The sequence below is a fragment of the Polypterus senegalus genome, chromosome 18 (genome assembly GCF_016835505.1).
Source record: "Polypterus senegalus isolate Bchr_013 chromosome 18, ASM1683550v1, whole genome shotgun sequence".
Lineage (NCBI taxonomy): Eukaryota > Metazoa > Chordata > Cladistia > Polypteriformes > Polypteridae > Polypterus > Polypterus senegalus.
This window is the reverse complement of record NC_053171.1, coordinates 58,204,360-58,276,448: the sequence shown is the minus strand read 5'-3', so window position 1 is coordinate 58,276,448 and position 72,089 is coordinate 58,204,360. Positions and strand designations below refer to the sequence as shown.

The following is a 72,089-nucleotide window of genomic DNA, read 5'->3' as shown; positions in this document are numbered from 1 at the left end:
ATCTGAAAACAGATCCAGTGTTCTGGCACTACTGTCTTCTTCTGATAGAGAAGCTTGGCCATGATTTCATCACATCAAATAGACTCAGATACTTCTTGTTCTGTTCAGTCTTCAAAGATTCTTTTTGTCTCATAGGACTGAACACCAAGTTTTAAATGGCATTGCTGTAGACTGCATAAATAACCTCCTGGAGTGCCAGAGTCCTTTTTGTCCAATCGGGTCCATTGTTGCTAATCTTGCCATGCCCCAAATGAAAGTGTGTTCTATGAATGAAAGACATTTAATTTCTATTGCACCCAGACTTTGGAATGGCTTTTATAAAACATGTAGATGTGTTTATTCAGCTTTTAATTTAAAAATCAACTTAAAACTCATCTGTTCTGAATTCCGTATTTTCACTGACATTATTACTTCTCCTCTCAGTTCTCCTGTCCAAGCACTTTAGATGGTATGCAGTATCAAAAACTGTGTTATTTGTTTATTGTCTTCTGCCATTTTGTACATCATTTCAACTTATCCTTTCCAGTTCTGTTGCATTTATGCACTTATTTGTTATATGGTGCTGTCATGTATGTGTTCTTCAGAGACAGCTTATGGGCTCTGGTGATGGTAGTTACCCACCGAACCAAGGATTCGCACTGTGTGCTAATGTCTTCTCTCTTCCTTCTTCTTTAGAACAGAATATTGACAGCAGTTCCAACTCTGACGACACTTTTGTTTTCTGGCCCCACCACTTCCTACCTGGAACTCATATGACCAGCAGTTCAGCCACCTTTGAATCAATTCTACATCAGATTCCCATTTGAAAAGATGTCAATATTTTCTATGTAAAAATGTTGATCTTTTTTGTTGCATTTTCATTATACAGGGTCACAGATGTGCCAGAAACCTTTTTGCTTGTTTGCTTCTTCTCTTACAGTGTTGTTGTCAGCAAGATTGCTGATCTATCATGACAGAATAGCAGGACATCACATCAGTAATAGTGACCATGGTGTGTGAACTGCAGTCCTTGATGGTACAGCTAGGAAAAAAGTGAACTCAGCTTGCAAAGGCAGAGATGTGGAACCAAGCACATGTTGCAAACTCTATCCCAGGTATTATTACCATTTCAAATGAATGCTGACATTGAGCTATATTTCCTTATTTTTGAGAGAACAGCGGTCTATCATCACTTAGAGCATACAGAGCGGGCACACATACTGACACTGATCCTGATGAAAGAGGTGCGGCAGGCTTATTATGACCTCAATGAACAGGCTACTTTGGATTATGATAGCCAGAAAACCAAGGTTTGCTGCTGAGGTATGGCATATCTCTGGACCAGCTAGTGAGGCTCTTTAGGAAGTGGAAATTCAGCCCAGAGCGGCTGGTGCACTCCCAAACCTTCGATATCTAGGGAAAAGTAAGGAGCTGACTGAGACCTGATGTCAATGACTCCAAAAAGATTGTGGTATAGGTTGCTTGTGATATCCTTGTCATAATCCTCCATGATTATTAGAAGCAGACAATGGCCGACAGTGAGATGAATCGCATCGCCGTTGTCATAGAAGACCTCCAGGCTCTAGACAACCAACTCCAGAAACTCCTGTCCAGACAGAGGTACCTAAGGGATTTGAAGGCTCGGCTGCTGGAAAAATCATCCCCACCATCTAAAATCAACGTAACACTCTGGATTTCAGTAACATCGACTCCACATTGTGCCACTCACCTCCAAGGCCAAGTGAGCTTCACCTCTGTGCCTCATCATCGGAGCGATGACACCACCAATGAAGACCTCGGCGTGTTTCACCTATGCAGACTAGAACACCTCCATTGGCACAGGCGAGCATCTCGACCCAGAACCGGTTCAACCTTTTCCGCGCCCCCAGTTTGCCTTTAACCCCGGGTGATGTAATTGTGATGGCTAATTCAATTGTAAGAAATCTCAACATCGCATGCCCTAATCAGAAATCTTTTGTTTCTTGTTTTCCCGGTGCTCGTGTCCGAGATGTTATGAGACATGCACCGACAGTCTACGAGAAGCACAAGAACAGGGCAGTGGGATTTACTATATTACACGCAGGAGTAAACGACGTGAGGCACCGATAGTCAGAGATTCGAGGCTGACTTCGCAGCACTAATCAAAGCCATGAAGGAGAGGACCCCGTCGGCAAGGATCTTCATCTCAGGTCCACTACCTCTCGTTAGAAGATCAAATGAATACTACAGTCGTCTGCTGGGATTAAACAACTGGCTGAAAGGCTTCTGCGAGAATGAAAACATTGTTTTCATTGACAACTGGGACCTCTTCTGGGAGATGAAGCAGTTTCTTCAAAGCAGGATGGTCCTCTCTGAAAACATTGCTAAGGTAATTTGTCTCTCTTGACTGTCTATTTCTACTCCTAACCCCTTCCATAATGCTAATGCTTTGCTAGGAGATGATAATTCTTTAACAAAGTCTTCCGCAAAAGTGCACTACATTACTACTCTAATAACTAATCTCAATGCATGTAAAAAATCTAGGCAGTGCGGCATAAACACTAATAATTCAATTACACCTTTAGATGAACAATGTATTAAATCTATAAAAACAGATTACAGATTAAATTAAAAATACGCACAGAGCGGCACTAATAAAAATAACTGAATTTCTATTCCAAATACCATAACGCACATAGAATTCAGCTCTTCTCCTCCGAAACATTAAATATGGCACTATTAAATATTAGAGCATTAACCAACAAGACATTCTTCATCAACGATCTTATTAGTGATAGAAAAATTGATTTTGTTGCTCTAAGTGAAACGTGGCTTAGCTCAGATGGTGGGGCTGTTTTAATCGAATCTGCGCCTCCGAATTAGTTTTACTCGTGCGCATCGCCAGGGAAAGAAGGGTGGCGGTTTAGCAAACATTTACTAGAGCCGGTTAAAGTGTAAAGATATCAGTTTTGGTAAATTCAAGTCATTTGACTATCTTGCCGTTGTTATTCATGGAGATTCTCACTTTCTAGTATTGTATAAACCTCCTAATTTTAATGCGTCTTTCTTTGAGGAATTCTCACACTTGGTGTCAATTTTAATTACGAACTATGACACACTCCTAATAGTCGGCAGTAGTAGTAAAGGTGCATCACTATTATACTTCATAAATTTTGACAGGTGTATGTCCCGCCCCCCTGGCATTTCCGGTACCCACCATATGCCACCTGGTTAATGGGCATTTCCCCCCGCGCTCTGATCTCTGCCTGTTGTCTGCCTGTAAGGTGTCAAAAGGTAAGTCATCAATGCGGTGGAGCAGACATTCTGCTCCTATGTGCATACAGAGCCATTGTGCGTACAGAGAGTGTGAGTGACAGACCCCGGCGAGAGGATGTACAAGAAAACTTTAGAGAGAATCTATTACACACCCAAGGAACCTGGCAGTACAGCCCAAAACAACCCTTGGGCATCCCGTTACCTTGCCCACCTTGTAAAACCATGCCCTTTATAAAGAAAATCATAAAGTAGAAGATAACAAGGTGTCTTAAACACAATAACTTTATTGATGCTATGTCTATATGCAATAATTGGTTTAGTGAACCAAATATTACAAAATGTGTCCATCTGGTATGTATTTTTTCTCTTGACATTCCGTACATTTTTCCCCTCAATGTTGAACAGAGCTAAACACATAAGCCCAGATGACTGAGCGAACAATTATGGTCATTATGAATCTTTTTTTATTAGATACAATATAACGAGAAAACCTTCTATAGGTTGTATTACGTGTCACACTGGGCAGGGACCTGGTTTCCCTTGTTCTAGCTGCCGAGTCTTGGTTCCTCTGACAACAGAAACAAAACAAACAGTTAGCCGACAGAAAATATAACGCAAACAGATCTTGTTTAGCATGGATAATGCAATTTGCTTAGATTTCTGTAAATTAATGTTGGTTTTTAAAAAAAATAACAGTAATGGTGATTACAGACAAGTTCAAAAGCTGCTGTCCGAATCTTGGACTTTGTTGCATGGTCTTTTGTATAAGGCGAAAGTGTTTACTTCAGCAACAAACTGCTTCAGACAGTTAAGAGTATGAATTTAACTCTGTTTCACAATTCTTAATCCACACAAGGGTTTAACCATATAAAACACCATGTGTATTAATCTTTAAATACTGATCTGTTGACAGATGCTGGAAACACAAGTGTGCATTTCCTCAGGATTAAATTCTAGTAAAAGACAAGTGTGCCCACCCTGAGATTCGGAACCCAAACGGTATGCTAAACAAGACCCAGTTAATACATCTCTTACACAGGTGCAGACCACGTAAGCTATAACAGACTTTACATAATGCTTCATTAAAATCATTCCGGCTCTGTGACTGCGATGGCTGATAAGTGTTTGAGAAAATACACAGGTCTTGAGACTTCAGCCTTAAAGTTGAACAATCTTTCACACTGTGCTTAAATACGTCACCGGCCATCTTAGAGTCACTCTATGGGAAAAAAAGAAAAGAAATGTCAAGCAAAAACGTGTTGGAATGGATGAGTGAACAATACACTTACAGTATGCACAAACAAGCACAGCTGAGGTTCAAGAGAAACAGAACAATTGTTTCAATGATCAATTACCAGTGGCAAGTAGATTTAGCAGAGATGCCTTATTACTCAAAATCCAATGATGGATATAAATTTATCCTCACGTGCTCTCAAAATATGCTTGGGCTGTGTAAGTAAAAGGCCAAGACATGAAAAGAAGTTTCTCTGGGGTTTTAGTTTGATCTTTAGACAGGGTCAAGTTCCTAAAAAGCTACACACAGACCAAGGCAAAGAATTTTATAACACATTGGTACAAAAACTTCTAAGACAGAACAATATTGTACATTTTGTCACGAACAGCGACGTAAAGGCCAGCATAGTAAAACGATTCAATAGCACCCTAAAATCAAAATGTGGAAATATTTTACATATGCCAATGCTTTGGTATATAGATGTCCTGTCAGACTTTCTGCAGAGTTATAACCACAGTTTTCACACCACGATTAAAACAAGACCTGTAGATGTGACTCCTGAAAATGATCTGAGTGTTTGAAAAACAGTCTATGGTAGGGCCGGGCAAAGAAAATCTACTCCGTGCACTTTGAAAATAGGTGATCATGTCCGAGTTTCCAAATTAAAAGTGTATTCGAAAAGGCTATGAGCAGTCGTTTACAGATGAGATATTTATCATCGTGGACTGTTTTAAAACGGATCAAACCTGTATATAAACTAAAAGATTACGCAGGTGATGAAATTCAAGGGACATTTTATGCAGAAGAGTTACAAAAAATAAACCCCGATGCTAACCAGAAAATTATAACCACTCACGGGCATGGTAGAAACAAGCATGTGTTGGTAAAATGGCTTGGTTGGGACAAGAAATTTAACAGTTGGGTCTAGGCTTCAGAAGTGAAAGACAAGGAGTTGAGAAACCAAGAAAAAAATGTCTAAAGTCATAAATGGATTTTATATAACACTGCTGAGTAATTCATCGGCCAGAACTTTTCCCAACAACACAACAGCATCATTAACCATTCAGGTAGCCAAGACAATAGAACTGCCCAGAGACTGGGAAGTGGCACTGGTGGAACTGACGTTCCCAAAAATGTTCAATTCCATCACCCAGGAAGCACAATTTAGATAGATAGATAGATAGATAGATAGATAGATAGATAGATAGATAGATAGATAGATAGATAGATAGATAGATAGCAATTAACACATAGTCTTTGCTTTCAGAGTTACACACTGTGTGCACTATACATTATATTTTTTTAAATGTATGAATAAAGCAGGAGAAACAGCAGGAAAATATTCACTGATACATACAGTATATGATGTGGGCATCATAAATGTTTATGTTGGTGTAATGCACTCACAGACAATAATGTTTTGTACTGTATGTTGCAAAATTAATTGAAAAGATTTGAGCATTCTGTTAATAAATTTGTCAAAAGAGACTTTGGGTAAATTACAGTATGAAACTGTTCAGGAAAATATTCACACAAGCTTGTTTGTATAGAGATCAGTAACCCATTTGAAAAGAAACAAAAACACAAGAATTGTATACAAGTATGAGAACACAATCGAATTGCAAACCAGGTCCAAACCCATCAGTGAACCAGTAATTCCCCTAAATAAGTGTTTAAGTCAGCACATGTTTTATATATTTGTGTTTCACTAAATTATGCAAGCCTATTTTCTCTGTTTGGAGCAGAGCAGACCACTAAAAGCTGGTCCTCACAGGCTGAATCAGTTGTGCATAAGCATCAACGGGTATCTCTCCCTGCTCAAACACCGACATAACATCATCCTGCACCTTTCTCTTGACAGATTTAGGAAAACGGGAGATATATTTTTAGCATGGCACACACACACAGGACACAAGTCTAGCCTTTCTAGCCCTTTGGAGCATAAATAAGCTAGGTCTATAAGCCCAAGAACGTTTTTAGACAGGCATAGATCCAAATTACCTGTTTAGATTTCTCTGGTTAATGTTCTACTGACTGGTTATCTTCTAGAATGATGACACCGGTCTCTGCTTAGCGGTATGTTACGTTGTTGCAGAATCCATGTTTTGCTTCTTTCTAGTAAAAGAAAACAGATAATGGTGTGTCTCCGCGATGGACTAGCAAGCTCCAATACCACGAGGGACCAGCGAGAACGCTCGACTGGCCAAGCGACACAGGGACTATGGTTAGCGTAGCCAGTTAAAACCTTGCAAAAGTGGTGGACTCAGCTAACCAACTTCAGCTTGGTCAAAAGAGATGTTAGCTGTAAAACAAGCGTTGGTGTCTCCTTTCTGACTTGGACAGCGGAGGACTCAGCCGACCTGCTAGGTCTCTGTCCTAAGGAGATGGCTACCGGTGCTTGGTTTTACCCAAAGGAGAGACAGAAAATAAAAGGAGAGAAAAAAAGAAAGAAAAAAAAACAGCACAACTTACCCAATTCTTGATATTGAGGAGCCCAGACCTTTGGGTCCAAATATCTGTACTTAAATATGCTTTAGGGCGAGGCTTTTACAACGCTGGGGCCAATCAAAGCGCTTTAAGAAAAGATTTTTAAGATAACCGCCAACATATATTTTAACCAATCAACAAACACATGCCTGCATGTTAAGTTAGCCAATGGAATTACACCATGCTGGTTCGCGAAGTGCTGAGTGCACCCAGCGCTTCCCAAATTCAGAACCGCCAATCAGGATACACACCAGGCGGCTGGGATGTGAAGAGTCTCTGGCTAAAAGGCAAAATGGCACGACTGAAAAAAATGTGTGAACTGGTCTGTCAATGAAAACGGTGTTAGCATATGAATTTAAAATCTTTATAATTCTGTACATGCAATGGTGGCGCACTCATTGGGCAGCCGCTTTCTAAGCCAGGAGATTCGGTTTTGCGATTGGGGATGAGAGCAAAAACAAGACAGGTCTTTTTAAGTGTGTATGATAAGTATCTATCTATCTATCTATCTATCTATCTATCTATCTATCTATCTATCTATCTATATCTATCTATCTATCATATCATGATTAAAATATTAATGTGTGTTATTCTATATAGCCCCATAAACAACTGGTAAAAAATGGAATGCTCTTCTTGTCATTCTTAATAAAGACAATTTAATTAATGATACGCCTAAAAGTTGGTAAAACACGCTAGGGCTAAAGGTTTTGTAAATAAATAAAAATCCGGTAACGCGTTAATATTTATATATAAGTCATGAATGTGTGTACACGTTTAATTAGTCTTTTTATTCCTGGCATGATTAACTTGTGCCTTTAAAAAGAAGAAAAAGCATTATTTTGGTGCACAGCAAGCACCCATTTATTAAGTAACTAGGATATGTTACAGGAAAGAAGCAGCGTGCTACTCTGTGTATTGGCCCGTGGCGCATGCATAGAGTTGTCGCTCTAAATCAGCAGATCGAGGTTCGCACCCGGACAGAAAAATATGACATTGACTCTTAAAATGTGTATGTTATTATGACCTTGCATTACGGTGTGTCATTCTTTTATAGACCTATAAATGAAAAGGTAAAATGGAATTTTCTTGTTATTCTTAATACGCGCAATTTAATTTATGATAGGCCTAGAAGTTGGTAAGTCACGCTGGGGCAGACGGTCTGGTAAATAAATAAATAAACCCGGTAACGCGTTAATATTTATGTATATATAGGTGATGTGTGCATTTGACTTTTATCCCTGGCATGATTAACTTGTGCCTTAAAATAAGAATAAGAAGAAAAATGAACCAGAGCCGCGTATTGTTGGTGGCGCACCCGTAGGGCTGTCACTTTCTTAAGCTAGGGGATCTGGGTTCGCGTCCGGGCAGACAACAAAAGTAAAACATTGACTTTTCAAATGTGTATATGATTATGCATTACTGTATGTTATTCTATCATAGCCAAGTAAACTAAGTGGTCAAATGGAATTCTAGCAGGAGTTTGAAATGATAATAGATTTTACTTAAGGCAGATAGGAAGAGTACAAATTTTAGGGGCCATCACACTGAAAGTTCTGCCACCCATAGTTACTAACCTGTATTTAGCTACGGTGAGTAAATTATACGATGATCTTATAAATCCTCACCCAGGGTAATCCAAACACGCTTCTAACGGTTCAAAATCCTTATAAATATTTTTTCTTTACAAAAAGTAACACTCGTCAGGGAGACACTGGAATCTATTGCTGCTCTTTGAGATGAGTGTAGAGGGCCTTGTTGGAACATTCTAGATGTACCCTATTACATAAAATGAAATGATAAAATTCATTGAATATACGCTTCATCGCCTGTCTATAAGTGATAACGGTGGAACATTCCAGAGGTATTACATAAAATAAATGATGCAATTTAATTGTAGCATCTGTTTTACATGTTTCACCATGTGTCCATAAACGATAACAGCTGATTACGTCATGTTAGGTGGTTATCGGTCTATTATATATAACATGGACGGAGTGTTACTTTTTGTAAAGAAAAATTATTTACAAGGATTTTGAACCGTTAGAAACGTGTTTCGGATAACCCTGGGTGAGGATTTAAGATCATCGTGACGCTAATTTACTCACCGTAGCTAAATACAGGTTAGTAACTATGGGTGGCAGAACTTTCAGTGTTATGGCCCCTAAAATTTGGAATGCTCTTCTTATCTGCCTTCGCGAGTAAAAATCTATTATTCATTTCAAACTCCTGCTAGAATTCCATTTTACCACTTAGTTTACTTGACTATAATAGAATAACATACAGTAATGCATAATCATAATAATATACACATTTGAAAAGTCAATGCTTCATTGTTGCTGTCTGCCCGGACGCGAACCCAGATCTCCCAGCTTAAGAAGGTGACAACCCTACGGGTGCGCCACCGGCCAAAACACGCATGCGCGGCTCTTGTTCTTTTTTTTTCTTATTCTTATTTTAAGGCACAAGTTAATCATGGCAAGGATAAAATGTCAAATTACACGTGCACACCATCATGATCTATATATACATAAATATTAACGCGTTACCTGGTTTTTATTTATTTATTTATTTATTTACCAGACCGTCTGCCCCAGCGTGACTTACCACCTTCTAGGCCTATCATAAATTAAATTGCGTGTATTAAGAATAACAACAAGAGAATTCCATTTTACTTTTTTATTTATGGGTCTATAAAAGAATGACACACCGTAATGCAAGGTCATAATATCATACACATTTTAAGAGTCAATGTCATATTTTTCTGTCCGGGTGCGAACCCCGATCTGCTGATTTAAAAAGCAACAGCTCTATGCGTGCGCCATGGACCAACACACAGAGCAGCAACGCTGCTTCTTTTTCATTAACATATCCTAGTTACTTAATAAATGCTTGCTATGTACCAAAATAATGCTTTTTCTTATTTTTAAAGGCACAACTTAATCATGCCAGGAATAAAAAGACTAATTAAACGTGTACACACATTCATGACTTATATATAAATATTAACGCGGCTATGGATTTTTATTTATTTACAAAACCGTTAGTTCTAGCGTGTCTTACCAACTTCTAGGCGTATCATACATTAAATTGTCTTTATTAATAATGACAAGAAGAGCATTCCATTTTTTTACCATTAGTTTATGGGGCTATGATAGAATAACACACATTAATATTTTAATCATGATAATATAGATAGATAGATAGATAGATAGATAGATAGATAGATAGATAGATAGATAGATAGATAGATAGATAGATAGATAGATACTTATATACACACTTAAAAAGACCTGTCTTGTTTTTGCTCTCGTCCCCAATCGCAAAACCAGATCTCCTGGCTTAGAAAGCGGCTGCCCTATGAGTGCGCCACCATTGCATGTACAGAATTATAAAGATTTTGTCAACAACAACAACAACAACAACATTTATTTATATAGCACATTTTCATACAAACAGTAGCTCAAAGTGCTTTACATATTAAAGAATAGAAAAATGAAAGACATAATTATAAAAAAATAAATCAACATTAACATCGAATAAGAGTAAGGTTCAATGGCCAGGGGACAGAAAAACAAAAACTCCAGACGGCTGGAGAAAAAATAAAATCTGTAGGGATTCCAGACCATGATACCGCCCAGTCCCCTCTGGGCATTCTACCTAACATAAATGAAACAGTCCTCTTTGGATTTAGGGTTCTCACGGAAGGGCTTGATGATGATGATGGTCACGTAGACTTCTGCCTTTTAATCCATCCATCATTGTTGGAGCATCATGAAGCTTTGAGTAGGTGGAGGTGGCGCAGGCCACCACCACAAAGAAACCGGAAAAAGAAACAGAAAAGAGAGTAGGGGTCAGTACCGATTTTAGAGCCACCATGAATAGTTGTTATGATGAATTGAACATACAGAGTATCAGGATTAAGTTAAATTACGATTAAAATGAAGTTATAAAAGGCCATGTTAAAGTAATGTGTTTTCAGCAGTGTTTTAAAGTGCTCTACTGTATCAGCCTGGCGAATTCCTATTGGCAGGCTATTCCAGATTTTAGGTGCATAACAGCAGAAGGCCGCCTCACCACTTCTTTTAAGTTTTGTTCTTGGAATTCTAAGGAGACACTCATTTGAGGATCTGAGGTTACGATTTGGAATATAAGGTGTCAGACATTCCGATATATAAGATGGGGCGAGATTATTTAAGGCTTTATAAACCATAAGCAGAATTTTAAAGTCAATTCTGAATGACACAGGTAACCAGTGTAGTGACATCAAAACTGGAGTAATGTGTTCTGATTTTCTTTTCCTAGTTAGGATTCTAGCAGCTGCATTCTGCACTAGTTGCAAACGATTTATATCTTTTTGGGTAGTCCTGAGAGGAGTGCGTTACAGTAATCTAGTCGACTGAAAACAAACGCGTGAACTAATTTCTCAGCATCTTTCAGTGATAAAAGAGGTCTAACTTTACTTATGTTTCTTAAGTGAAAAAATGCTGTCCTAATGATCTGATTAATATGTGATTTAAAATTCAGATTACAGTCAACAATCACCCCTAAGCTTTTTACCTCCGTCTTGACTTTTAATCCTAATGTATCCAGTTTATTTCTAATAGCCTCATTGTATCCATTATTGCTGATCACTAAAATTTCAGTTTTCTCTTTATTTAACTTGAGAAAATTACTATTCATCCATTCTGAGATACTAGTCAGACATTGTGTTAGTGAATCAATAGAATCGGGGTCATCAGGTGCTATTGATAAGTACAGCTGTGTGTCATCAGCATAGCTGTGGTAGCTCACGTTGTGCCCTGAGATAATCTGACCTAACGGAAGCATGTAGATTGAGAATAACAGCGGACCCAGGATAGAGCCTTGTGGAACACCATATTGGATATCATGTGTCTTCGAGTTGTAATTCCCACAACTAACAAAATATTTTCTCCCTGTCAGGTAGGATTCAAACCAATTTAAGACACTGCCAGAGAGGCCCACCCATTGACTAAGGCGATTTCTAAGAATGTTGTGATCAATGGTGTCAAATGCAGCACTCAGATCTAAGAGGATGAGAACAGATAAATGGCCTCTGTCTGCATTTACCCGCAAGTCTGTTACTGTTAAATTCATATGCTAACACCGTTTTCATTGACAGACCAGTTTACACATTTTTTCAGTCGCGCCATTTTGCCTTTTAGCCAGAGACTCTTCACATCCCAGCCGCCTGGTGTGTATCCTGATTGGCGGTTCTGAATTTGGGAAGCGCTGGATGCACTCAGCACACGCCCGAACAAGCATGGTGTAATTCCATTGGGTAACTTAACATGAGGTATGTGTTTGTTGATTGGTTAAAAATATGTTGGCGGGTTATCTTAAAAAATCTTTTCTTAAAACGTTTTGATTGGCCCCAGCGTTGTAAAAGCCTCGCCCTAAAGCATATTTAAGTACAGATATTTGGACTCAATGGTCCGGGCTCCTCAATAACAAGTATTGGGTAAGTTGTGCTGTTTTTTTTTTTTTTTTTTTTTCCTCTTCTTTTATTTTCTGTCTCTCCTTTGGGTAAAACCAAGCACCGGTAGCCATCTCCTTAGTCCAAGTCAGAAAGGAGACACCAACGCTTGTTTTAAAGCTAACATTTCTTTTGACCGAGCTGAAGTTGGTTGGCTGAGTCCACCACTTTTGCAAGGTTTTAACTGGCTACGCTAACCATAGTCCCTGTATCTCTTGGACAGTCGAGTGTCCTCGCTGGTCCGTCGCGGCATCGGAGCTTGCTGACCTCAGCTTACCCGTGTCCTTTGGCCAGTCTAGCGTTCTCGCTGGTCCGTTGCGGCATTGGAGCTTGCTGACCCCAGCCTACCCGTCTCCCTTTGTCGCTTGGCCAGTCGGGCGTTCTCGCTGGTCCCTCGTGGTATTGGAGCTTGCTGGTCCATCGCGGAGACACACCATTATCTGTTTTCTTTTACTAGAAAGAAGCAAAACATGGATTCTGCAACAACAAAACATACCGCTAAGCAGAGACCGGTGTCATCATTCTAGAAGATAACCAGTCAGTAGAACATTAACCAGAGAAATCTAAACAGGTAATTTGGATCTATGCCTGTCTAAAAACGTTCTTGGGCTTATAGACCTAGCTTATTTATGCTCCAAAGGGCTAGAAAGGCTAGACTTGTGTCCTGTGTGTGTGTGCCATGCTAAAAATGTATAATCTCCCGTTTTCCTAAATCTGTCAAGAGAAAGGTGCAGGATGATGTTATGTCGGTGTTTGAGCAGGGAGAGATACCCGTTGATGCTTATGCACAACTGATTCAGCCTGTGAGGACCAGCTTTTAGTGGTCTGCTCTGTTCCAAACAGAGAAAATAGGCTTGCATAATTTAGTGAAACACAAATATATAAAACATGTGCTGACTTAAACACTTATTTAGGGGAATTACTGGTTCACTGATGGGTTTGGACCTGGTTTGCAATTCGATTGTGTTCTCATACTTGTATACAATTCTTGTGTTTTTGTTTCTTTTCAAATGGGTTACTGATCTCTATACAAACAAGCTTGTGTGAATATTTTCCTGAACAGTTTCATACTGTAATTTACCCAAAGTCTCTTTTGACAAATTTATTAACAGAATGCTCAAATCTTTTCAATTAATTTTGCAACATACAGTACAAAACATTATTGTCTGTGAGTGCATTACACCAACATAAACATTTACGATGCCCACATCATATACTGTATGTATCAGTGAATATTTTCCTGCTGTTTCTCCTGCTTTATTCATACATTTAAAAAAATATAATGTATAGTGCACACAGTGTGTAACTCTGAAAGCAAAGACTATGTGTTAATTGCTATCTTTGGAATTTTGCTTCAATAAACTTGTTGTTTTAAGGCACCTTGATATCTTTTTTTTTCTCTCCCTTTATGTATCATGTTATAACAGATGGGTTAGGTAAGATCATGAGGTAAAGGATGCAAACTGTGTGTGTCCTTCAATCATTAAATAAAGTTATTGTTTTTAAGACACCTTGGTGTTTACTTTATGATTTGCTTTATAAAGGGTATGGTTTGGAAGGTGGTTGAGGTAATGGGATGCCCATGGTGTGTTTGGGCTGCACTGCCAGTTTCCTTGGGTGTGTAATAGATTCTCTCTCTAAAACCTTCTTGTACATCCTGTCTCTGGGTCTGTCACTTTATGCTCTCTTGTTTCCTCATTCATTAGTGTAAATTTCCCCTTGGGATTAATAAAGTATCTATCTATCTATCTATCTATCTATCTATCTATCTATCTATCTATCTATCTATCTATCTATCTATCTATCTATCTATCTATCTATCTATCTATCTAAATTGTGCTTCCTGGGTGATGGAATTGAACATTTTTGGGAAAGTCAGTTCCACCAGTGCCACTTCCCAGTCTCTGGGCAGTTCTATTGTCTTGGCTACCTGAATGGTTAATGATGCTGTTGTGTTGTTGGGAAATGTTCTGGCCGATGAATTACTCAGCAGTGTTATATAAAATCCATTTATGACTTTAGACATTTTTTTCTTGGTTTCTCAACTCCTTGTCTTTCACTTCTGAAGCCTTGACCCAACTGTTAAATTTCTTGTCCCAACCAAGCCATTTTACCAACACATGCTTGTTTCTACCATGCCCGTGAGTGGTTATAATTTTCTGGTTAGCATCGGGGTTTATTTTTTGTAACTCTTCTGCATAAAATGTCCCTTTGAATTTCATCACCTGCGTAATCTTTTAGTTTATATACAGGTTTGATCCGTTTTAAAACAGTCCACGATGATAAATATCTCATCTGTAAACGACTGCTCATAGCCTTTTCGAATACACTTTTTAATTTGGAAACTCGGACATGATCACCTATTTTCAAAGTGCACGGAGTAGATTTCCTTTGCCCGGCCCTACCATAGACTGTTTTTCAAACACTCAGAGCATTTTCAGGAGTCACATCTACAGGTCTTGTTTTAATCGTGGTGTGAAAACTGTGGTTATAACTCTGCAGAAAGTCTGACAGGACATCTATATACCAAAGTATTGGCATATGTAAAATATTTCCACATTTTGGATTTTAGGGTGCTATTGAATCGTTTTACTTTGCTGGCCTTTATGTCGCTGTTCGTGACAAAATGTACAATATTGTTCTGTCTTAGAAGTTTTTGTACCAATGTGTTATAAAATTCTTTGCCTTGGTCTGTGTGTAGCTTTTTAGGAACTTGACCCTGTCTAAAGATCAAACTAAACCCCAGAGAAACTTCTTTTCATGTCTTGGCCTTTTACTTACACAGCCCAAGCATATTTTGAGAGCACACGTGAGGATAAATTTATATCCATCATTGGATTTTGAGTAATAAGGCATCTCTGCTAAATCTACTTGCCACTGGTAATTGATCATTGAAACAATTGTTCTGTTTCTCTTGAACCTCAGCTGTGCTTGTTTGTGCATACTGTAAGTGTATTGTTCACTCATCCATTCCAACACGTTTCTTCGCTTGACATTTCTTTTCTTTTTTTCCCATAGAGTGACTCTAAGATGGCCGGTGACGTATTTAAGCACAGTGTGAAAGATTGTTCAACTTCAAGGCTGAAGTCTCAAGACCTGTGTATTTTCTCAAACACTTATCAGCCATCGCAGTCACAGAGCCGGAGTGATTTTAATGAAGCATTATGTAAAGTCTGTTGTAGCTTACGTGGTCTGCACCTGTGTAAGAGATGTATTAACTGGGTCTTGTTTAACATGCCGTTTGGGTTCCGAATCTCAGGGTGGGCACACTTGTCTTTTACTAGAATTTAATCCTGAGGAAATGCACACTTGTGTTGTCAGCATCTGTCAACAGATCAGTATTTAAAGATTAATACACATGGTGTTTTATATGGTTAAACCCTTGTGTGGATTAAGAATTGTGAAACGGAGTAAAATTCATACTCTTAACTGTCTGAAGCAGTTTGTTGCTGAAGTAAACACTTTCGCTTATACAAAAGACCATGCAACAAAGTCCAAGATTCGGACAGCAGCTTTTGAACTTGTCTGTAATCACCATTACTGTTATTGTTTTTAAAAACCAACATTAATTTACAGAAACCTAAGCAAATTGCATTATCCATGCTAAACAAGATCTGTTTGCGTTATATTTTCTGTCGGCTGTTTGTTTTGTTTCTGTTGTCAGAGGACACCAAGTCGGCAGCTGGAAACCACATACATACAACCTATAGAAGGTTTTCTCGTTATATTGTATCTAATAAAAAAAGATTCATAATGACCATAATTGTTCGCTCAGTCATCTGGGCTTATGTGTTTAGCTCTGTTCAACATTGAGGGGAAAAATGTACGGAATGTCAAGAGAAAAAATACATACCAGATGGACACATTTTGTAATATTTGGTTCACTAAACCAATTATTGCATATAGACATAGCATCAATAAAGTTATTGTTTTTAAGACACCTTGTTATCTTCTACTTTATGATTTGCTTTATAAAGGGCATGGTTTTACAAGGTGGGCAAGGTAACGGGATGCCCAAGGGGTGTTTTGGGCTGTACTGCTAAGTTTTCTTGTACATCCTCTCGCCGGGGTCTGTCACTCACTCTCTGTACGCACAACGGCTCTGTATGCACATAGGAGCAGGATGTCTGCTCCACCCCATTGATGACTTACCTTTTGACACCTTACAGGGTCCCAAAGGTCCGTCTCGGATCACAAAGATGATCAGCCCCAGTTTTAGCATCAAGGATAAGATCGGCCGACCATTTTCCTTACGCACGACTGACAAAAGGTCCGATGCCGGTCAAACAGTGCACCCGACAACAGGCAGAGATCAGAGCGCGGGGGGAAATGCCCATTAACCAGGTGGCATTTGGTGGGTACCGGAAATGCCAGGGGGGCGGGACATACACCTGTCAAAATTTATGATGTATAATAGCATATGCACCTTTACTACTGTCGGCAACTTTATATATTGATATATCAGTATGACCAGAAAGTAAACAAATTCATGAACCTTCTGTACTCTTTTGAATATGAGACAGCTCATTAATCAGCATACACATAAAGCAGGTCATACGTTAGACTTAGTAATTACCAAAGGACTAAAAGTTGATGTAAAGTAGATAATTAATATTGGTCTATCAGACCATTTTCTTTTACTATTTAATATTGAAATATTGATAGAAAACATTAATGAGAATCATATTGTTAAAAAACACTTCTTTGCTTCATCAGCAGCTTTAAAGTTTACAAACATTCTAAGCAATCAGTCCGTTTATAGTGCTAACTACACTAAGCGAGGATAATATAAATAGTAAGGTGGAAAAATTTAATACTAAGTTGAGAGCTGCTGTTGACATATTTGCACCTGAAAAGACAGTTAAAAAATCTCCTAGCATTGTTATACCATGGAAGACCCAAAGAGTGTCTTATTTAAAGAGAACATGCCGTAGAGCTGAGCGTAAATGGAGAAAAACTAAACTAACTATCCACTATGAGATATTGAAGGTTAAAATAACAGAATACAATAACACATTCCATCTCGAGGTGCGCTGCTATTTCTCTAAGATCATAAATAACAATGCTAGTAACCCCAGAGTCTTATTCTCTACGATTGATCATCTGCTAAACCCAGGTAACTCAAAGGAATGCCTCCAAAATACTTACAGTGAAACTTGTGAGGCTATTGCTGTATTTTTCAATCAAAACATTAATGATATTAGAAATAATAAAGTATATCTCCCCAACACTGTGGATCCTCCGAAGCCCCTTACCTGATTTACATAAAATAATTTCTCAGCTGAGACCCTCCACCTGCGTCCTTGACCCAATAAGTTGACCCAACAAGTTTTTTCAAAGAAGTATCAGGTGTGCTAAATGATAGTATTCTTGACATAGTAAACTTGTCATTAGATTCGGGGGTCTTCCCAGACTGTCTTAAGACTGCTGTAGTAAAACCCCTACTCAAGAAAAATAATCTTGACCCCTCTGCTTTTGAAAATTTTAGACCCATTTCTAACCTGCCTTTCTTAAGTAAAATTCTAGAGAAGGCAGTCATTATGCAGCTAAATGACCATCTCAATAAACATGCTATTCTTGATAAGTTTCAGTCGGGTTTTAGAACAAATCACAGTACAGAAACTGCACTCGTTAAAGTAGTAAATGACTTGCGGGTAAATGCAGACAGAGGTCATTTATCTGTTCACATCCTCTTAGATTTGAGTGCCGCATTTGACACCATTGATCACAATATTCTTAGAAATTGCCTTAGTCAATGGGTGGGCTTCTCTGGCAGTGTCTTAAATTGGTTTGAATCCTACCTGGCAGGTAGAAAATTCTTTGTTAGTTGTGGTAATTACAACTCATGGGTCTGCTGCTGTTTTCGATCTACATGCTTCCAATAGGTCAGATTATCTCGGGGCATAATGTGAGTTACCACAGCTATGCTGATGACACACAGCTGTATTTATCAATTGCACCTGATGACCCCGAATCTGTTGTTTCACTAACACAATGTCTTACTTGTGTTTCTAAATGGATGAATAGTAATTTTCTCAAGCTAAATAAAGAGAAAACAGACATTTTAGTAATTGGCAATAATGGATATAATGAGGTTATTAAAAATAAACTTGATGCATTAGGCTTAAAAGTCAAGACGAAGTTAAAGAATTTTGGGGTAACTGTTGACTGTAACCAGAATTTTAAATTGCATATTAATCAGATCACTAGGACAGCATTTTTTCACTTAGGAAACATAGCAAAAGTTAGACCTCTTATATCATTGAAAGATGCTGAGAAATTAGTTCACGCTTTTGTTTTTAGTCGACTAGATTACTGTAACACACTCCTCTCAGGACTACTCAAAAAAGACATAAATTGTTTGCAACTAGTACAGAATGCAGCTGCTAGAATCCTAACTAGGAAAAGAAAATCCGAGCACATTTTTCCAGTTTTGATGTCACTACACTGATTACCTGTGTCATTCAGAATTGACTTGAAAATACGCTTATGGTTTACAAAGCCTTAAATAACCTCGCTCCGTTTTATATACCAGAATGTCTGACACTTTATATTCCAGATCTTAACCTTAGATCCTCAAATGAGTATATGCTTAGAATTCCAAGAGCTAAACTTAAAAGAAGTGATGAGGTAGCCTTCTGCTGTTATGCACCTAAAATCTGGTATAGCCTGCCAATAGGAATTCACCAGGCTAATACAGTGGAGCACTTTAAAAAACTGCTAAAAACTCATTACTTCAACATGGCCTTCTCATAACTTCATTTTAGTTTAATCCCGATGCTCTGTATATTCAATTAATTATCATAACTATTCATGGTGGCTCTAAAATCCGTACTAACCCCTACTGTCTCTTATGTTTCTTTTCCCGGTTTTCTGTGATGGCGACCTGTGCCACCACCACCTAATCAAAGCACCAAGTTGTTCCTACATTGATTGATTAAAAGCCAGAAGTCTACATGACCATCAACATCAAGTCCTTCCATGAGAACCCTAAATACAAAGAGGACTGATCATTTATGTGAGGTAGAATGCCCAGAGGGGGCTGGGCGGTCTCATGGCCTGGAACCCCTGTAGATTTTATTTTTTCTCTCTCTTTTTTTTGTTTTTTCTGTCCTCCCTGGCCATCAGACCTTACTCTTATTCTGTGTTAATTAGTGTTGTCTTATTTTAATTCTTACTTTGGTTTTTTTCTCTTTTTTTCATCATGTAAAGCACTTTGAGCTACATTATTTGTATGAAAATGTGCTATATAAATAAATATTGTTGTTGTTGATTTCTTGGCCAAGCTGGTCCAGAGGCAAGAATACACAAACTTGAAAGCCATGATTGTAACCCTTGAACGGCACCAGACAACCTCACAAACCAAGCGCTCGGGACAGTCTGCTCTCCAACTTTCTCTTGAATGTTGCTGGACAGGCAGAGGATGTCTGGCTGTACAATTTTGGTTTTAACAACTGATAGCCTGCCATTGTTAATGGAAGTTGTAGCCTACTAACATAGACCATAACAACTAGATCCAGCTTCCAGCTGAGCTCTGACATATCCACATGCAAGACCTTTGAAGTGGGACTGTTTTAAAACTCTCGACATCACACAACAAGATGACAAGACAGATTTAAAGATTCAGAAAACCCAAGAATGTAGTAGTTGGATGGGAGATACTACAGGTGCTTTTTAGTGACAAACAATTTGATTTCAACCTTGTGCTTATTTCTGTTCTCATCGAACAAGAGCTAAGTATTAACTAAACCATACAAGAACAGTGCCAGACGTCTCAAAATTATTCTAAAGGCTTTGTAACAGAAATGTGTTAATTTCTATGAATTTTTAAAATGCATATTACATTACAGTCTTACAATTTTCAGCCACTCACAGCGCTCTTATTCAATGAGTTTCTATAACAAATACAGTTTTATACACAGGTACATAAACACCCTGTCAGCAGGCCACCTAAACAATTTGAATGCAATGTCCATTTCCTGCATATGAAAAAGGAAGGAAGTAAAGAAAGCAGTAAAAAGAACGATAACGATTAACAAAAAAAAAAAGACATTTCATGAAAAATAAATAAAATATACTTAAAACAAACCAATTCATTAACACATAATCTACAATAAAAAGTAAAACTTAAACCAGAGCTAGAGTCCAATGAAAAATAAGAAAGCCACACCCGCCAAACCACATATATCTGTTTCCGACAGATAAGGCAGAGCACATTTCCCAAAATGCAGCGTTTAAAACGTTTTAGAGCAACGGTGGCATTCCTCATTATTTGTGGTAAGTTTGAAATAATTTTCTGTAACTAATAAAACAGAGGATGCAGAGAGGTATTTACTCATAGAATATCAGTCATTTTTACAATGTGAAAACACTTAGAGGGCAGAGTACTTTTTAAAACTGTTGTATTATATTTATAAAGTTTTGGCTTTCTTGTGGTTAAAAAATATTTTTAATAAGTACTAGTTTACTAGTTTTGCTAGGTCTCTAATCATAATGTTATTAACACATAAACATTTCATCATTATAATTATATGCTTAAAATACTGTATAACAAAATAAGTACAAATGTTCTAAAGGCTTAAAATACTCGTGTATTTCTATTAGTGTGACTAAAGCATAAAGGGAAACTGTAGCTGCTAGCATTGCTTCTTTTGCCAGGTCTTTGTTTAAACAGCACAGATAAAATATATTGAAGTAATTCAAAAGAAACAACATTCATATTCTAGCAGTTAATATCTGTGGGCTAAAACCCTCCCAACTGAGATTATTTGTGTAGGATTATTATATGTAAGAATGATGTAAACAATTAAACAAATGTAATCATTTTGTAATGTAATGTAGTTGTAAATAAACATTTATACAGGTTTATTACAAACATCTTGTCTTAAAAGACTGTTTTAAACTATAGTAGAACAAGTTAAAAACCATAGGACATTCAGAAAATGTCAAGAGTTATTTTAGTATGTGTAAGGAGAACTGAAAATGAGAACATTTGTCACAATGTGCTGCTGTCATGTTTCTTGCCTTATGGCCAGTGCTGCTGGAGAGATGTTTTCATCTCCTTGAGCACTAATAGCCTAATTCAGATGCATTGATGGCAAAGATGGGGCAAGTGGCTTAGCTTTTCATATAGTAAAAAGGATAGATATCACTTGCTATATTAAATTGCAAAATCTGTGCCTTAAGAAATATACACATGTCCTCTGTCCTTTAGCCATATAGCTGCAGCAGTTTAGGGTAAAGATGCCATTAGTGGTATGGTAATTGCTGGTAACACAGTCATCTAGGGCAGGAAAAGTCAATTTGCTTTCATGTGTAACCTAACTGTGATCTAAGTTGAAAAAAAAATGTTCATCACTCATTTAATGTACCAGTTTTTTTTTGTAAAATGTCAGACCCCTTTACACAATAAGCACATTTCCTGTTTTTCTTTCACACATCCTCCTAATTTGACATTAGAACATTAGAACACTCTAGACGAGAACAGGCCATTCAGCCCAACAAAGCTCTCCAGTCCTATCCACTTATTTCTTCCAAGAAAACATCAAGTCAAGTTTTCAAAGTCCCTAATGTCTTACTGTCTACCACACTACTTGGTAGCTTATTTCAAGTGTCTATCGTTCTTTGTGTAAAGAAAAACATCCTAATGTTTGTGCAAAATTTACCCTTAACAAATTTCCAACTGTGTCCCCGTGTTCTTGATGAACTCATTTTAAAATAACAGTCTCGATCCACTGTACTAATTCCCTTCATAATTTTAAACACTTCAGTCATGTCACCTCTTGATCCTTTTTTGCTTAAACTGTATAGGCTCAGCTCTTTTAATCTTTTTTCATAATTTAACACCTGTAACCTTGGAATCAGCCTAGTTGCTCTTCTGGAAACCTTTTCTAGTGCTGCTATGTCCTTTTTGTAGCCTGGAGACCAAAACTGCACACAGTACTCAAGATGAGGCCTCACCAGTGCATTATAAAGGTTGAGCAGAACCTCCTTGGACTTGTACTATATATCCAAACATTCTGTTAGCCTACTTAATGGCTTCTGAACACTGTCGGGAAGTTGATAGCTTAGAGTCCACTATGGCTGCTAAATCCTTCTCATAAGGTGTACTCTTGATTTTCCGATCGCCCATTGTGTATTCAAACCTAACATTTTTACTTCCTATTTGTAATACTTTACATTTACTGACATTAAATTTCAACTGCTACAAATCTGCCCAATTCTGTATGCTATCCAATTCCTTCTGTAATGATATAATGGATTCCAAATTATCTGCTAATCCACCTATCTTGGTATCTTCTGCAAACTTATGCAGCTTGTTACTTATATTCCTATCTAAATCATTTAGATATATTAAAAAAAGCAGCGGCCCTAGCACTGACCCCTGTGGAACACTATTCTTAACATTGGCCAGTTCTGATGAGGTTCCTTGCACCATCACCCTGAACTCCCACTTCTTTTAATTTGATGCCCAACCTCTCATGTGGCACCTTATTGAATGCTTTCTGAAAGTCCAGATAAATAATATCATATGCTCCACTTTGATCGTATCCTTTTGTTGCCTCCTCTTAGAATTCCAGCATGTTAGTAAAACATGACCTCCCTCTTCTGAACCCATGCTGACTGTTCAGAATAACTCCTATCCTTGCCATGAGTTGCTCAATCTTATCCTTAATGATTCCATCCATTAATTTTTCTGTGATGCATGTAAAGCTTACTGGCCTATAGTTGCTTGGATCTGCCCTGTCACCCTTTTTATATAATGGGATGATATTTGCCATTTTCCAGTCCTTCAGAATCTCTCCAGTGTGCAGTGACTTCCTAAAAATATGTGTCAAGGGTTTATATATGTACTCACTAGCCTCCTTAATAACACAAGCATAAATATTATCTGGTCTTGGTGATTTGTTTGATTCCATCTTATTTAATCTGAGCAGAACTCCTCCCTCTACAATTTCCAAATCCCTCAGTACCTCCTTAGTAGTCGCGTTTACCTCTGGGAGTTTGTCCACTTGCTCACTTGTAAACACCTCAGATACACTCTCAATGGGATTTTTATTTACATAAAATATATTCATGATGAATAATATAGAAGTATAAAAATATAATAAAGAAAAGTTAATGTTTTAGACCTATTTGAGATGTTATTTTTCATTGTATCTGAGATTTCCACATATCTTTGTGTGGGTGATGCTATAACATGTTGGAATTAATTGATCATTGTTGCATACAGGCCAAACACACAGAGGCTTGGTAAGCATGAGGTTATTAAAAGAACAGGCAAGTAAACAACAGTTATCTTCTGTGTCATAGAGAGCTAGGAAAAACCACATGGTGTGAAAAAAGTTTACTAATGACTAATCCCGCACAAGACTACTGAATTGCTGCATGCTGCGATCTTAGTAAAAATGACTATACAGTTGCACTGATGACTGAATGAAAATGAAACTAAATGCACATAATTATGCATTGTGGTTAGAAATTACTTCTGGGGACATTCTGCAGATAACTTGTGACTAAGTGTATGATAGAGGGGCATACATTTACGAGACAATGGGACTTCTTCAGGAAGAGATGGGGCCACTCCTGACATGTGAACAGAAGGGTTTGAGAAGGTGTATTAGTAGGTTAGTTATGGATTGCTTAAAGTAGGAGATAGGGGAGAGGGGGTTGAGAACAGGTCAGGTTTAGTACTTCACATAAAGGGACAGGTAGTGGCATAAATACAACTACTGTATACAAGAGAACTGGCAAAATAAAGAGAACAGTTACAAAAATATGACAAAAAGCCCCCTCAGAAGAAGGATAACCGTAAAAATTCAAAGACAAAGAAAAAAACAAAGAATCTTTAAAAATGAAGGATTTATTAGAAAGAATAGGAAAAAACAAGCAAAATGATCAAATCAATCAACATTTATTTATATAGCACATATTCATGCAAAAAAATGTAGCTCAAAGTGCTTTACAAAATGAATAGAGAAATAGAAGACACAATAAAAGATAAACATAAGTCAACATTAATTAACATAGAATAAGAGTAAGGTCTGATGGCCAGGGTGGACAGAAAAACAAAAAAAAACTCCAAAGGCTGGAGAAAAAAATAAAATCTGTAGGGGTTCCAGACCAAGAGACCGCCCAGTCCCCTCTGGGCAATCTACCTAACATAAGTCAAACAGTCCTCTTTGTATTTAGGGTTTTCATGGAAGGACCTGATGATGATGGTCACGTAGACTTCTGGCTTTCAGTCCATCAATGTTGGTGCATCATGATGCTTTGAGTAGGTGGTGGTGGCGCAGGCCACCACCACAAAGAAACCGGAAAAACAAAGAGAAGAGAGAGTAGGGGTCAGTATGGATTTTGGAGCCACTGTGAATAGTTATTATGAAGAATTGAACATACAGAGTATCAGTATTAAGTTAAAGTGAAGTTATAAAAGGCCATGTTAAAGTAATGTGTTTTCAGCAGTGTTTTAAAGTGCTCTACTGTATTTGCCTGGCGAATTCCTATTGGCAGGCTATTCCAGATTTTGGGTGCATAACAGCAGAAGGCCGCCTCACCACTTCTTTTAAGTTTAGCTTTTGGAATTATAAGGAGACACTCATTTGAAGATCTAAGGTTACGATTTGGAATATAACGCGTCAGGCATTCCGATATATAAGATGGAGCGAGATTATTTAAGGCTTTATAAACCATAAGCAGTATTTTAAAGTCAATCCTGAATGACACAGGCAACCAGTGTAGTGACATCAAAACTGGAGAAATGTGTTGGATTTTCTTTTCCCAGTTAGGATTCTAGCAGCTGCATTCTGCACTCGTTGCAAATGATTTATGTCTTTTTGGGTAGTCCTGAGAGGAGTGCGTTACAGTAATCTAGTCTACTGAAAACAAAAGCGTGAATTAATTTCTCAGCATCTTTCAATGATATAAGAGGTCTAACTTTAGCTATGTTTCTTAAGTGAAGAAATGCTGCCCTAGTCGTCTGATGAATATGCGATTTAAAATTCAGATTACAGTCAACGGTTACCCCTAAATTTTTTACTTCCGTCTTAACTTTTAATCCTAGTGCATCAAGTTTATTTCTGATAACCTCACTGAATCCATTATTGCCAATTACTAAAATTTCAGTTTTCTCTTTATTTAGTTTGAGAAAATTACTATTCATCCATTCAGAAATACCAGTAAGACATTGTGTTAGTGTATCGAAAGAGTCGGAGTCATCAGGTGCTATTGATAAGTACAGCTGTGTGTCATCAGCATAGCTGTGGTAGCTCACGTTGTGCCCTGAGATAATCTGACCTAACGGAAGCATATAGATTGAGAAAAGCAGCGGACCCAGGATAGAGCCTTGTGGAACACCATATCGGATATCATGTGTCTTTGAGATTTGATTACCACAACTCACAAAGAATTTTCTCCTGCCAGGTAGGATTCAAACCAATTTAAGACACTGCCAGAGAGGCCCACCCATTGACTAAGGCGATTTCTAAGAATATTATGATCAATGGTGTCAAATGCAGCACTCAGATCTAAGAGGATGAGAACAGATAAATGGCCTCTGTCTGCATTTACCCGCAAGTCATTTACTACTTTAACAAGTGCAGTTTCTGTACTGTGATTTGTTCTGAAGCCTGACTGAAATGTATCAAGAATAGCATGTTTATTTAGGTGGTCATTTAACTGCATAATGACTGCCTTCTCTAGAATTTTACTTAAGAAGGGCAGGTTAGAAATGGGTCTAAAATTTTCAAAGGCAGAGGGGTCAAGATTATTTTTCTTGAGCAGGGGTTTAACTACAGCAGTCTTAAGACAGTCTGGAAAGACCCCGTATCTAATGACGAATTAACTATGTCCAGAATATTGTCAATTAGCACGCCTGATATTTCTTTGAAAAACCTGGTTGGTATTGGATCAAGGACGCAGGTGGAGGGTTTCAGTTGAGAGATTATACTATGTAATTCAGGTAAATCTATCCTGGTGAAAGCATTTAATTTGTTTATAACGGAGTACCAGGGCTTTGGAGGTTCTGCAGTGTTGGGGAGATATACTATGTTATCTCTAATATCATCAAAAGGGCAAAATAAGCAACAAGGAATTGCCTGAAGGTACTCTTAAGCAAACATGTCTAAATCCATAATCCAGAAGACACAATCTGGGAAAGAATTAAAATAAATCAAGAAAAACAGAAAATCCAACAAATATAACAAATACAACAATACTCAAAAAATTCTTACACGGTTCTCCTGATGTTACTCAGCTTTCCAATGCATTACAAAGCTTAAGCATAACCTCCTTTGATGTTTACTCCACATATCGTGATATATAACCTAGTATTCTGTTGTTGTAATGATAGTGTTGAGTCCACTATGTCTCCTAAATCCCTTCCATAAGGTGAACTTTCTATTTTCTGACCTTCCATTATGTTTTCAAATGTAACATTTTCCTTACTACGTGTAATGCTTTGAATTTACTTAAATTTCTTCTGCCACAAATCTGCCAAAGCCTGTATGCTCTCCAAGTCCCACTGTGATGATTCACCTGAATCGAGATTATCTGCAAATCCACCTAGCGTGGTATTATCTGCAAACTTAACTAGCATGTTATTTAAATTCCTTTCCTAATCATTTATGTATACAGACCCCTGTGGAGTACCACTCTTAGCCAATTATAGATAAGGTTCCTTGCAACATCACCCTCTGCTTCCTGTGTCTGAGACAATTCGGCACCCATCTACACACCACACCCTGAACTCCCACTTCTTTTAGTTTGATGCCCAACCTGTCATGTGGCACCATATCAAATGCTTTCTGAAAGTCAAGATAAATAATGTCATATACTTCACTTTGAATGATCCTTTTGAGGAAAAATGCCTGTTCTTGTCATGTGCGATCTACCCTTCTCAGTCTGTCAGTGGAGCAGGACAGTGACTAAAAATATAAAGTCTGTCACTGAAGCTACTACACCTCTGCCTGGAGATGACACTGTTCAGTGGATGCAGTGGATTCTTTATGATTGACAGGAATTTGCTTAATGCCCGACACGCTGAAAAACACCGCTCTGCCACAGATGTTAAACTGTCCAACTTTAATCCTACAATAGAGCCTTGCCTTCTTAACCAGGCGTGAGGCGTCTTTCATCTTTATGCTGCCACCCCAGCACACCACTTTATTCCTAGAGCTATAAGCATTTTAAATTCTGTTACATTTAGGGATTCTGCTAAATATTAAATTCTGTATCATTGTTTTGTGTACTGTTGAAAGCAATTATTCTTCTTTGTACTAATCTTGAGTGAGTGTTTATTCAGTATCATCAGGTGTTTATCTATTGCATCTCTGTAACAATGTCTTCTGTTTTTCTACTTTCCTGCTGAAAACAAATTTCCATCTTGGAGAGTAAAGTCTACCTTGACAATAACTTTGGTGATTTCTTAGGTTTCAGCCAATTTAATCTAAACAGTCTTTCTACATTTTCCAAATCACTCAGTACCTCCTTGATATTTTCTGTTACCACTGGGAGATTATCCACTTCCTCACATGTGAAAACTTTGGAAAAATGCAAGTTTAGAACATCTGCGATTTCACTGTCTGTATTTTAATTCCCCTTTACTATTCCTTATACACTTCATCTCCTTCTTGACTGTTCTTTTACCACTAAAATATTGAACCTTGTTGGGTCGTCTCCCTACGTATCTGCTCTGTTACTGTCTAACTGCCTTTTAGCTTCCCCAGTATCCTTCTAAATTGTTGCCTTCATGCTGTCATACACCCTATGATTCATATTAGAGTTATTAATCCTATGCAATTTATACAGTTGTTTATTTGTAGCTTTTTTTTCAACTCCTTATTAACTCACTGTGTTTTATTCAAAATTTCCTACTTATTCCAGATTTTGGGAATGTACCTGTCCTACATTATATATAAACATTTGTAAATCTGTCTGCCTCCACACTTAAAACCTTATCCTAGTCCACCTCCCTAGACCTTGCCACATCTGTTCTAAATTTAATAGTTTTTATCTTTGCATTTGAGCTCTTCCAAAACACATCATCTATATCATGTTATGATCACTTCACTCTAGCAGCTGAATTTCTTCTACAACATTAATTCTGTCCTGATTATTACAAAATGTAGACAGGCTAATCATCCATCCCCAACCCCATTTATATTGGTGCTTTAACATACTGTGTTAAAAAACAGTCAATGACTACGACTAAAAATTTTTGCTGTTGTACTCTACTATTTGCACAGTTAGCTCAGTTAATGTTGTGGTAGTTTAAGCCCTCCATGACTAATATATCCATCTGCAAACTTGCCTTTTTAATATTACTAAAAATATGCACATTAAAATAACTGTGTGCATTGAAAGGTCTAGAGCACACTCCTAAAATAAAGATTCTTTCCTGAGCTTTTCCAGACAAATCTGGGTGTCCTCACTAAGATGTTGTTCATCATCCAACTGAAGGAGAGATGCATTCAAATTATGGTTGAAATAAATGGCAACCCCTCCTTTTTTTCTGTTCTGTTTATCCATCCAAAATGTGTATCCCTCTATATTATACTCCTTGCCATCTTTTCTATTTAGCCAGGTCTCTATTATTGCTATGATATCCTAATTATATTCAACTATATACAACTCAAACTTCCTTGTTTTATTTGTGATACTTTTAGAATTAAGGAAAGCGAATGTGTTACTCATGTTACTTTTGCACTTAAACTTTAGGTTGAAATAGAAAATTCACTGAACTGGGGATGTTACATTAACCAATACTTTAGTATCAAATGATGCCAGAATTCAGAAAACGTACCAGTACATTTTTTTTTACAGTATCAGTAGTATCAATTGAAAGTGTGAGGGCACAATGATACTTTAGAAAAACATTGGGATAAACTATAGACAAAAGTGGAGATGATACAGCTAGAAGCTCTCATTTTCTGCAAATAAAATGAAGCAATACTTACAAAATAGAATTGCACATTAGTTAATACTGCTGGGTCATAGCTCCAGTGTTCTTTCACTTCTAACCCCATCACCACATGTGTAAAGCATACTTGTATTGCCCAATTTTTCACTCTCATATCAAAAATGTACTTGTTAGGTCCACTTATAAATTTAAGGCATTCCACATAGAGTTGATATCTGCCAGCCCCCTTTATCTTTGTAATTAAAAAAGACCCACAAAATGAGTGTAGAAAAACACTAGAATAACTTAGTAAATCCTCATGATGGTATAGACATTGCCTTCCAACATCAATATAACTACTGACCAATAAAGTATTATTAACATGTATTTTTATTATTACTATTATTATTATTATTATTATTATTATTATTATTATTAAATACACAGTTATCCTTTTTTTCACTATAACAGCTTTTGTTTTCTATACCACATGCTGAGTACAGTATCTGGAAATTTTTTCTCACTGTAAAACCCATTCCATTCAATGGCCTATGCTAGTGTACTTTTCTAAACACTCATACTGCTGTCAGTGTCTACACACTGAGCCATCCCCTACTAGTCTTGTACCATTGTTTGTTTTGTTACAATGCACTTTTGTAGTGGTTGGATTTACCATTATATATCTAAGTAATTTTGAAAAAAAAATTTCTTAACGGGGGAAAAAAATGAAAGCAAATGAAAAGCAAGTGCATTTTTTCTTTCTTTTTTAACCCAGAACTTTTGCTGTGGGACGAGCCCACCATGCTTGTCAGTCTGTAAAGCAAGCCTTTGCTCCACATTAGTGCAGTCAAGACCCAGTTTCTTACTTGGATCCAGAATATAGACAAGTGTATAGAAACATTCTCATGAAATGTTTCTTATTTAGATAATTGACTTGTTTTATATCATGGTGAAATCATGAGCTGATGATGATATAAATTTTTAAGAAATTTTGGGGAAATTGGTTAGGGGTTTCTGATTGGCTGGAAATGCATTATTATTTTTCTCTATTCAAAATATTGGTGAATAGTTTTTTCTCACCAAATTTTTAATTTTGCAATCCATTTTCAGGAGAAGATCAGATTCCTATAACGAGTGATGACTGTATTTAGTCAATGCCTTTGCCCAAGGTAACACACAAGCACTAACAGACTTCTGTACAGCCTAACAGCTCAGGGTCCTCATAATTCATCCCCAGTAGCCCTGGAATCAGCCTAGTTGCTCTTCACTGGAATTTTTCCACCACTGCTAAGTCCTTATAGCCTGGAAACAAAAACTGCACAGAGTACTCCAGATGAGGCTCCATCAGTGCATTATAAAGCTTCAGCATAACCTCCTTGAACATGTACTCCACGCATAACCTAATATTCTGTTAACCTTCTTAATGGCTTCAGAGCACCGATTGGAAGTTGTTAGCGTCGATTCCACTGTGACTCCTAAATCCTTTTCATAAGGCGTACTTTTGATTTTCAGACCTTTTTGCGTATTCAGACCTAACATTTTTACTTCCTACGTGTAATACTTTACATTTACTGACATTAAATTTCATGTTAAAATAGTGATAAGTTCTTCTGCAATTGCCAGTGACAGAATTATGCATTCTAGTTCTAGTGAGAGTGAACCAAAAAGGGTGAAGATTTTGCATAAATGATCAACTTGGCACCGGTACTGAATGTGGTGTAACAAGAGCTTTGGGAAACTTTGAAAGCTTCCATTCACTGATCTCCAGGCAGCAAGGGAGATTTTAGAAAAAACAGGTGATCCCTTACAGAATTTCAGTTTATAAATAAGTGAAGGCATATTAGTTGTGTTTTATAATGGGAAAGGCTTTTGGGACACCTTGTTTTACATTACACCTCTGTTGCCACTCCAGTTTCTCTACTCATACACTTACAAACCTATTGGGATATAGGCTGTGGGAAGCATCCCAGACACAGACAGGCGGACACCGATGTTTCACCAACCAACACACGTTTATTCATTTTCAATACAATGAAACAGCACACACCCCAGTGTCACAGCACCAATCACCCCAAAGTCCTGGCTTCTCCAAATGCCACTCTCTCTCTTCTGACCGCCTCCAATTCTGTACTCTGAGCTCCGTCCACTTCCACTCGACTCCAGCCATCGAATGGAGGGAGGCGCCCCTTTTATAATCACCCGGACATGCTCCAAGTGCCTTCCAATGAATCACTCCGGGTCTCCCTGGTCTTCTTCCCCCCAGCACTTCTGGGTTTGGCAGAAGTGCTGATGGCCAGGGCTCCACAGGTATCAGGGCGCCCCCTGGCGAAGACCACTGGCCCCTGTAGGATTGAGCTTCTAAGCTCTGTTCCCATGGTCCCTAAAGCCACCAGGGCGGTCACCCCCTCGAGGTGTAAGCCCTCCTCCGGTCCTTCTGGGCATCCTGGATGGGTACCACCCCCAGCCGCTTGCCACAAAGCATATATGGTTCACACTAGCTTCTGGCTTTGCCAAGAAATGACTGTCACTGTTGCTTATTTTTTACACCATGATTGACCTTGCTGAGAAAAGGATTCATTTTCCCAACTCCCTGGAGAAAACAATTGAACAAAACATATAAACAGGAAAGCACAGTTAATAAGTTTTAATCAGTTTTAAACAAAAGCAAATAGAATGTGACTTTCAAAACCATACAACCTGATTGAAAAAGAAGTGTAGTTTCAGGCAGTGCATAAATATCTTGACCTTGGTATAGCTTAGCAGAAAGTCTCAAAAGCAGTAGCAAACAGCCAGACAAGTGGAAGGATCTGTTAACCTTTGGCTTGTTAAAACTTAAAAGGCAGATGAAAAATCTTCATAAAATAAAAAAAGATTTATTTTATGTAAAAATGCTCCACAGCACAAAAGATCTGAAGAGCATAAAAAGTACAAAAGGAGTTGCTTTTCAAGAAAATCGTCAGTTTTGTGACAAACATGTCCATATACACAAATACAAGAGAGGTTAAAAAACAGAACAAGAGGTAAAAATATCCAATAAATCTACAAATCACAATAATAATAGTAATCACAATAAAAAATCATAAGAACTCACCAGCGCTACTGCATACTACTGCATATGTACCTTTATAGGGCTGAGGGCAGTACCTTGACAGTGATGGGAAGGTAGCCTGGCCTTTTAACATACACAAAAAAATTTAAAAAATGAACAGATAAGACATATAATAATAATAATAATAATAATAATAATAATAATAATAATAATTATAATAATAATAATAAAATGTAGTTACAATTTATATTCTCTGGTCAGTTCTCTGTGTGCTCAAAATGTGTTCTCTCTTTTTTTGTATGCTCTCAATGTACACTCTATCTGGTCTTGCTTTCTTAGTGCTGATGAGGTCAGCATGTGGTTTACTCTCTTCCTAGTCAGTTCATCATATGACTTTATAAATCTTACTTTTTTAGTGTTCCTGTCCCTCTCCCTGTCATTTGTCTGGGTACATACATTTAAGACATGTGTCTCATTCCCCAAGCTTCCTTTCTGGAAGTGGGGAGTGGTTGCTTATTCTTCTTAAACCTGTACTCGTCTCTGATATTTTCAGCTCTGATGTCAAAAATAGAGTATTTAAGTAGTAGCTTAATGTCACCTATAAATTACATCAGAAACAACAGCTTCATATTCAGCCAGAGTGTGTGTAAAAGTGAACGACTCTTGTGCAATCACTTACAAGCAGATTGCCTGCAAATCCCTCACCCACCACAACTTGCAAAAGCAGCACTTAACAGAATTTCCTAAAACTCAGTGATTTAAGGACCTTATAACATCACAAAACACAGCTGTTCCTATCAGTGAAACTTGCCTTTCTAAAAACTCTGAACTTGCAATGCTTCTTTTATGTTCTTACTGGTGGCAAAAGTTTTGTTCTATTTAACATTCAATTCAAACTCAACATCTAAAACAGACAAAATGAGACAAATGAGTGTTTCATTATTGCATCTGCTGGAAGATTTAAAGTGTTATACCAGTATTAATGCAAATGAGCAAGAGCATGAGTTAAAAAAGGGGGTTTCACAAAAATTGTGATAAGACCACTCAGCCTATGAAGTTCATTCATCCTATTCAAATAAATTATCTAAAATAACATCAAGTTAACATTTGAAGGTCCATAAAGTCCTGCTGTACATCAGACTACTTGGTAATTAATTCCATGTGTCTATTGTTCTTTACAAATTTGCAAAAACTTTGTAAAATATGTGCAAAGTCTGCCCTAAACAAGTTAACAACCATGTTCCTGTTTTCTACTTGCACATTTGTTTTAAAGAAACAACTGAGATCTACAGTCTTCTTCTTCTCTTCTTTCGGCTGCTCCTATTAGGGGTTGCAACAGCAGATCATCTTATTCCTTATCTTTCTGTCCTCTGCATCTTGCTCTGTCACACCCATCACCTGCATGTCCTCTCTCACCACATCCATAAACCTTCTCTTAGGCCTTTCTGTTTTCCTCTTCCCTGGCAGCTCTATCTATACTAATAAAAGGCAAAGCCCTCACTGACTCACTCACTCACTGAGTCATCACTAATTCTAAAACTTCTAAAACTTCTAAATTGTGCGATCACATTCGAAAAAATATATCTTTTCAAGTTCTATTTAGTCCATATGTGTCAAACTCAAGGCCCGGGGGCCACATCCGGACCGCGTGTAATTATATCCGGCCTGCGAGATCATTTTATATACTGTATTATTGTTATTAATGGCCCGGGGATATGAAGCGCTGGTAACACAATAAACTACAGATCCCATAATGCAGCGCTTCAGCTGCCATGCCGAACACTTACCGCGTTAATCAAGTCTAGCTTATGAAGCTGCAAGTTATTGCGAAGCTAGCCCACACGATGCCGAAGAGAAAAGTTGATTCTGAAAATAGAGCCTTTAAAAACCGATGGGAGGCTGAATATATGGTTACTGACATTGCCGGTAAACCCGTGTGTCTCATTTGTGGAGCTAATGTGGCTGTAATTACAGAATTTAATCTAAGATGGCACTATGAGGCAAAACATCAGGATAACCTGAAAGACCTGAATGCAATGCAGAAAATACAGAAAGCAGAAGAGTTAAAGAAGAATCTGACACTTCAGCAGTGATTTCAAGTGAAGCTGCTTTTATGGGAGACACAAATGCACCAGTGCAACTTGCCCCACTTTCCCTGTTACCAAGTAATGTTGAACCAAGCCGGCACAACGGTGTTCCCAAATACGCACTTTGCTGATAAACTGAGTTTGCATTTGGTTGGAATGTAAGGTGAATTTACTCTTTACATTTGTATGGTGAAGAAAAATTTATGCAATGATGCCTACATTTAACTTACATTCCTACCAAAGATATTTCTGTCGACTAAATAAAAATTCCTTCTATTTAAAATTTAAATAGAACTTGAACAGATACGATAGTTCATAATATCCATGCAGACTTGCACGTAAGAGCGGGAGTCATACGTTTTAACAAACAGCGTATTGCACTGATACAAAATAGGCTGCCCATTTAATTATTTAGGAATGGATAAATAAAGATTTTGTACAAATAATGTTTTTCATTTTTCTTCCTTGATGCATTCTGCAACCCCCAGCAACAGTTGCTCGCACCCCAAAGAGTGTATGTATGTGTATATATATGTATATATACTGCTCAAAAGAATTAAAGGAACTCTTTTTAATCAGAGTATAGCATAAAGTCAATGAAACTTATGGGATATTAATCTGGTCAGTTAAGTAGCAGAGGGGGTTGTTAATCAGTTTCAGCTGCTGTGGTGTTAATGAAATTAACAACAGATGCACTAGAGGGGCAACAATGAGATGACCCCCAAAACAGGAATGGTTTAACAGGTGGAGGCCACTGACATTTTTCCCTCCTCATCTTTTCTGACTGTTTCTTCACTAGTTTTGCATTTGGCTACAGTCAGTGTCACTACTGGTAGCACGAGGTGATACCTGGACCCTACAGAGGTTGCACAGGTAGTCCAACTTCTCCAGGATGGCACATCAATACATGTCATTGCCAGAAGGTTTGCTGTCTCCCTGCACAGTCTCAAGGGCATGGAGGAGATTCTAGGAGACAAGCAGTTACTCTAGGAGAGCTGGAGAGGGCCATAGAAGGTCCATAACCCATCAGCAAGACCAGTATCTGCTCCTTTGGGCAAGGAGGAACAGGATGAGCACTGCCAGAGCCCTACAAATTGACCTCCAGCAGGCCACTGGTGTGAATGTCTCTGACCAAACAACCAGAAAGACTTCATGAGGGTGATCCAATGGCCCAATGTCCTCTAATGGGCCCTGAGCTCACTGCCCAGCAGCATGCAGCTCGATTGGCATTCGCCATAGAATACCAGAATTGGCAGATGCACCACTGGTGCCCTGTGCTTTTTACAGATGAGAGCAGGTTCACCCTGAGCACGTGACAGAAGTGAAAGGGTCTGGAGAAGCCATGGAGAACATTATGCTGCCTGTAACATCATTCAGCATGAGCAGTTTGGTGGTGGGTTAATGATTGTCTGGGGAGGCATATCCATGGAGGGTCACACAGACCGCTACAGGCTTGACAAAGGCACCTTGGCTGCCATTAGGTATCAGGATGAAATCCTTGGACCCATTGTCAGACCCTATGCTAGTACAGTGGCTCCTGGTGCACGACAATTCCTGGCCTCATGTGGTGAGAGTATGCAGGCAGTTCCTGGAGGATGAAGGAATTGATACCATTGACTGGCCACCACACTTTCCTTACCTAAATCCAATAGAACATAGAACATAGAACATTATGTTTTGGACCATCCAATGCCACCAGGTTGCACCTCAAAAAAAATTTTTTTGGATTGTTTTTAATATATATATATATATATATATATATATATATATATATATATATATATATATATATATATATATATGTGAGTGTTTGTGTGTGTGTATATATGTAGATATGTATGTATATGTATATATATGTTTATAAATGTGTGTGTTTATGTATATATATGTATTTGTGTGTATATATGTGTGTATGTATGTATGTGTATATATGTAGATATGTATATATATATATATGTATATATATATATATATGTATTGTGGACGTGGCCCGGACACAGACAGGTGGACATGTTGTTAAAATACCTCCAGACGTTTATTTACAATATTTACAAATATAATAATGGTCACTTAGACCCAATCCAAAGTCCATAAAGTGCACAAACCCCAAAATGACACTCAGTCCTGGCCACAATGCCTTCTTTTTGGGCCACCTCCACTCTCTTCTGCCTTGTCCTCCTTCCACCCGACTCTAGCACTGAATGAATGGAGACGGCCCCTTTTAAACAGTCCCCGGATGAGCCCTAGGTGTTCCCGGCATTCCTCCTCTGGCCACGCCCCAGCGTGGCGGAAGTGCCGGCTGTCCTCCCGGCAGCTCTCCCGGCGCCGTCCTAATTCTTCCCCCCAGCACTTCCTGTACCCGTGGCCCCCAGAGCAACCAGGAACGCGGTCCCTACGTGATCCAGGGTGGGCTTAGACCCACATCCGTCCCTCACGGCGTCCCGGCCGGGTCGTTGCCCCTGGCATCCCTGACAGTATGTATATATGTATATATATATGTATGTATATATGTGTGTGTGTATATATATATGTGTATATGTCTATATGTGTATATGTATGGATGTGTATATATATATATATTTATATGTGTGTGTGTGTATGTACAGTATGTATATATGTATATATATATATATATATATATATATATGACAGCAACACTCATCACTCACAACAGTGACAAAACAATTACTTTGACAATCATGTTACGTTATTTTTAAAATGTTTCCTTTTCTTTTTCATTACTTCTTTAACACACTACTTCTCCGCTGCGAAGCGCGGGTATTTTGCTAGTCCTGAATATCTTTTTCCAATATACCCAGCATTTCTCCTCTGCACATGTCTAAACCAACTCAATCTAGCCTCTCTGACTTTGTCTCTCAACTGTCCAACCTGAGCTGACCCTCTAATGTCCTCATTTCTAATCCTGTCCATCCTCATCACACCCAATACAATTCTTAGCATCTTTAACTTTGCCACCTCCAGCTCTGTTTCCTGCTTTCTGGTCAGAGCCACTGTCTCCAACCCATATAACATAGCTGGTCTCACTACCATCCTGTAGACCTTCCCTTTAACTTTTTCTGATACCTGTCTGTCACAAATTACACCTGACACTCTTCTCCACCCATTCCACCCTGCCTGCACTCTCTTTTTCACCTGTCTTCCACAATCCCCTTTACTCTGTACTGTTGATCCCAGGTATTTAAACTCATCTACCTTCGCCAACTCTACTCCTTGCATCCTCATCATTCCACTGACCTCCCCTCTCATTCACACACATGTATTCTTTCTTGTTCTTAGAGACCTTCATTCCATTTGCTTAAACTGAAAAGGTTTGTCTCTTTTATAGCTCATACAGTACCTCTCAGTTCCAGAATCAGTTTAGTCCCTCTCATTTGGACTACACCTAGTGTTATGTCTTTTTTGTAATATGGAGATCAACACTGCACACAATACTCCAGGAGAGACCTCACTAGTGAGTTATATAACTTAAACATAATTACTATGTTTCTGGCAGGGTTGCCCTCTTGTCTGAGATTCAAATCCTTGTTTCATGTCCTTTTTTCCATTGTTGAGTTATCTATTTATGTTAATATTACTTTTATTAACTATTTACACTGTTCCTTGTTTTGTTTATAAGCTTTTGTTATGTGCCTAGTGTTTTCTGGGTGGTTACCCAAAAGCAGGGTGAAAGGGGGTCCATCACTGCCAGGGATTGAATACAGGTGAGGGTTTCCCACAGTGGATCACATTATCCATCATCCAACTGAGTTGTATTTAGGAAAAAACATACAACATTGAATCACTTGAATGTGCTCAGGAAGTCAGTGAGTTTGCTTGGTGTTTTACTTTGCTTGTGTTTTGTGATTTTGTGGAATGTTTGACCTTCTGCTCTGTTTTTTGATCATTCTCTGGATTACTGTATTGGGACTTTGTTTGCTATTGGAGTACCTTTGTTATAGGCATTTACTTTTGTCTTTTGTGATCTACTTTGTGGCAGAGTGTTTTGAAAAACAATGAATATTTTATTTTATAAAGATCATGTGTTTGCCCTTAAATCTAGGAAGGGTTTGATGGTAAATCTCCTTCTAGATGTCCAAGGGAAGACAACAGTGGTGGATGATTGCAGAATCATTTCGATGGTGAAGAGAAACCCCTTCACAACAGCCAACCAAGTGAACAACACTCTCCAGGGGATAGCTATATCGATATCCAAGTCTACCATAAAGAGAAGACTGCATGAAAGTAAATACACAGGGTGCACTGCAAGGTGCAAGCCACTCATAAGACTTAAAAATAGAAAGGCTAGATTGGACTTTGCTAAAGAACATCTAAAAAAGCCAGCACAGTTCTGGAAAAACATTCTTTGGACAGATGAAACCAAGATCAACCAGTACCAGAATGATGGCAAGAAAAAAGTATGGAGAAGGAGTGGAACAGCTTATTATACAAAGCATACCACATCATCTGTAAAACACGGTGGAGGCAGTGTGATGGCTTGGGCGTGCATGGCTGCCAGTGGCACTGGTACACTAGTGTTTATTGATGATGTGACACAAGACAGGAGCAGCCGAATGAATTCTGAGATGTTCAGAGACATACTGTCTGCTCAAATCCAGCTAAATGCAGTCAAATTGATTGGGTGGCGTTTCATGATACAGATGGACAATGACCCAAAACATACAGCCAAAGCAACCCAGGAGTTTATTAAAGCAAAAAAGTGGAAAATTCTTGAATGGCCAAGTCAGTCACCTGATCTTAACCCAAATGAGTATGCATTTCACTTGTTGAAGACTAAAGTTTGGACAGAAAGGCCCACAAACAGCAACTGAAAGCCGCTGCAGTAAAGGCCTGGCAGAGCATTAAAAAGGAGGAAACCCAGCATCTGATGATGTCCATGAGTTCAAGACTTCAGGCTGTCATGGCCAGCAAAGGGTTTTCAATCAAGTATTAGAAATGAACATTTTATTTCCAGTTATTTAACTTGTCCAATTACATTTGAGCCCCTGAAAAGAAGGGATTGTGTTAAAAAAATACTTTGTTTGACTTGTTCCCAATCATCCTGATCTCGCTTCGTCATTGATAACGATTTGTTATATCGGGTCGCTGAGCATGAGGGGAAGGTCCGGAAGTTGTTGCTAGTCCCACGAACCTACCGGCGGCAGGTCTGCGAATTAGCACACTACCACCTTCTTGGAGGCCACCTCGGCTCTGACAAGACACTGAAGCGAATCAAGCTCCGTTTTTTTTGGCCGGGGATTAATGAGGAGGTTCTCCGCTTTTGCATTTCCTGTCCGGATTGTCAACTGTGGCAAATTCCCAGGAGGGACCGTGCTCCTCTTGTCCCCCTCCCCCTGATTGACATTCCTTTTGACCGGATTGGGGTCGACATAGTAGGACCCCTAGAACCCTCAGCCCGAGGACATAAATATATACTCGTCCTTGTGGATTATGCAACCCGATACCCGGAAGCCGTTCCGTTGCGCTCGTCTACTTCTAAAGTAATCGGAACTAGTGGGTGTCTTTGCGCGAGTGGGCGTTCCTAGAGAAGTCCTAACGGACCAAGGGACGCCTTTTACCTCGGAAACCTTCAAGGAGACTGCCAAGTTACTGAAGATAAAGCATTTAAAGACCTCGGTGTATCATCCTCAAACTGATGGGTTAGTAGAGAGATTTAACCAAACTCTCAAGCAGATGCTACGTAAGGTGGTCAGCGATGATGGGAGGAATTGGGACCAACTCCTCCCCCTCGTTCCTCTTTGCCTACCGGGAAGTTCCCCAAGCCTCTACGGGCTTCTCTCCATTTGAATTGTTGTACGGACGACAGCCCCGGGGTATATTAGATATCTTTAATGAGGGCTGGGAAGGAGAGGCACTGCCCTCAACAAATATTCTGGAATATATCGCCCAATTGCGTGATAGATTTGATGCAATTAGACCCATTCTAAAAAGTCATATGGAGGAGGCGCAAGCAGCACAGGCCCGCCTTTATGACCGTGGCACGACTCTCCGGGAGTTCCGCCCGGGGGATCGCGTCATGGTGTTGGTGCCTACTTCTCACTCCAAGTTGCTCGCCGATTGGCTTGGCCCTTATGAAATTAAGGAGAGGAAGGGTTTGGTCGACTATTTGGTGAAACAACTCAATTGTCGACCAAGCGAGCGCTTGTATCATGTAAACCTGCTGAAACCGTGGAAGGAGAGGAACCCCAATCCCTCCTCCGGTCAGCCCCGCTCTCTCTTCGCTCAAGTAAGTTCCCTTAATTTCGGCGAGCAGCTGTCTCCCCGACAGAGGCAGGAGCTCGAACCAGCTATCCGTTCCGTCCCAGAGGTGGTGAGTGAACAGCCCGGTCGGACCTCTCTGATTGCGCATGACATATTCACTGACCCGGGGGTGATCGTCTGAGAGCGGCCCTACAGACTCCCGGAGGCAAAGAAAGCGGATGTGGAACTGGAAATCAAGCGAATGCTGGAACTAGGAGTGATCGAGGAGAGTAGTAGTCCCTGGTCCAGTCCCATTGTCTTGATTGCTAAGCCCGACGGCAGTTGGAGGTTTTGCAATGACTTCTCTCGGCTTAACCAGGTTTCCCGGTTTGATGCTTATCCCATGCCTCGTGTGGATGACCTCCTCGAGAGGCTGGGACCAGCCAAATTCCTGTCCACACTTGACATGACAAAGGGGTACTGGCAGGTTCCTTTAACGGAGTCCGCGAAGGAAAAAAACGCGTTTAGCACTCCTAGCGGACACTGGCAGTATCGTGTCCTTCCATTCGGGTTACATGGGGCGCCTGCGACTTTCCAGCGTCTGGTGGACAAAGTGCTCCGACCCCATAACTCGTTTTGTGCTGGCTACCTGAATGACATCGTCATCTATTCCAGCACATGGAAGGAACACATACAGTAGGTCACAGCAGTATTGCGGGCATTAAGGGAGGCCGGGCTTCGAATCAACCCCAAGAAATGTTTCTTCGGATTGAGAGAAGCCAAATATTTGGGCTACCTGGTGGGCCGGGGTACTGTGAGGCCACAGTGTTCCAAGTTACAAGCCATACTGACCTGGCCCTGTCCGCAGAACAAGCGGCAGGTCCAATCCTTTCTCGGTTTGGCCGGGTACTACCGCCGGTTTGTGCCTCGCTTCTCCGAAAGAGCAGCGCCCTTGACCAACTTGACGAAGAAAAGAGCTCCTAACATAGTGGTATGGACTGACAAAGCGGGGGCTGCATTCAGTGACTTGAAAAGGGTTCTGACTTCAGCACCTGTATTAATCTCCCCTAACTTCTCTCTTCCATTTGTCCTGCAGACGGACGCTTCGGACACAGGCTTGGGAGCCGTGTTAAGCCAAAGCGTCGACGGTGTTGAACACCCCATAATGTACCTGAGCCGGAAACTGTTGGACTGGGAGACCAGGTATCCAGCGGTGGAGAGGGAAGCCCTGGTGATCAAATGGGTGGTGACTCAGCTGCGGTACTACCTCTTGGGTCGGGTGTTCACGCTGGTGACGGATCATGCACCCCTGAAGTGGATGGCCCTTCACAGGGAGTCGAATCCGTGGGTCACGAGGTGGTTTCTTGACCTGCAGCAGTACAAATTTTCGCTCACTCATCGGCAGGGGTCTCTTCATGCCAACGCTGATGCCCTCTCCCGGGCCCACGACCTCTCGGTGCAGGACGCCCGACCTGACGGGTCTGGGCTGAGGGGGGAGTCTTGTCACACACGTGTGCATAGGACACAGCTGAAGGGCTTAGAAAGGACTGATTTTACATCTGCCCGTAAACTGACACTCTTTCTAAGTTCCCTACAGGTCTTTCCCGGGAAATCCCACCAGGAGCCACCACCTCGAAGCGGGACACATCACTTCGGGTCCCGGCCCCGAGGACAACATCACTTCCGCCCAACGTCCTATAAAGCCTCCCGCCTTTGCTCTGGGAGGCAGTTCTGTTTTGGACTCTGTCGTGTAAACTTGACTACATGAATCATTTGCTTTTGCAGCCAGGAAACCGCATTAAACGGGTGGCTGCCCCAAATCTTGCCCTGCCTCGAGTCTCTTCTTGTTACACTGTATATACTTTATGGCATTTCATCTTAAAAATGATATCAAGAAGATAGTGCCTGGAAATCTAAATCGACTTAGCCAGTCGTCATCATCTGTAAATACGCTCTTTCTTCTGTTGAATTGAATTGAATTCCCTTATTGCTATTGTTTGGTACAGTGAGATTCAATATGTAAATCCTCAATAAACTTAATTTCCTATAAACGGGTAAAATAACAACAACAATAAATTGTACTAAAAAGTACAAACAGTTCTACTAGGAGCACTTGATGGACTGATTGAGTGCATTTAGAGCTCTTGGGATGAAACTTTCTGAACCACGAGGTTCATGCAGGAAAGGCTCTGAAGCTTTTGCCGATGGGAGAGGTTCAAAGAGACTATATGCATAGCTGAGGCAGCGTGTGCTAGAAGCTGTACCCCAACAATTCTCTCCGTACTTGACACAATCTGCCATAGAGCTTTCCGATCAGCAGCTGTATAGCTGTGATTCCCCACTCAGATACAATGGGTTAAAATACTGAGAGTAACAATGATAAAGCAGCTATTGTATTTGGAATAGTTTGGCCATACCATAAATCATTATATTGTTACAGGTTGATTACAATCAGATACCTTAAACTAAAAAACAATATGTGGCTATTTTCAATGTATTTGATAAAGCTGCATCAGGGATGTGAATCAAATAAATAAAGGGAAACCACCCAGGAACAGTAGCACTGCTTTGACACTGGGTGCCACCAGTTTGCAAAACCGAGCTGAAAACTTGCTACGCTATGGTTTGACCTGACGTGAAAATGTGTGTGGCTTTACGTAACATTTTTGTGCATGCATGCCGTTTATACATGAGGACCCTGGTGATTTGATGATTGCAAATGACACTAAAGCAAAAATCTTTACACAACAAAGAAATATTTTGGTGCTTTATAAATGTAAAATTCAATATTGTTTCTTTTAGACATTAGACAACAGTTAGTCTTATTGCACTGATTTTGCTGGGTTAAATATATACTGTTACATTGATTTTGTTCGGTGTTTTTTTTAGGATTTCATTTTCTTTCTGTTTATGTGTTACCGTTCAAAAATAGATGACACTGCAAAAGCATAGCAGATTAGTTTAAAAAATGTAAACATTAAATGGTAAACAATGGTATAGACTGCGGTGGGTTGGTGCCCTACCCAGAGTTTGTTCCTGCCTTTGTGCCCTCTGTTGGCTGGGATTGGCTCCAGCAGACCCGTGTGACCCTGTTAAGATATAGTGGGTTGGATGATGACAGACTTTGATATAGAAAAAAATAAGTGTTTGTTAAAGGAGAAGACCAGAACAATAGAAATTATATTGTAATACAATAAAGAGCCATTAGACATTGTTAGAATAATTATATTAAAATCCTGTTTTGTTAAGTTGGTTACAAACAAATTTAGTTATAGTGTTTTATGAATACAATAAATATACTGTACATTGATAATGAACCAAATACAAATAGCTGTTCATAGATGAGTATTTTGTCAGTGAAGGTGTTACTGGGATACTGCAATATCAGATTGAGTTAAAAGGTCAAATGAGCATAAACAAATTAATTGTTGGATTGTTAATGTAAAGAAACTTTTATAGTTTTAAGTCAGGGGTGTTGTGGCCATGTTTTGTGAATAGGACTAAACTGAAGGCCATTAGTTACAATGATTTTATTGATTCCTGAAATATGTCCTTTTAAACAAGAATAAATCCTCCTGTGTGAAGCTGACACCAGCTCAATGCATGTGCTCTCTCTGTTCTTTATCACAGTTCCAAACACTGGTTGGATGTAAGAACAGCAGCTCTCTGACTCTAAATGTTTCCGTGGTAACATTTGCAAAACTATACATGAATCGACATTTGCCTGTGTCACTCATCCAGCTTTACAATATTTATAAATGCAAAAAATATGCTTAGAATTTGACAGCAGCCACCACTAAAAGTTTTACACCTGTTAAATTTGATGCCATTAGTTTTATTTAATTGAAAGAAATAAAGTAGTGAAAATCCACCAAGTGGTAAATCCTTTTAAAGTAGTGAAAATCCACCAAGTGGTAAATCCTTTTAGAAGCACATTATTATATAGATTAAACATTAGTGTAATCTTCCTTGACTTTGTGCAGATTTTGAATGTTTCTTCCTAAATAAAACTTATTTACATAAAGGATAATGTGCAGACTGCACAACACCATTGTCTGAGCTGGGATGTGAATCTAGCATCTGAAAGAGCAATGCTAAATATTGTGTCAAGCTTCCATCTTATGTAAATAACAATGAAAGGCTAAAATTTCAGTTTGTGCAGTCATTCTAAATTCTTCCCATTGTTTTTTTTTCTGTTTTTCTCTCTCCACAGGTCTCCGTTTTATAAATGGAAAAACTATAACTGCCATTGTGAACGACTCTGTGGTGTTACCCTCTGGAGTGCCGTCTGAGTTTCATCCTACAGAAATCCATTGGTCACTTTTTTCAAATGTGACACTGATTGCTACGTTAATATCTGGCAAAATCAGGGATAATCGATATGAACAGTTTGAGAATCGACTGAAACTTCACACCAACAATGCCTCCCTGGAAATCTTGCAGCTGCGAACACAAGATAGCATGACATATTATGTGTCTGTTTTCAATCAGAGCAGCATTGAGCACCAAAGTGAAATTACATTGATTGTCTATGGTAAGAATTTATTAACATTGAAAAGCGCTGACAGTATCTCCCATCCAACTAATCTCTATGCATTATACTGTATTCTTATGTTTCCTGCATTTTTTAATCTGCCTTATATAGTAGCACTAGCAAAATACCCGCGCTTCGCAGCGGAGAAGTAGTGTGTTAAAGAAGTAATGAAAAAGAAAAGGAAACATTTTAATAATAATGTAACATGATTGACATTGTCATTGTCATGAGTGTTGCTGTCATATATATATATATATATACAGTATATATATATTATATATATTGTCAGGGATGCCAGGGGCCACGACCCAACCGAGACGCTGTGAGGGACCGGATGTGGGTCTGTGCCCTCCCTGGATCACGTGGGGGCATCCGCCCTGGTTGCTTTAGGGGCCATGGGTTGAAGGCATGGAAGCCCCACCCTGCAGGGGCCCGTGGTCACCGCCAGGAGGCACCCCAATGCCTTGGGGACCTGTTACCTCAGCACTTCCGCCACACCTGGAAGTGCTGGGGGGGAGATTAAAGAGGACACCCGGTGAGCGGCCGGGAGAACAGCCAGCACTTCCGCCACGCTGGGACATGGCCAATGGGGGAGTGTCGGGAACACCTGGAGCTTATCCGGGACATGGATAAAAGGGGCTGTCTCCTTTCATTAAAGGCTGGAGTCGGGTGGAAGAAGGACGAGGCACGAGAGGAGTGTGGAGGCGGCCTGAAGAAAGGCATTTAGTATTGGCCAGGACTGTGTATTGGGGTTGTGGTGCACGTGACTGTGTCTGAGTGACACTGATAATTGTAAATAGTGTAAATAATAAACATGTGGTGGTGATTTACAACATGTCCGCCTGTCTGTGTCCGGGTCGGCTCCACAATATATATACATATATATATATATATACACAAACACACACATAAACATATATACATATACACACATATATACAGTATATATACATATACATCCACATATATATACATATATATGCATACAAAGTCAGCGCTGGAATATCCATCCATTTCCCAACACGTTGAATCCGACCACAGGGGCATGGGGGTCTGCTGGAGACAATCCCAGCCAACACTGGGCGCAAGGCAGGAACCAATCCTGGGCAGGGCACATGCATCATTTTCAAAACATTAACCGAACAGTGTTTTTTTAATTTATTTTTCTGAATACGTTTTTGTTAACTTAGTTCAGTTCAGAGTCGTTTCAATCAATAGATTTTGACTTTCACTTTATATATTCAGGAGTGAGTTTATATACTCCGATGTTGACTTTATATAATCAGGAATGACTTTATAAATTTTGACGCTGACTTTATATATTCAGGTTTTGACTTTATATATTCCAGCGATGACTTTATATATTCTGACGCTGACTTTATATATTCAAGTTTTGACTTTATATATTCCGACAGTGACATAGATAGATATAGATATATATATATATATATAGAAAGATATATAGATATGACAACAACACTCATATCAAAGACAAAACAATTACATTAACAATCATGTTACGTTATTTTTAAAATTTTTCCTTTTCTTTTTCATAACTTCTTTAACACACTACTTCTCCGCTGTGAAGCGCGGGTATTCTGCTAGTAAAATAATATTTGTTATTTTGTGGATTAATAACCAATATCTGTCTACTAGCGCAGGACAATTCATCAGGTATAAACGATGTTAAGTAGTGGGTTGATGTTTAACACAAATGCTTGCTCTTGACAAATATTGAACAGTATAACGTTATCACTTTTATATTTTGTATGGAATAAATAGTAAACAAAAAGTGAGACAAAATAACTGTGTAGTCAATTTGTTTTTAATGAAAAAAGACACCAAAGGATTAACTCTCATCCATATCATCCATGTGGTGCTCCTGTTGCATGAATCTGGTTGTTTATGCCTTAATTTTACTTGCACCTACTCATCACTGTGCTAATTGCACACCAATAGCGTCTTTGTTTTGCAACTTATGTCAATCGGCCGCAGGCAAGGTAGCCTGCTATCCCATCCCCCACCAAGGCAGCTGAAGTCAGACACAAAATTCTCACAGCTGAAGTCTGTTTATGTGGGAGTGAGTTGTGTGGAATTGTATAGAAAAATAATATCTCGTCATTTGAAATACATATATTTCATGTGTGTTCAACATCTACAATGATCTGTGTAAATGTACGATGATAGGTAATGTGAGGCGAGAAATGTTGAACACGTATCTAAAACAGAAAATATTTTCATATGTTACAGTAATAACAACTAAATGTTAACGTGAAGAATATAATATGTGAAGACTTAAGTCCAAATATCAAATAAACAGTTTTACAAAATGTGCAATAAAACAAATGTGCTTTTATTCAAGAATAAAACTGAAGAAAAAGAAATTGTTCAATTTAGATGTTGCTATCAATGTGTGAAAACTGAAGCCCAAATGTTAATCTATATGAGGTAAAGACGTTTACATGCATGTGTGTTTGCGCGTTTCACGGTGGAAAAGCGCCGGTCTAACAGATATCTGCTTGGCTGATGCAGGGTGAGAACTGCAGCTTTGTAATTGAGATGTTACAGGGTTGATGCTAGGTCCTCCATGCATTAATTGTTTTGTGTAATGAGCTGCTTATAATGCTACGGTTACATAATAAAAAATAAATATGGACACGGGAAGAAGACACACTGCATACAGAGAGCACCTAGGGCTTAAATCTAATACAAATATTATCAGAATAGGAAAAGATTTATGAGGAGTATCACTGCCAGTGGAAATGCTTAGTTTAAGCTTTAGTGAAGCTGAAAGAAATAATGTCATGGGGTGTGGAACAAGGAAGTGATGGTTTTTGAAAGCATGGTATAAAAGGTCATTTATCTTTGTCACTTAACATATGGCAACATAATACATCTGATTTACATCATCTTAAACAATATTAAAAAAGATAATGTTTTCCAAATGAGCTCTACTATTAATAATACATGTTTCTAAATGAGTTCACAGATAGTTTAAAATACCATAGTTACTTTCTACCAGATCAATTAACCAAAAAAAAAGCTAAAAAAAAATCCTGAAAAATATATTATTCCAGTGATAGAATAAATCTTGCTGAATAATTTGGTGAACAGTCCAGTTTGAAATGTTTGAGTCTACTGACTAACATCGTGCTGAATATCTACTGCTTGTTTCACCCTGTGTTGTGTTCTTTCACACTGTCAGTAGATTGATGTTTACCAAACTTCTTTAAAAAAGTGAGACAAGAAGGGATTCTTTTTTCACCAAGGCATGTTAAACTTAGCAAAAAGTCTTCTCTGCACCTCAGTTGCAGATTTTGATTCAATGTATGTTGTAAAGGAGAACATGTAATGACAGGTCAACCAGTTGTTCATGACCACTGAAACTTCATTTATAAAATACAGCAAGATAAACTTAGCTTGACATTCGACTTTCATTTGACATCCGGAAGCAAAAATACCAATGTCATTAAAAGCAATAATAGAGCAATTCCTATTTTGTCATAATTTGTTTTTTCCAATTGTCACTTTTTTCCGGAAATACTCCTATTTTCTTTAAAAGTCAAAAATAGCTCTCAAACACAAGAGTCCGAAATGGTGCAAAATACATGTAAAATCGGCACCAACACATAGAATACTTTTGTGAATTTTGTGATAGTCTGTTCATTTTTTTCTATATACTGTATACCCCACTCTATCGTTTTGCCCTTCACAAAATCCCAAAAATAGTCACATCCTTGAGCCACACCTGCTTTTTTCATTTTGACATTTCAAAAGAGCGGTGCAGTCCCTTCACTTCAAAAGCTAATTAGCCTGTGATTTCCTTCTCTTTCTCCCTTTCTTATAAGTTTCTTTGCTGTCAGTTTTCTCAGTTCAATTGTTTCACTGGTTGTGAGATTGAAGATGGGAATAGTTTAGTGCCACAGAAACGAAAGCTCAACAACATTTTTCACATGCTGCACTACTGCAAATAGTATACTGAATATCACTGGAAACAGAATTTGCCCTTGGACAGACCTGGTTAATTTTAGCAAACAATTATGTGCCAACCCATCACAGACAAGTCAATTACCCAAAATTTAATAAACACTGCTCTGAACGAAAAAGGCTGATATCATCACGTATGTGTTGTAGAACTCAACTGAATCGATTTGTTTGTGCTCACTCATTGATTCCCATGATTCACTGAGAAGAGCTCTTCAGAAGGAAGGAACTGTTCATGTGACTGTAAAATCTAACGTAACACCATGTAGAAATGTAATGGAGTAGGTCGAGATATTTACTGTAAAATTTCGTGAAGTAAAAGTCAAAGCTATCCAAAGCTGAATCTACTTAAATAAAGTACAGGTATGTGAAAAATGTACTTAAGTACAGTAACTAAGCAACTGCAATTTGTTACTTTCAACCCATTCTGTTAACAAGCTATTACAGATAGTTTGTATGTATGTGTGTTTTAATTTCTTCTTACATACAGCTATTTGTTTAATAGGTTTTTAATGTATGAGCAACAGTATGGTTTGATATGGAATAGAGATTTGCCTTCAATTTTCATACTTTTAATTTCCAAAATATATACATTTAAGAGCTGGCTTTCATGTGTGGCAGAGAGGAGGATTTCCACCCAGGGTGACAGCAAATGGAGGGCATTTTATTTGCTTTAGAGGATTTCAATGTGGGAATTACAAACAATGATATGATCAGATCATACCCAATTTATCTTATGTGAATAAACTAATTTTATTCACTTACAGTTTCTGTCCAAATGAAAAATAAATACTGTTTAAAACCAATACTAGAAATTCAAACATCATGATGTCATTGCTATATGAATTCAAGAAATTCAAAGCAACTCTGAAATTTTCAGTTGAGACAAGCTCCTTAAATTTCTTTGAATCAAATTCACTTTTCAAATCAGAGTTGTCAGAAAAGCAATGTGTCAGGTTCGTGATATTTATCATTGTGAGACTGCATTAATGAATGTAGGAACATTTAATGGACAAGTAAAATTCATTCAAATTTAAAATGTCACAAACTCCCGATTCTTTTATTTTACAAATTTATCTGTCTTTTTTTTTAGGTTTGTCACAATTGTAAGGCTACATTTGTATCCTTATAATTCCTATGAAAGTATTTGTTTTGTTGTTTTCAAGCTAACTCACATAACTCATCAGACTTTACTGTTGCTTACGTATTTCTGTGCATTAATGCAGAATTATTCATTGAATTGGAGGGAATCACCTGTAAATGTAGAAATTAAATAGATATGGCAATGCATTTGCTCCAGTCCGATTCAAATATGTATCACATGTGTGTCAATCAAATTGTTGTTGTTATACTAATTAACAATACTTTGATTTTTTTAAATGTAAAAATGTAATGTTTTCTGATGCATCTCATAGATTACACACTTCAGTTAACACATTACAACAACAACATTTATTTATATAGCATGTTTTCATACAAATGATGTAGCTCAAAGTGCTTTACAAGATGAAGAAAAAAAAAGAAAAACATAAAAATAAGATTAGGCAATATTAAGTTACAAAGAAAAAAGTAAGGTCCAATGACCAGGAGGAATGAAAAATAAAAAAAAAAACTCCAGAGGGCTGGAGAAAAAAAAATCTGCAGGAGTACCGAGGCCATGAGACCACCCAGCCCCCACTGGGCATTACATGTTTTAATGATTGGAGAATATTGCTTTGTGCTTCAAAACATTAACAAATGTCTGGCTAAGTTGGAAATTTTGAAATTGTTACTAAATTATAAATGTGTGAGATTGGCATCCACTTCAAGGCTGGGTACTGTCTTGTGCCCAGCGTAGCACCGACTCCCAGCCACATCAACTGGATATGTTTGTCTGAAAATGGATTGTTGTATGGAAACCATAGCCATGTTTATAATAAACTGAGGAAGTTTCTGTTCCTTTATTCTTGATGTATAGCATTTATGTAAACTTCCCTAATCGACAGTTGATTGGTCACAACATTTCACTCAAAACATGCATGAATGGTGTATTTTAATGATATAAAAGAGACAACAGTGAAATCCATTTTTGTCTTGAAACAATAACGAGATTCTTCTCCTTAATGAAGTTAAATTATTTGTGATTTTTAAATAACATACAATCCCGGACTAAAATTCATGCCCCAATGTACTTCTTGATGTGTAACTGCATTTTTGTTTCTTTGTTTCTCACTTCACTCTCGCTTGCTGCACCCAACTTTTTCTTTTGTGCTGCCTCCCTGCATACCAATTGTTGAGAACACTGGTCTACAGAACACTATTATAACTACTAGAGAAAAATGCCTTCATGCTCATGGGTACACTCAATGTGAATTTGTAGCGAAAGGCCAGAAGATTAAAAGTCCTACAGAGAAATTTTGATAAAAAGCACTTGATGGTTTTAATAACATGCTTAACACAGTTGAGGATTATGGTGGGGCAGAGTCTGTTCCAACAGCACTTGGCATAAAACAGATGCCAACCTTGGACATAACAACAATAACAACACTTATATACATAGCATGTTTTCATACATAAAAGTAGATCAAAGTGTGTTACGATAATAATGGCTGTTATGTTCAATACAGTCTAGTTGCAGACTTCCAGAGCTTCACTACATTGAGAAGGTTATCACTTTGCAATATATGTCATGTGATGATCTGCCTTGTTACATTATGGTTAAGATTAGAATTGTTGTTCAGATTGAGTACAATTTACTGGATATATTATGTTATCTTCCCTACTAGCCCCTTGTCTCTTGTCATGTGAGGTAATTATGAAGTTAATTTAGCATCATGGAGGCTGCAGTTCGTGAGTAGCTTGGTAATGTACCACATTCAATGCATTGATATGTGTCCTTTTCACATACATATAAAGACATAGATAGATAGATAGATAGATAGATAGATAGATAGATAGATAGATAGATAGATAGATAGATAGATAGATAGATAGATGATAATAATTCCCACATTAAATGAACACAGTCTCCTAAGGAAAAAGAGCTTGCTCTGCTGTATCTTATACAGTTCCTCTGTGTTCCAAGACCAGTGCAACCTGTCAATGATGTGGATCCCCAAAACCACTCCAACTTGTCATTAATGAGGACCCCCACAGTAATTTACATCTGAAAGAATTGTTTGCTTTTCATGTGAAGCAACAATGTGCCTTGTATTTTTTTTCACAATTTTAGTCTCACTCTTGAAATACCAATAGGCCTGTGAACAAAGAAGCAACTGTCTATAGAGTTTTGGAAAAAGAAGGTTGTTACCTGCCTTTATAACCACATAGGAAGTACAAAGAAAAACTAGCTATTTATTAAACACTAAAGTTATTTATAACAGGTAACTGTATTTAAAACAGTAGAGAATCAAAATGTCCAACTTAGTAAGAAAATCTATGAGCAGATGAGGAAGGAAATGAAAATAAAAACTTAAGTCGCCAGGATGTTGGAGAAAATTAAGCCATGAGGTTTCAAGGTCAAAAGACCACCCAACTCCGTCTGAGCATTCTAGAGTGTCACCACAGACAATCTTGTGAAGGATTCTCTATCGTCTTGGCATCACAGGTGGTTGCTGGGAGAGACTAGGGGGCAGTGGCACCAAATACCAGAAAATAAAAGAAAAAATACAAAAGAAGTGATTAGTGCCCAGTCTATAAAGCAACAAATAAAATTGCAATTTCTTGAAAAAAACAATTTCCTCTTCCGCCTATTATGTGGAAATGCTAACAATCATAGTAATTTCTTAAGAGGTCAAGAAGAAACAATTAAAGAGCTGTGTTTTTTTATTGTGTCTTGAATTGTTTGACTGTACTGGCAGGGTGTATCTCTAGAGGTAAAATGCAGCAGATTTTTGGCGCATTAAAACACCTCAACAGTTCTTTTATGGTTTGCTCTTGGAATACTGAACAAACTGGTGTCTAAGATCTAAGATTATGATTATGAACAATAGTAGTTTGTAATGAGAGGGCTGGGGTGCCACTCCTAAGCAAATATTTTAAAAACTCTATTTAATTAGGTAATGCAAAATAATCAAGAAATAAATGTGTTTATTTGCACAATGTGCCTGGTTTAAGCAGATGTCAACATCCATTAAAAATATGTTCCTGTATGTTTAATTTCTGTGTGAATCCCTATATTTCCTGAGTGAAGGGCATCGGCCAAATAAAAGTCTATGTAAGTCCTTGATCTTTTGGCAAGCAGGTGACCTGAGGCTGCCCTTTAATTGGTTGCTTTAAGATCTTTCAGGGGACTCAGTTCTCTGCGCCCTAGACACTCACACATTTATTGGCAGCGAATTAGCATTGCTTTAGGTTTTTATAATCTAATGTGATTGGACAATTGTCGACACACTATTTCATGCTCACGTCAATGGTTCAAAGTCTAAACCTGCCCTTAACGTAACTACAGATGAGAGAATGTGTCTTTAGGAAGATGACAGCTTCATGTGGGACTTCAGAAATTAAACAAAATTCAGTTATTTCTTTAATGATATAAACCTTCATAAATAATTCACTTGAAGAAAAAAAGGAAATAAAGAAAGTCTGACTGGACCGACCTTACTTAAGAATTCAGCAGCAGGCAAATCATCAAGGACAAGCTTACACACAGACGTTTTCCTGCTTTTGTTTTCAGTGAACTAGATTACTGTAATGCACTCCTTACAGGACCAACTAAGAAAGACCTCAATCAGTTACAGCTAGTGCAGAATGCAGCAGCAAAAATCTTAACTAGGAAAAGAAAATCTGAGCACATTTCACCAGTTCTGATGACACTACATTGGTTACCTGTGTCATTTAGAATTGACTTTAAAATACTGCTTATGGTTTACAAAGCCTTCAGTAATCTCGCTCCATCCTATATTTCCAAATATTTTTCACCTTAAACTCCAAATTGTAACCTTAGATCTTCAAATGAGTGTCTGCTTATTATTCCAAAAGCTAAATTTAAAAGAAGTAGTGAGGTGGCCTTCTGCTGTTATGCACCTAAAATCTGGAATACTTTACCAAATAAAAATAACCAGACTAATGCAGTAAAGTATTAAAAAAAACTGCTAAATACTTTTTATTTTAACTTGGCTTCCTCATATCTTCATTTAAGGTTAGTCCTGATATTCTGTATATGCATTTAATTATCATTATTATTCCTGGTTGCTCCTCAATTCATACTAACCCCTACGTTCTCTGCTGTTCTTTTTCCATTTTTTTGTGGTGGCGATCTATCCCACCACCACCTGATCAAAGCACCATGCTGTCCTTACGTTGATAAATTAAAGGCCAGAGGTCCACATGACCGTCATCTTCAAGCTCTTCCATGTGAAGCCTGAAAATCATGAGGACTGAGTGAGATCACTTATGTTAGGTAGAATGCCTAGAGGGGGCCGGGCGGTCTTGTGGCCTGGAACCCCTGCAGATTTTGTTTTTTTTCTCCAGCCGTCTGGAGTTTTATTTTTGTTTTTTCTGTCCTCCTGGCCATCGGACCTTACTTTTATTCTATGTTAATTAGTATTGCCTAATTTTATTTTGTATACTTTGTCTTTTTTCTCTTTCTTCATCCTGTAAAGCACTTCGAGCTACATTGTTTGTATGAAAATGTGCTATGTAAATAAATGTTGTTGTTGTTATTTGATGTTGACACCTAGGTATTTGAATGTGCCCATCCTGTCCGTTATGGTGCTGCTAATACTGAGAGGGTGGTAGTGCCTCTGCTGTTTTCTCCCAAAGTCTGTAATCAGCTCCTCTGTCTTGCTGACATTGAAGAGTAGATTGGTGTGCTGATGCCAGTTAGAACATTAGAACAATCTAGACGAGAACAGGCCATTCAGCCCAACAAAGCTCTCTAGTCCTATCAACTTTTTTCTTCCAAAAAACATCAAGTCAAGTTCTGAAAGTCTCTAAAGTCTTACTGTCTACCACACTACTTGATAGCTTATTCCAAGTATCGTTCTTTAGTTTGGCAGACTCTGTACTTCACCCAGGTTAAGCCTACTCATCGTTGCTAGATATCAAGCCTACCAGAGTTGTATTATCAGCAAATTTAAAAATGACATTAGAGTCATGTCCTGCTGTTGCAGTTATATCTGTAGAGGAAGTACAGAAGAGGACTCAAAACACAGTCCTGTAGAGATTCTATGTTGAAAGTGAGGGATACTGAAGTGTGGCCACACACCTGAACCACCTGGGGTGTGCCTTTCACAAAGTTAAAAATCTAGCTGCACAGATGCAGGTCCCTGGGCTTTGTGATGAGCTTAGAGGGGTTTATTGTAATAAAAGCAGAATTACAATCTATAAATACCAAATATAAAAAAAAGTCCCTTTCTTGTTATCCAGGTGAGCCAGCACTCTGAAGAATCAAGGTAATGGCATCCTATGTGGTCTACTGAAGTGATATAAAAACCTTGATGGCTCCAGTTCTTTTGGCAGAAAAGAACATATGTGATTTTGACTACCATATATACTCACGTATAAATCAATCATAAAATCAGACTCCGACTTATTTGCCATTCAAAAATGCAACCCTTAATTTTTTTTTTTTAAATCTTCTTGCCTTCTCCAATCTCGCGTTAGTTTCTCAGATGCATCGAATTTGTAGCAGCGCAGTTACCACTTTCTTTAGCCCCATCAACGACTTTTAATTTAAAACCAGCTTCATATTTTCTTCTGAGCGAATGCTCCATCGTAGATAAGGGATGCTCTTATGATAAAGTTGTATGAGGATGTGAGATACAAAAAACACAAAACAGTGCAAATGCTGCTTCGGAATAGGTTTGGGTATTACTGTGTGGTCACATAGGTACAGTACAACAGAGAGAGAGAGAGAAAAAGAGAGAGGTTAGGAGCACGCACTGACACAGCGCATTGCCGCACCCACATAGAAAAAAAGGCAGTGCGCTCTGTGGTTACTCTCTTAGGTGGGCGTTAGCATATCATAATCTCTTAGCATGAGTTTTCTGCATTCGACTTATATGACCGACATTATAAAAGGCCAGAAATTATACAGTAAAATCAAGCCCTGACTTATCCGCAGGAGAACTTACTTGCGAGTATATACAGCAACTTCATTGCTAAAAATGCAATGGGACAATAATTATTCAGACAGAATGGATGTGATTTCTTAGGTACAGAGACAATGGTGGATCTTTTAAAGCATGTTGGTACAACAGACTGGGTTAAGGGGAGATTAAATATTTCTGTGAAAACTGGTGCATGCTGATCAGCACAAATCTTGAAAACACATCCTGGAATGACATCTGGACCTGTTGCCTTCCTGGTGTTCACTTTCCTGAAAGCTTACCTTATGTCGTGTTCTCACATAGTGAGCTCTGTTTCCTCATTGATCAGTTCTCACACCACAGATGCTTTGGACTGCTGGTTGGTGGTGGCAATATTCATATTGAAGTGCACATAGAAGTTATTAGGCTTGTCTGTCTGAGAGGTATCAGCACTCACTGTGCTGTAAGTAGTTGCATTATAGTCTGTTACTGTCCGTAGACCTTGCAACATGTGCCTAGGATCAGACTGTTCAAATTGCAGTTTCTCCCCATATTGTCATTTAGTGACCTTCACAGTTCTCTTTAGATTGTACGAGGCATCTTTACAATCATCAATATTCCCACACAAGCTCTGAGTTGCATGCAGCTGTGCTGGTGTTTAGTGCATCCCAGATGGTTTTGTCCATTCAAGGTTTCTGGTTTGGGTAAGTCCTGATGATGATTCTTGGTGTAGATTAATCTGTGAAAATCCAATTTAATAAGTCATACATTGATTCATCACCAAAACAGCACCTAAAATTTTCCCAGTTGGCAACATTCAGCGCGTCCTGGAGAATGACCTGTGATTGGTCTGTCCAGCACAAGACCTCTTGCATGACTGGAGCATCCTACTTTAACGTTTGTAACTGAGCATGATTGAATATACTCAATGGAGGCAGGCATTTAAACATATAGCAAAAGCAGAAATATTTATAATATCTTCTAAATGTAAAAATGACAGTGCTGTTCCTTCCTGAATGCAGAATAAGAGAAGTAAAAAAAGACCAACTAACTAAATGACGGGAAAAATGGCTTTTGGACCAAAAACCTTCAGCCACAGGGTCTAGTGAGTTCCTCTTGAATAAATACTTATTTAAAATATGTACTAACAAAGCAAAAACAGTGAGACTTTTTGGGGCACCCATAGGTAAACCCTGGTGTCTCTATGACTGTTAAAGATGGTGTTTCTTCTGGTTAAGACCATTTCTGATTGAAAGAGGCAGGTCCAGGTGGACAATCTTCCAGTCTGCAGAGGGAAAGACTACATTATTGTAAAGTGCCAACCTCTGGGGTGGCGGAGACTTACTGTCACCAGAGCCCATAAAATGCCCCCTATAATACGCATATGTGCATGTCAAATTATCATTTTTCACTTTGATGAATGTGGCTGTGCAGTTAATGAAAAATGTGATTTATGATATTTTTAAATGTAAAAAAATTTTTACAATAGAATGCATGTTAGGATTATTTGTTAAAGGATATTGGGGGTATTTGGGTTACTTATTGCTGTTTTGACTGTTTTCTATTTTGCAGATAAACTTCAACCCCCCAAACTGGAGGTTTTACAGACTTCGAATGAAAACAACGAATGCACTTTCAAATTTGAGTGCTCAGTACAACAAGTAAAAAATGTGGATTACTTTTGGAATGCTATGACCACTAATGTAACCTGGAAGGAAAATGTGCCCTCTTCAGAAAACAGAACATCCGTTTTAAAGATTTCCCAAGTTCCAGTGAACTTAAATGTGACATATAATTGCAAAGTGTCTAATAACATGACCAAAGCTTCAGCTACAATGTCAGTAAGCTGCATTGGTAAGTAAGCAAACATACTATATTGTTCAAGGAAGTTGAAGTGTTGTTGGAAGGCACAGGCATGTAGTCAGTGGCATTACCACCTCATAGTGTGTAGACTCCAGTGTCATTTATGTTCTTGATGCAGTGTGTGCATGTCATCAGAGTATTCATAGAAATGTGACCAGCAGACTCTGCTGACATTACATAGCCAGGTTGAATGTTACCACTAAAACCTGGAGGGGGTAAATGAAGTCCTTTTCTACCTTTTGCTCTTTGTTACCAGGAAAGACGTTATGTCTTCTGGACCCTCTCAAAAATATGTACCTTTTTTGTAAATGTGCGTAGTCTTCTTGCATTATTCAAAAAGTGAAATGACAAACTAAGCTGCAAATTTAAATAAAAATATGAAAATATATTTTAGTGACGTAACATTGTTGTATTGTTGTTTTACTACTATATTTTGTCCATTGCGGACATTTTATTGTGTTCCTCTACACAACTCCAGAAGCCGCAAAAAAGTGCATGGCTATTTCATATACTAATTTGAAAACTTTCTTCAGTTTATATTTCTCTGCTTACATTTTCTGTTATTGAGAGTTTACTGAGTACCATAAATAATTACAAGAAATAAATGGTGAAAATTGTAATAAGTTGTTACATATAATATTTTATTGCTTAAATATATTAGTAATGATTTCATTATTTAATAAACATTGAGAGTAAAAATATTGAAAATATTTTATTTTGTGAACTTTATAACATAATGTTCCTTTATTAACTTTGTTTCTAAATGTTCTTTTTTACAGCAATCAAGAATGATTCCCATCGACACCAGACACTTCTAATCATTGCCTTCTTCTTCGTATTGTTTGTGATAATCTGCAGTTTTATATTTGTTTCTAAGAAAAAAATAAAGAAAACTCTTAATTGAGAGATCAATAAATACTGTATTTTAGGTATGGCTATGATTTTAAACAAAAAATAATTATATTCAGTAAAGATCAGCTGGAGATCAAAAGCAAAAATGATCATTTTTATATGTCCTGCAACTCATTTTGCACAAATTGCAGTGTTACAATCACTGTTATGAAAATGAGCACAATCTGAATTTAGAAGGATTAGCAGTGAAGACGTTGGACTAGTCATATAGACTGTCATTTTGAATATTAATAAATGTATTAATGCATCTATTTCAGGATTAGTTCTGAAGAAACACCAGAATGAACACCATAATCATGAAATGAACAAGAGAGTTAAATGCAGGTGTATGGATAAACTGATTAATGACAACTAGTTATGGCAAGTCAAATTATCATTTAGAGATATCATTAAAACATTTAAGATTTCTCAATATTTAAAGGTGTCTCCAAATCATTTATAGATATCTGTAAATGATTTAAAGATATATGGAAATTATTTAAATATATCATTAAATGTATGTCTAATTCAGATACAGTATCTTTAATACACTTCAAGATATCTTTAAATCATTTAGAGAGATCTTTAAATGAATACTTGCGCATTTAAGTATATCTTTAAATGATTTGCAGATCTCTAAATACATTAGAGAAATCTGTAAATTGCCAAAAAAAGTCATACATTTTTCAGTATAAACTTTAAATAAATTATTTTAGTCAAAGTGACCTTTAGAGATATATGTAATTTATATAAAGATATCTGGAAATCATTTAAAGATGTCTTTTATTAAAATACATAAAGATATCTTGGTTCTTAAGATATCTAAATGGTTCAAAGATATCTTAACTGCATTTATTAATTAAATCAAGATATTTTAAAATTAGAACATTAGAACAATCTAGACAAGAACAGGCCATTCAGCTCAACAAAGTTTGCCAGTCCTATCCACTTAATTCTTCTAAAAAAACGCCAAGCCTAGTTTTGAAAGTCCCTAAAGCCTTACTGTCTACCAAGTGTCTATGGTCTCTCTTAATGTTTGTGTGAAATTTACCCTTAACAAGTTTCCAACTGTGTTCCCTTGTTCTTGATGAACTCATTTTAAAATAATAGTCTCAATCCACTGCACTAATTTCCTTCAAAATGTTAAACACTTCAGTCAGGTCACCACTTAATATTTTTTTGCTTAATCTGAAAAGGTTCAGATCTTTTAAACTTTCTTCATAATTCATTTCCTGTAGTCTTGGAATCAGCCTAGTTGCTCTTCTCTGGACTGGACACCAAAACTGTACACAGTACCCCACATGTGGCCTCATCAGTGCATTATGTACTGATAACATTAGTCTTACAATAACATTGCTGTAAAGCATGAGTATAAACTCCTTGGACTTGTACTCTAAACACTGTGATATATAACCTGATATTTTATTTGCCTTCCTAAAGGCGTCTGAAACTTGATAGCGTAGACTCCATTAAAACTCCTAAAATCTTCTCATAAGGTGTACTTTTCAGACCATTCTGTATTCAAACGTAACAGTTTTACTCCCTATGTGTAATACTTTACATTTACTGACATTAAATTTCATCTGCCACAAATCTGCCCAAGCCTGTATGCTGTCCAAGTCCTTCTGTAATGATTTAACGGATTCCAGATTATCTGCCAGTCCTCCTAGCTTGATATCCTCTGCAAACATAACCACCTCGTTACTTATATTCCTATCAAAATAATTTTTATATACTCTATATACTCAAGTATAAGTCGGGTCTTGAAACCCGAAAAATCAATCATAAAATCAGACCCTGACTTATATGCCCGTTCAAAAATGCGACAATTAATTATTTTTTTTTTACATCTTCCTGCCTCCTCCAGTCTTGCATCAGTTTCTCTGACACATCGAATTTTGTTGCAGCAGTGCAGTTACCAATTTCTTTTGCTACTTCAACGACGTTTAATTTAAAACCAGCTTTATATTTTCTTCTAATCGAACTCCATCGTAGATAATGGATGCTCTTACGATAAAGGTTTTATAAGGGTGTGAGATACAAAAAACACAAATCAGTGCAAACGTTGCTTCCCGAGTAATTTGGGTATTACCATATGGTCACGTAGACACAATAGATAGAAATGATACAGCGCATTGCCACACCCAAATAGAAAATAAAAGCCGTGTGCTCCATGGTTACTTGCTCAGATGGGCGTTAGCATATCATAATCCCTTGTACCAATAGCGTGAGTCTTCTGCATTCGACATATACGACTGACTTTATAAAATAGCAGAAATTATACTGTAAGATCAAGTCCCGACTTATCCACAGGAGAACTTATCTGCAAGTATATATATATCTATACTAATAAAAGGCAAAGCCCTCACTGACTGACTCACTGACTGACTCATCACTAATTCTCCAACTTCCCGTGTAGGTAGAAGACTGAAATTTGGCAGGCTTATTCCTTACAGCTTACTTACAAAAGTTAAGCAGGTTTCATTTTGAAATTCTACACGTAACGGTTATAACGGTCGATAACGGTCGACAACGTCCGCCATGTTGAACTTTCTTATTTATGGCCCCATCTTCACGAAATTTGGTAGGCAGCTTCCCTGCGCCAACCAAAACTGATGTACGTACTTATTTCGATGGTATGACGCCACTGTCGGCTGCCATATTGAACTTTCCAACGTCACTAATTTTCCAACTTCCTGTGTAGGTAGAAGGCTGACCCCATCTTCACGAAATTTGGTAGGTGGCCTCCCTGCGCTAACCAAAACCGATGTACATACTTATTTCGGTGGTATGATGCCACTGTCGGCCGCCATATTGAATTTTCCAAACGTCACTAATTCTCCAACTTCCCGTGTAGGTGGAAGGCTGAAATTTGGCAGGCTCATTCCTTACAGCTTACTTACAAAAGTTAAGCAGGTTTCATTTCGAAATTCTACGCGTAACGGGCGTAACGGTCATAACGGTCAACAACGTCCGCCGTGTTGAACTTTCTTATTCATGGCCCCATCTTCACGAAATTTGGTAGGCGTCTTCCCTGCGCTAACTAAAATCGATATACGTACTTATTTCGGTGATATGACGCCACTGTCAGCCGCCATATTGAATTTTCCAAACGTCACTAATTCTCCTACTTCCCGTGTAGGTAGAAGGCTGAAATTTAGCAGGCTCATTCCTTACAGCTTACTTACAAAAGCTAAGCAGGTTTCATTTCGAAATTCTACGTGTAACGTTCATAACGGTCAACAACGTCCGCCATGTTGAACTTTCTTATTTATGGCCCCATCTTCACAAAATTTGGTATATATATACAGGGTGGTCCAGGTCTAATTATGTAGATCCAGATCATCTGGATGACTTTGATTTATGCGGGGAGGATTCCAGCAAAATCGATTCTTCATCTCGTCAGTTCGCACTCTTCTCGATGGTCCGGGATTTTTCAAGTGATTTTTCTATGTAATAAACTTAAAAAGTTATAGCCTAATGAAAATTGCATAATTAGATTTGGACCACCCTACATATTAAAACGTATTTAAACATCTTTAAAAACAATGTTTTACATATATCTCTAAATAATACTTTGGCTTGGCATAACTAGTACAGGACTGTTAACACCACTATGTTCAGGAATATTTTTTACCTTTGTTTAATGAGGTTACTCAATAGCCATTGGCATCATAATTGTAAAGACCACTCTTAAGTGGACTTGATGTGTGTTTCTAGTATATCTTCTAATTTTATATTTAATGTAAAGTGTCATATTTATTACCTAGTGGGCCCTGTATTTTATTAAGTTCAGGTTTATTATCATGCACACTTCTCCACAGACCAGTCAGAGATGTACAATACCACCCACAGAAAATTAACCCAGCTCAATTGCATTAATGTACTTGTCAGTACAACCAGATGTGAAGTAGCCTTATGATTTATGGCTATAAATGGACCCTGAATTAAGCAGTGCAATGGCAAAAGGTCCAAGAGAGAAGATGTAAAAACTGTGCTAGTACAAAATGACTGATGTTTTTAAATGTTGTTTTCTTTTCTAAATACCTTTCTAACATTGTGTGTTATACACATCCTGAGCAGAAGGTATCTGTGCTCCAGTAAGATTTTGTGCTGCCTTTACAAGCTTCTGTAGTGGTTTGTGATCCTGGGCTGATCAGGTGCCATAACAGGATGTTATGCACAGAGTAAAGATGGAATCCACAGTGAACCTATATATGTTACTTAGTCTAGCAGAAGATATTCTGAATTTCTCAGGTGTGAAACTTGGTAAAGCATTTGGGTCTTGATAATAGTTGAAATGGTTTATGCCCACATTGTCATCAGCTTTTTGATCATAGGTCTGGCTCTGTAAACTGTCTCATTACTGTTAGTAATTAGATCTACGATAGAAGTGTCATCAACAAACTTAACAGTGAAGCAAGGATGTGTCTGGCCACATGTCATAGGTGACGACTGAGCACAGTAGTAAGCTCAATACACAAACCTGTGGTTTCCATGCACTGAAGATCATTGTGGAACACCTGATGCTGTCAGTCTGTACTTTGTACATGTTGAGTCTACTGGTTATGAAACTCTATAACCTTTTTAATATGAAATTGTTAGATTATGGAAAACATCCAGGTACTGTGTACACAATGCACTTGAGGCTAAACTAAAATGACTTGCTTGTTGTAGATATTCAATATCTGTTTATATTAGAGTTCAGATGATTTTTTAATTAATTATATAACTATCTATACAAAGAAATGCACTTTTCATCAACTAAATGTATCCATTCATCCATTATCCATCCATTTTCTACCACTTTTCTGGATCTGGGTCACGAGGGCAGCAGTCTAAGCAGTGATGCCCATACACCTTGCCTACTACCTCCTCCAACTTCCATGGGAGAATTCCAAGGTGTTCCCATGCCAGATGAGATGTATAGTTTCTCTAGTGTGTCCTGGGTCTGCCCTGAGGTCTCCTCCAGATTGGTCATGGCCAAATCACCACCCCACTTCACTTCACTTCACTTCAACTGGCTAAAGTTAATGCAGGGGAGCAACACCTCTACAATGAGTTCCTCCTAAATGTTTATGCTTCTCACCCTATCTATAACGCTGAGCCCAGACACCTTGCAAAGTAAACTTGTCTCTACCCAAAGTTAATTTTGCCATAGGTGAGTGTAGGAGCATAGATCAACTGGTAACTTGACAGCATGGCCTTTTCACTACAACTGACTGGTACAATATCTGCATAATTGCAGATGCTGCTCTGGGTCACCTGTCAATCTCCTGCTCCTTTCTTCCCTCCTTCCAAGACCCTAAGATACTTAAACCCCTCCATTTGACGCAGCACCTCATCCCCAACTTGGAGATGGAATGCTACCATTTTCCAGCTGAGAACCATGACCTCGGATTTGGAGATGCTGATTCTCATCCCCACTGCTTTACACTCAGCTGCAAACTGCCCTAGTCTGAGGTCATAGCTTGATGAAGGCACCAGGAACACATCATCTTTACACGGCAAAAAATGCATATGCAAAAATTATACAAAAAAACTTTAAATGGGAGTTGTTTTGCTTTTATTTAGCAAAATAATCTGCCAATGGGGTAAGCCAAATTTACTTGACAAGATTTGTTAAAGTAAGATAAATAGTCATATATACAGTTTTTTTCAGAAGTCAATAATTCTTAGGACAACAAGAGGAAAAACAACATTTAATGTCATGATATAAATACTTTTCCACTTGCTTAGATTTCATTTTTTTGCAGTGTAAAATCAGAGATGCGATCCTGAGACCACTTAACTAGACTCCTTGGCTTAACTTAACTTAACCTTGGGTGGGCCTAGAAATTCTGTCCATAAAAATTATGAACAGAATCAGTGACAAAAAGATGGCCCTGCTGGAGTCCCACACCCACCAGGAATGAGTGTGACTCACTGCTAGCAAAGTGAACCAAGCTTTCACTTCAATTATGCAGGAGCTGGCCTAGTATTTTGTACTCTCAAAGCACCCCCACACAGGACATCTCAAGGGGCATGATCACATCTAATTTCCAAGTCCATGAAACACATGTAGACTGGTTGGACAAACTCCCTCCAGGATCTATGCGAGGATAAAAAGGTGGTGTTCTGGAGTCAATTCTCAACTTAATTATTTTTGTCTTTGACTTTTGACTCTGACTGTCCCATTCAACTAGTGTGGGGTTAGTTTCAAATTGAGCTCTGAGTGGCTGTTCTGATTACTGAAAAATTTAATTGATTGTTTAATTTTTTTCCTTCCATTTTCTCTGTGCTGGTCTATGATTAGCCCATTCCATTTCTGTCCAGTTCTCGCAAGGTATGATTGGTCCATTTTAATTTTTCCAAGCCCCACTTACCAGTGCCTTAAAGTCACATTGTTCATTTCTGACAATGAAACAGATTGAATAAATAATAATAACAATAAAAATAAAAAATAAAAACAACAACAATAATAATAATTATAACAAGTGATATAAGAATTGTACTATATAGTACAATCACATAGATTGATTAGACATCCATCCATTTCCTAACCTGCAATCCTAATCCTGAGCAGAACCAAAGGAAAGCTGAGGCATCCATCCAAAATGATAATGATGATGATGATTATACATATGATCATAGTAAAAATTATTTTAAATTTATTAGCCTTTGTTTTATTTTATACAAATTGTTGACAAATATAATAATTTAATAATAACTGAAAAAAAGTAATTACCATAATAATACAGTTTTATTTTGCACAAATTGATGACAATGAAAATAAAAGCATGCAATATTAACTTTTTTAGAATAATAATCATAATAATAATAATGCAGTGTTAGCTACTTTAGCTTCATGCAGATTGTTTAGGGGGATGATGATGATGATGATGATAACAATAATATAAGATTGCAGTGTTAGCTATCAGTTGTTATTGTGCACTAACTGATAATAATAGAAAAATCAAATGTAAAGTTTTTAATCTGCTTAGCCCAGTAATGATAATGCAACAGTCAAATAAGAAGGAGGACATAATTTTCAGAGTTTTAATACAAACTTTGCTTTAAGCACGATTGCCAGATTTGACAGGCATTTTACAGCCCAATTACAATTAAACTCCTGTCCAATCTGACAAATTCTAGCCCAATGCTGGTTAGTCCATTTGAAGCCAGCAAATTGTTGCCCAAATACATTCCACCACCCAAAGCCATGTTTGAGTGTCACTTTTCCGTTTGGCGAATTGGTATTTAGTTTTTAATGAGTAGGCAGGTTATGTAGATAAACTATGAGAGTAACTTTTCCAAATTCCGGAGGTTTGCCCAAAGGTTAAATAAATATGACGGATGGTAGAAACAAAAGTATGATGAAAGCCCATTTGGCTATATGTTCCATTTTCTTTTATTTCAGGTGAATCAACATAGCAGAAATTTACGGAAGGGCTTTTCAGCATGCATCTGTAAAGGAAAAAAGTTGAAGATTATTTCCACACTGAACAGGAAAGAAGTCAGGAGACACACAATGAAGATCCACAATCAAGCCATTTTTAATACACACAATTTATTTAAAAGTAGGCAAAATGGACTTGAAATTGCCTAATCTGCCATAGATGACTATAAGCCCAATGAGAGATGTTTAAACCCTAAATTAAATTGGCTTTTAGCAATGCATTCAATGCCTAAAATTCAATCATGTAGCTGTGTTGATTAGAAAATTAGAACATTATAATAATCTAGACAAAAGCAGGCCATTCAGCCCAACAAAGCTTGCCAGTCCTATACACTTCTTCCAAAATAACATTAAGTCTCACAATAACATTAAGTCTCGCTTTGAACTGTATGCCTGTGTTCTTGTTAAACTCTTTTAAAGTAACAGACCCAATCCACTTTACAAATTCCTCAAAAAGAAGAAGCCTTTGATTTAATTTTGTAACAGCCAGTTTGCTACTTGTAAAAGATATCGCTGAAGGCATATCAGCAGACACACAAACACTGGTGAATAATGTGTTCTTGGTATCTTGTTGTCACTTAAATTTTTTTGTTATTCAGTTTCATTCTTGAACAAAGCACACTTGTTTCGTTATACCTTTGTGAAAGCATTTACATTCCAGTAACAACTTGAATGAGATCAAATCTGTGTCTGCCTCTCTTGCTCACACACACATATTGATACATGAAAATGTCACTATTTGAAAATGCTATGCCATTCGAACATGACTTGTTGTCTTAATGTGTTTTTTTTTAATCTTACCTGTGCTCTGTGTTATGGTGCATGGTAATGACAATGCAGACCTTCTTTTTGGGCGCATACACCGTCATCATGGCATTGCCAGATCTCAACAGCACATTGGCCAATTGGTTGCGTACTGAAGTGAATTTAATTAGAGGTGGAAGTCCCATTTTACTTTATGGTGCAAAGCAACGTTTCATTGTGGTGCAGAAGTCTATTAGCAAGTGAAAGCGCTGTGAAGAAGCTGTTATTACGGTCCTGCCTTTGTCCAGTCTGATAGCGGTCATGTGACACCGTATCTTTGATCGTTGGTACAACAAACAGTTCTGAACAGGCATAAGCCATAGTGCTGCTCTTGTGAAAAGAATGTACAGTAGATAAATGCCATCAACTCAAAGAGTTTGTTTGTTGTACCATGTGAATGTCACTGGGAGAATAAATCTGAACAATAAAAAAACAAGTCCTAACTTTTACAAGTAGCCAAAATTAACACCGGGTGTTACAGACTCAAATCAAATGTATGTTTTTATTATATTATAGTAATAATAATAATAAAAACAGCAGCTCACTACTTAAAACGTGGAGTGCCCAATCTCAAACCCAGGACATTTGGATTATAGGGCAGTGGTTTTAACCTTTGCACCATTCAAGAATACAGATAAAAACCCTGTCGATTGACATTTGAGCTTGAGTTTTTAACTCATTGACAGTAACATGTAAATCAAATGCTTTTTTTTTGGTTATATTCTTGAATAAAAGCACATATGTTTATTTAATATTTGGACTAAAGTGTTCACATATTATACACTTCACGTCATTATTAGTATAACACGGAAAAAGTTTCTGCTTTAGGTATGTGTTCAGCATTTCTTGCATCGCATTTCCTCTCACACTTACTCAGAATTTTGTAGACATGGAACCACATGAAATGCATGTATTCAAAATAGTGATGTACTGTATTATTTACTCCTTACAACTCCAGGAACCTCACATGCAGATAAGGAGCCTTGGCTTGAGCTGGGAGAGCTTTTTTCCCCGAGTTGAGCTCTGTCAAGGCAAAAGATGGGACAGCAGGCTGCTTGTGCTGATCGACACATTTACAAAACATCCGAGGCAGCCATGGGATGCACTCTATGTCCCCCGGAACACTTGGTTGCAGCCCCCCTGGGTTGTGTCGGGGCTACTTTCATGGAACACCGGAGCTTATCTTGGTTGGGCTCTGTGGCCTGCGCCGGGGGAGCTGCATAGAGCTGCACGGCATAGCGAGCCCATCTGGGCGGGAACGCAGCCACACCCGGAGGTGCAGCCAGAAGTAGGTCAATGAGCCCCTGCAGCACTTCCGGGTGGGCTATAAGAGGAGCCTGCAGCCACTACTCAGGGCGCCAGAGTCAGAAGGAGGTGGACGAAGCGGCCCTGGGAGGAGTGGAAGACAGAGTGTGACTTGGGGTGATTTTGGTTGGTTTGTGTGTGTATTTTGGGACTGTGTTGTGCCTGTGGTGTTCACGGGGAAAACGTGGCCCCACAGGTGAAGAAGAAATGAAAAGTTCTTTTGTTTATTTTACTTGTGCCTCCGTCGTCAGTCTGTGTCGGGTCGCTGCCAGCCAAGCGCCAATATCACAATATGTATATTTCACACAAGGGATGCTATTGGCAGATGGCTGAGAAGCTACCCAATCAGAGCATGTATTACATATTAAATGAAACTCCTCAATGCAATATGATATGCTTCCTGCACGGTTCTTCATATACTTAAACGCCCGAACAGCACCTATTGATTTTTCATTGTTTGATTTTCTCTCTCTCTGACATTCTCTGCTCCTGACCAAGGGGGTGTGAACAGAGGGGCTGTTCGCACACTGGCCTAGAGGATACGGATGGTCCTCTAAAAAAAGCTGAAAGACTACCTTCACATTGGCTGCTTTGTAGCGCGGTGCTTCACATACTTAAAAGCCCGAACAGCCCTATTGAATTTTGATTGTTTGCTTTTCTCTCTCTGTCTCTCCCTCTCTCTCTGACATTCTCTGCTCCTGACACGGACTCCTTTGAAGAGGAAGATATGTTTGCATTCTTTTAATTGTGAGACGGAACTGTCATCTCTGTCTTGCCATGGAGCATAGTTTAAACTTTTGAAAAAGAGACAAATGTTTGTTTGCAGTGTTTTAAAGTCCCTGTCTCTACAACCTCCTGTGTTTCTGTGCAAATCTGTGACTCAAGCATGACAATATAAAAATAACAATATAAACGTATGGTTATTACTTTGCGGATTTTCACCTTTCACAGGGGGTTCTGGAATGCAACCCCCGCGATCAAGGAGGGATCACTGTACATTAAAAAATAGTGGTGACACCACTCTTAACATCACCAAACTCTGAGAAGGCTCTGCACACCATAACCAACTGCTTCCTGTGTTTTAGTCAATTCTGCACACAAATACACCATACACCTTGAACCCTCACTTCTTCTAGCTTGATGCTCAACCTCTCATGTAATATTTTATCAAATGTTTTCTGAAAGTCAAGATAAATAATATTGTATGTACCACTTTCATGCTATCATTTTGTTGCTTTCTCATAGAATTCCAGCATATTAGAAAAACATATTCTCCCCCATCTTAACTTATGCTGTCTGTTCAGTAAAACTCTTGTTTTTTCCATGTGTTGCTTTTCTTAATAATTCTTTCCAGTAATTTACCTGTGATGCACAACACGTTTACTAGCCTGTAGATGCTTGGATCTGTCTGATCATCCTTTTTATATATAAAATAATATTAATATTAGAAGTCTCTTAGGAAGGAAAGACAGAATAGAAATGTAGGAGAGATTGCCATTTATGTCAACAGAATTTAAAAGCATGTATTCCTCAGTTAGATGATGTGCCACATCTTAGTGAGAACATCTGGACTTGTCTGGAAAGCATTAGGGGAAGAGGCATTATGGCAGTGTGCTATAGAGATACAGAAAGTAATTTCAATGTGCATCTTTTTAGTAGGGCGGCACGGTTGCGCAGTGGTAGCACTGCTGCCTTGCAGTTAGGAGACCTGGGTTAGCTTCCCGGGTCCTCCCTGCGTGGAGTTTGCATGTTGTCTGCGTGGGTTTCCTCCGGGCGCTCCGGTTTCCATCCAAAGACACGCAGGTTAAGTGCATTGGCGATTCTAAATTGGTCCTAGTGGGTGGGTGTGTGTCCTGCGGTGGGTTGGCACCCTGCCCGGGATTGGATTCCTGCCCTGTGTTGGCTGGGATTGGCTCCAGCAGACCCCCGTGACCCTGAGTTCTGATTCAGCGGGTTGGAAAATGGATGGATGGATTTTTTTAGTAATGTATTACTTATTTTACTTTGCCACTTAAGCTTCAGATTAGAATTTACATCCATCCATCCATTTTCTAACCCGCTGAATCCGAATACAGGGTCATGGGGGTCTGCTGGAGCCAATCCCAGCCAACACAGGGCACAAGGCAGGAACCAATCCTGGGCAGGGTGCCAACCCACTGCAGGACACACACAAACACACCCACACACCAAGCACACACTAGGGCCAATTTAGAATCGCCAATCCACCTAACCTGCATGTCTTTGGATTGTGGGAGGAAACCGGAGCACCCGGAGGAAACCCACGCAGACACGGGGAGAACATGCAAAGTCCAGAATTTACATTGCTATGCATATTAATTTCTGCAATATTGTTTTGTCCAATTCTAAATCTGGCCTGTACTAAACTCCCTGTCCCTCCAGTTTAAACAATCCTTGACTAACTTACACATACACCTTTCCAATATCCAATACATTGGTGCCCCTCCAGTTCAAATGTAATCCATCCCGGTAGAACAGATTCCATTTGTTCCAAAAGGAGTCCCAGTGCCCAGATTTGAGCCACATGTTACACCTTCTAATGTCCTCAACTTTACCTGAACTGGCACAGGTAGAACTTCAAAGAGGACCACCTTGTCAGTTCTGCTCCTCAGCCTGACCCCTAACTCTTTAAATATGGATTGCAGACTGTATGCCCTTATGTATGTCATTTGTTCCTACATGGACAATGACAACTGGATCAACCCCCACTCTGACCAAGGGTCTATTATCCCTTGAAGGGTGTTCTCCTGTTTACACGTAAGGCAACACACTGTTTGAGATTGAGTCCCCCACTTTCATAACCTTTTTCTTCCTGGGGACTGGTTTTGAGATGGCCTGTTGGGACTCTTCTTGCCATCTACTACTAGATAGTCTTCAGAAACACCATCCAGCTCTGAAAGGACCTGTAAATGGTTTGACACCTCCAATTCTGGGGTTACTGACCCCTGACAGAGTGCACTTTTTGCTTTGCCCCTTGTGACTGTAACCCACCTATTTCTACCTGTCTGGTCTGGAGTCCCCTTCTGTCCCACCTATCTGTCTTTAGGACAGCTGGGTCAGGTCAAGCAATTCTCTATTGTAGCCAACTCATTCTCTAGTTCAGTGACTCTGAGCTTGAGGTGCTGGATCAGCTGGCATCTCCTGCAGACATACCCTTCAAGAAAGACTTGTTCCTCCAAGCCTTTCTCCAAAAAGTCCATCATCCAACAGGACCTACACTGCAGTGGCCTCATTATATACATTTGGTTTTGGATTACTGAAACTGCTCAACTTTTTAGTTATTTCATTTAAATGATTTATCTTAAATTATTAAACTAAAAAATAGGTAAATTAAAGAACTAAAATGATTATTTTACTCCTTCTAGCCCCTTAAGCTCCTGTAAAACTCTACCTCTCAACTGTTTGCTGTTCATCTTTCATTGAAGTTAGCTTTACTTTTCCCTTGTCTAATTGTCTCCTCTAATTTTTAAATTTATCTTGTCTGTGCCACCTATCCTACTCCTGCATAAGAACTTCTATTATTTTTGGTAGCTGTAATATTACTATTGTCCTTGTTATT

General features: G+C 38.4%; 1 protein-coding gene across 1 annotated transcript; it reads left to right on the top strand.

The window, feature by feature from the left end:
• The first annotated feature begins 20,659 nt into the window (after positions 1–20,659).
• On the top strand, positions 20,660–58,980 carry si:cabz01074946.1 (natural killer cell receptor 2B4). Its single transcript, XM_039741827.1, has 4 exons — positions 20,660–20,729; positions 44,897–45,217; positions 57,784–58,065; positions 58,854–58,980. Exons 1-4 carry the CDS (start codon positions 20,678–20,680, stop codon positions 58,976–58,978), a joined length of 780 nt encoding a protein of 259 aa, XP_039597761.1. The 5' UTR covers positions 20,660–20,677; the 3' UTR covers positions 58,979–58,980.
• Positions 58,981–72,089: the final 13,109 nt, after the last annotated feature.

Coding starts and splice junctions, on each gene's coding strand:
- si:cabz01074946.1 (XM_039741827.1), top strand. CDS start 20,678: ATGCAGCGTTTAAAACGTTTTAGAGCAACGGTGGCATTCCTCATTATT. Junction 20,730..44,896: donor GGCATTCCTCATTATTTGTG/GTAAGTTTGAAA, acceptor CTCTCTCCACAG/GTCTCCGTTTTATAAATGGA. Junction 45,218..57,783: donor AATTACATTGATTGTCTATG/GTAAGAATTTAT, acceptor TCTATTTTGCAG/ATAAACTTCAACCCCCCAAA.